Source organism: Emys orbicularis, chromosome 19 (genome assembly GCF_028017835.1).
Source record: "Emys orbicularis isolate rEmyOrb1 chromosome 19, rEmyOrb1.hap1, whole genome shotgun sequence".
Taxonomy (NCBI): domain Eukaryota; kingdom Metazoa; phylum Chordata; order Testudines; family Emydidae; genus Emys; species Emys orbicularis.
The window spans coordinates 2045090-2112693 of NC_088701.1; the positions used below are offsets into that span (position 1 = coordinate 2045090).

Here is a 67604-nt window from a genome sequence, read left to right on the forward strand (position 1 = left end):
GGTCCGGGCGGGGGCTCAGGTTTCAGCATTAGCCGCTCACGCCCAGAGCTGTACGCATGGGATCCCAGCCCTGCGGAGCAGAGAGGCGGCTGCCTCTGGGGTGGGGTGCGGGGACTGGTTATACAGGGACCCCACCCCCAGCACTGAGATGCAGCTACCTCTGATGTGGGGCATGGGGGCTGGTTATACAGGGATCCTTCCTCTGGTGCTGAGATGCAGCTGCCTCTGGGGTGGAGCATGGGGGCTGGTTATACAGGGATCCTTCCTCTGGTGCTGAGATGCAGCTGCCTCTGGGGTGGGGCGCGGGGGCTGGTTATACAGGGATCCTTCCTCTGGTGCTGAGATGCAGCTGCCTCTGGGGTGGAGCATGGGGGCTGGTTATACAGGGACCCCTCGCCTGGTGCTGAGATGCAGCCACCTCTGGGGTGGGGCGCAGGATGGTTATCCAGGGATCCCGGCTGCATCTCAGCGCTGGGCGGAATCAGCTACACAGCTGGGCAGGAGGGTGCTGACGCCGGGCTGGGCAGGAGGGTGCTGACGCCGGGCTGGGCTGGTGCCAGGGGTGGAGCGGGTCAGCTGGGCCCAGCCTCGGGGGACGGGGGGGTGTTTTGGGGGCGGGGGGGGGAGTGAATCAGAAACCCGTGATTGCTCCTGGCTGAGGCACCGGAGTGGGTTTTCTCAGATGCCTGTGCCAGCTCTGTTCTAAGCCGCGGAGGCCTTGATCCCACACGGCCCCTAGTGACCGTGTGACCTGCCCAGCTCTGACCCCCGCCGGCCCCCCACAGCAAGTGACGCAGAAGAGGGGGGGGCCACGGCCAAAGGGGGGGACCAGCCTAGCAGGAGCTCCGGGCGCGGCAGCCCCTGGCGAGGCCGGGCTGGTCCCACCCATGGCGCGCTGGGCCCTGGGACACTGCTGAGAGCAGTGACCCCTCTGGGGTGCCCATCCCCGGGGCGTCTGGGCCTCGGACGCCGCCCTCAGAGCCGGCCCTGTGGCAAGGACATGGATGGGGTGCCCCGAAACCCACCCCACGGGCAGAGGCCTGGGGCTGGGTCAGAGGGGAAAGGCCCTGTGTCCCACAGGGCGATGGGGTCAGAGGCCGGGTGAGGGGCGGGCAGGACCTCCAGCTGGGCTACGCTGCAGCCCCACAGATTTTGGATCTCCTGCCCCGTCTCTGCTCCAGGAGGAGCTGCAGGAGGAAAGGAAATAACTCGAGCCCCCACCCCAGCCAGAATCCCCCCCCCAAAGCTCCCCCACCAGCCACAGGCCCCCCCCCCGGGCCCCCTTAGGGACTTTTCCTACTTCCGCCTGGGCCTGGCATGAAAGCAGCGATTGTCCGACCTTCCCCCGCCACCCGCGCCTCGCTCACACAACGGAGCCATTCAGCCTCGGGAGCCCCCAGCCCCCCCCCCAAACGGGGTCCGGCCAGGGCACAGGGACCGGGGGGGGGGGCGTGGGGAGCGCTGCACCTTGGGAGACGGGCCCCCCAAAATGGGGGCGTCCGTGCGAATCTTCCCCTTCCGGCCAGCAGCACTGGGGCTCCACAGACCAGGGGGTGGGAGAGAGGGGCAGGGGGGGCTTAAATGGACTTGCAGGTTGTGGGGCAGATTCTGAAATAGGGGGAAGGTTGGGGGACCCTTCCCCCTCTCCCCACATGGGCCAGAGCCCCCCCAGAAGGCAGGACCTAGGCCAACCCCCCTGATGCCGTTCCTTGCCCTGGCGCCGAGACTGGCGGGAGCAGAGAGGCTGCAAAGGGGAAAAAACAGCCGCTTGCTTCAGGGCTTCGGCAGCCGCAGGGGGTCAGGAAGGACCCACCGCTAATGCAGGGGGCGGGGTCCTCTGGGGCGGCAGGTGCTGGAGATTGGACCGGACCGGCTGGGTCCAGGGATCCAAACTGGGGCAGCAAGGAACGGGGGGGGGGGGAGCTGGGCCCATGGGGCTGGGCTGGTTGGTGGGGGGCAGAGGGGATACTGAGGGGCTGGTCCAATGGGGGCAGGAGGGATACTGGGGGTGCTGCTCCGGGAGGATGGGGTGTGCCGGGGGATCCCACAATTCCCACGGCCCCTGGGAAGAGGCTCACCCCTCTGCCCAGAGCAGCCCCACCCCAGACCCTCCCCCCAAACCCAGCCAGCCCCAGCTGTGGCAGCCGCCCCCAATCCAGACAGAACTGGGCCAAGCAGCCCCCACGGCAGTGACTGCGGGGGGGGATCGGGCTGGGGGGGCTCCTCGAGCTACGATGAGGGGAGACAGAGACTGGCTGATGTGGGTCGGACCCACCCGATCCTCCCTGCAGGCCAGGACCCCCCACCCCCCTGCCCCATCCCTCCTTCCCTGCCCACAGCCCTACGACCCCCCCTCGCAGGCCAAGCCCCCCTTCCCATGGGCCAAGTCCAGCCCCCCCCGCAGGCTGAGCCCCCCCCTTGGACCAGCTCGAGTTCATCTCCCAGCACGACTGGGCCCAGCTACCCGTGGCCCCTCCCTGCCCAGCAGCTGTTGGGGCCGGCCGGCCGCCCCCAAGATGTTGCAGCTCTGGATTGGGAGCCCGGACACCTGGGTTCCATGCCTGCCTCGGATCCCCTGGCTGAGTCCCTTCCCCCCCTCCGTGCCTCAGTTTCCCCCCATGTCTAGTTAGACTGTGAGCTCTCCAGGGCCGGCGCTGCCCCGCAGGACGTGTCCCAGCGCCCGGCACAAAGGGGCCCTGATCTCAGTTGGGGTCTGGGCAGCGCCCGGCACGACGGGAGCCCTGAATTTGGGGGGACGCACAATGGGGGGTCCCCGATCCCAGCCATCGCTGCCCGAGGATTTTAGCGTCCCCCAGGACGTGGGCACGGAGGAGTTAAGTGCTAATCGCCCCTAATCGGCTAATCCCGGTTCTGAGCCTTCCCTTCTGACATCACACGTCTCAGCTGCTCCTTGGCACCGTCCCCACAGCCGCCGCGCCCAGCCTGCCCACCGGGGTGGGGGCCTGGCCGGTCACTGGCCCCGGCCACCCACCGAAACGCCACCTTCGCCCGACCTTCGCCTCCCGAACTTATTACGGGCCCCTCCCCCTAAATTCCACCCCCTTAAAGGCCCCCGGAGCCGGGATTCTCCCTCACTGCCTGTTCCAAACGGCTGCCGCGGTCCACACCAGAGCCAGCTGCACTCCTGCATGTGGGGATGCAGGAAACAGGCTCTTGTGATTTACGGCCCCGATTCTGCAACTGCTTTTGCACGTGCAGAACTGGGATTTTAGCCCGGGAGCTCTAGGCTCTGCCCCTCTGTGTCTGCAGCACCCGGCCCGCCAGGGCCCCAAACTCAGCCGCGGCCTGGGGGCGCTACTCCAACATAGGTCGTAAACCTCCCGTGTTATAACCTCCCACTGCCTGTTAGACCAGGGGCATTTCCACCCGCGACGGGGAGATCTGGCCTCCAGCGACTGGAGGAGAAATGAGGTATTCCTTACTAGATACTTAGTACCCAGAGACCTGGGCAAGGTTGTGACCCCCCATCGCGCCGGGCGCTGCACAAACCCCGGCCGAGATCAGGGCCCCGTTGTGCCGGGCGCTGCCCAGACCCCAGCCAAGATCAGCTCCCTTGTGCCGGGCGCTGCCCAGACTCACAATCAGACCCAGTCCCTGCCTCTGGGATCTCCCAATCAAGGGGTCACGGCCCCCACGTTACCCCCGCAGCCCAGGGCCACACAGCAAGTCGCTGGCAGAGCTGGGGATTTGACCCTGATCTCCCAGCCCGGGCCATGTGCCAGAAGCACGACCCCGTCCGCCCCGTATCCCCCCCGCCCGGCACCCTCACCTGGCGCCCAGATGTGCACGGAGAAACCGAGATGCCCGTCCCAGGGCAGCTGGCCAAAGCCTCTATTGTGGGGGGCCAGGCTGGTCCCGAGGGACAGGGCAGGGGCGATCTAAGAACCAGACCGGGGTGGGGGGCCCGGAACCCCGACTGGGAATCAAACCGCAGGCCGAGGGGGGGGGAGCCCCCATCCCCCTCCGATCTCACTCCCCAGAACTGGGCCGCTCCCGCGTTTCCCTTCCCCAGGGCCCAGGAAGCCCCTGCCCGGCTGGCCCAGCCGCTAGCCGCCCCCAGCCCCCAGCCCGCCCGCACATGAGTGGAAAACAAGGGGTAAAGCCGCTGGAGTCTAATGACAAACATCTGGAGCTGGGAGAATGACCAGAGCTCCCCTCCCCCCCGGCCCAGAACCGTGCCCTTCAAAAATATATCCGCTGGCTTCCGCCCGGTGCCTTCCCCGACCCGCGGCTCCCCCTCGCCGGGCTGCTGTAAAGGGACCCAGCAAAATACTCCAGCCTCTTTCAGAGCCGCCGGGCTGGGAGTCGGGGACTTCTGAGGCCGCCTTCGGTCCCTCGGCGTGTTTCGAAGGGACCACGGCCAGCCCCATCGCCGCCCTGGGACGCAGTTCGCTTTCCAGACCCTCCGGGCTCCTCTCCTGCTCCTGCCCAACGAGGGGGCTGGAAAGTCGCCCGGCCAAGACCGCGAACGCGAGCGAAGCAGGCGGCCGGGGAGCGTCGCTCGCTTACCTTGGGAGAAGCCCGGCCCCGTGTCGGACCCGCCTCGCCCCGTCCCGTCCCGACCTGGCGAGGGGAGAAGAAAGGCGTCGGTTTCACGAGAGCCTGGCAGGAGTTAGTTGGGGGCGTCGCGCGGGGTCTGACCAGGGGCAGAGAAAGAAGCGGGTGAAGTGACCGGAGCTAAACTCCCTGGAGACGGGACGGACGGGCCCTGGTCTCCGCAGGCCCCAAAGGAGACGCCGGCTCCCGCCGGTCCCCGCCTTCGCCCTCGACGCCGCGCCTGCGAAGAGCCCCCCAGGGTGGCACCGAATTCCCCGGGCTCCTTGGGAGGAACGGGCGGGTTCCCCGGGTCTCCGGCCTTGCCGGGGGCTGGCTGCGCCCCTCGGGGGTCCCGCGGCAAGGCGGCAGGGGGGTCTGGGGGGATTTCGCAGGGGCTGGTACCTTTTCCCTCCGCTGTCAGTTTCCCAGGCAGAGACTCCAGAGCTCTGAGAGGGACCAGCCAGCCCAGCTCCCTGGGGCCGCCTTGGTCCCGCCCCGCCGCCCGGGACACACCCCTCCCCAGCTAAAAGGGGCAGCGACCGTGTGAGCAGGGCCCGAGCCGGCGTGCGACGCGCTGCGAGGAGCAGAACCGGTTCCCGGCTGCGGCCCGCCGGGGAGCCGCAGAACCAGGCGCCCAGAGTGGGAAGGGCTGGGCCCCGGCCCGGCTGCTGCCGCGCTCCAGGCAACGGGGAATTGGGCAAACTGGGTGCGCTGGGCTGGGCTCATCAGGGTAACGGCCACGTCTTGCTGGGGGCCTGGGCAGCGCCGGGCCCGACGGGGCCCCGATCTCGGTCAGGGTCTGGGCAGCGCCCGGCACGATGGGGCTGTGATCTCGGCTGGGGTCGGGGCGGCGCCCGGCACGACGGGGCCCTGATCTCGGCCGGGGTCTGGGCAGCGCCCGGCACGATGGGGCTGTGATCTCGGCTGGGGTCGGGGCGGCGCCCGGCACGACGGGGCCCTGATCTCGGCTGGGGTCGGGGCGGCGCCCGGCATGATGGGGCCCTGATCTCGGCCGGGGTCTGGGCCCCAATCTCGGCCAGGGTCTGGGCAGCGCCCGGCCCGACGGGGCCCCGATCTCGGTCAGGGTCTGGGCAGCGCCCGGCCCGTCGGGGCCCTGATCTCGGCCGGGGTCTGGGCAGCGCCCGGCACGATGGGGCCCTGATCTCGGCTGGGGTCGGGGCGGCGCCCGGCATGATGGGGCTGTGATCTCGGTCGGGGTCTGGGCCCCAATCTCGGCCAGGGTCTGGGCAGCGCCCGGCGCGATGGGGCCTGGCTGGGCCTGTAGAGCCCCCTGCTCTGCTGTGTAACATTCCAGGGGATTCTGTGGGGATTGAGGGGCCCATTTACACCCGCCATCAGCACAGCGAGGGGCATTTATTAGGTGTATTACGGTAGTGCCCAGGGTGCCCTGTCCCCATGCCAGGCGCTGCCCAGACCCAGAACAACACGCCAGCCCCTGCCCCTTGCGCTGCCCCGCTCCTGGGGCTCCCCCGGGGCCGCGGGCGGCTGGGAAAGAGCCTGGCAGGAGTTAATTGGCAGCGGCTGGTGACCGGCTCCACAGGCCTGGTTCTAATTTAGCTGCTTTTCCAGCTCTTGGTGCATTTTTGCTCAGAGCTGAAACATTACACGAGGAGTTTGTGGCTAGTGATAATGACGTGGGTTAGAGCTACATGGGTGGAGCTCAGCCGAGATCAGGGCCCCGTCGGGCCGGGCGCTGCCCAGACCCCGGCCGAGATCAGGGCCCCGTCGCGCCGGGCGCCGCCCAGACCCCGGCCGAGATCAGGGCCCCGTCGGGCCGGCCGCTGCCTACACCCCGGCCGAGATCAGGGCCCCGTCGGGCCGGGCGCTGCCCAGACCCCGACCGAGATCAGGGCCCCGTCGGGCCGGGTGCTGCCCAGACCCTGACCGAGATCAGGGCCCCGTCGGGCCGGCCGCTGCCCAGACCCTGAATCAGAGACGTTCCACTCCCCAAGGAGCTGCCAGTCTGCCCGAAGGAGGCCCCCTGCTCAGCCCGTCCGGGAGTGGGGTGCGGGCAGGACCTGGTCAGGGGCCCCCAGTGAACCAGTGGCAGAGGTGGGGGCAGGACCCAGGCGTCCTGATCCATCATCACATTGACCCCCGACTGGCTCTGCCTCCTGCAGGCTGGGGTTCGGCTGCACCAAACCGCTGGGGCGCTGCCGGCCGCACGGCTCTGCTGCCAAACGCAGGCCCCGATCCTGCAGCCTGGACTCCACCAGGCAGCCCGGGGCAGGGGTAGATCCTGGACAGGTCGGGCCCGGCCTGCACTGGGGCTCAGGGAGAGTTCGGTTCTGCACCTGCCTCGGCTCCGACCGACTGGGGGCAAGTTACATGGTCCCGCTGGGCCGCTGGCTGTCCAGTAAGACTGCGCTTTTCGAGGGTTGGGGTCTGGGCAGCTCGGATGGCTCCGGCTCTACCCTGCGGCCCAGGAGAAGGCACCAGCCCCGCCAAGGGGGCTCAGCCCAGCGGGGCAGAGAGGGGCTGGCGAAGGGACATTTATCCCCACGGACCCTGGGCTGCAGCCAGATGCACTTGGCACCGTCCTGCGCTGACTCCGTTTCAGCCGGCTGTGCCCGGCCACTCCTGCTGGGGGCCCAGCGCAGCCCTGGGCTGGGCCGGAAAATCCCGCCCGCCCCCCCCCCCCCAGGAACAGGCCCGGCCGGACCCAGTGACTTGCCCGGGGGCCTGGCGCTGAGCCGGGCATCGATCCCAAGGTCCCGGCCTCCATCTCAGGGCCCCTCATCCCCTCCCCACACCTGGCAGGTGCTGGGCCCCCGGCCCGCCGGGGCGACTCGCCGGCAGCTGCACCTCGCGCCCTCCCCGCGAGGTCCCGTCCCGCTGCCTTGCCGAACCCCAGCCGCACGGCCCAGGACACCTGGGTTCTTTTCCCAGCTCCAACCATAGGCAAGTCCCGCCTGCTGCCTCAGTTTCCCCTCCCACCCTGCATCGAGCTAGACTGGGAGCTCTTTGGGGTCTGGACGGTCTCCCAATGTGTGTCTGGGCAGTGCCCGGCCCACAGCGGGGGGCAGATCTCAGCACTACCGTAATACACCTAATAGTAACTAATTCACATCACTGCCCCCCACGCCTGTCCCGGTGCCCATGCCGGGCCCCCTCCCCCGCGCCAGCCGTTGGGGCTATCAGGGCTGGGCGCTATCACCCAGCACACGCCGGCCTGGCCAGATTAGATGCCGCAGGAGGGCTCCAGCGAAAGGGGGCGGGTGTGGGGCGAGGCCGGGCTCTGCCACTGGCCTGTGGGGGAGGAGGGGGGCGGGCCTCAGTTTCCCCTCCAAAGCCTTGGTGAGCGTCAGCTCTTGAGCCAGGGACTGTGTCTGCCCAGCGCCCGGCCCGGGGGGTCCCACACTCCTGGGGGGCTGCACGTGGTCTGGCAGGCGGCGGGGGGGGGGTCTGCACAGCCCCCTGCTGCCCCCCCGCTCTCACTCGGCCCCACGGCAACGCAAACCAGACTCGGCTCCCGGGAATTCAAACAAGCCAAAGGTTTTTGGTTTTATTGTTAAATCACTTTATAAATAACCCCCCAGCCGGCGCCTCTCCCCGCGGCCCCAACCGGCCAGACGCGGGGGACGGGCCCGGGCTGGGGAGACCCCGTCCCCCCGTCCTGGCCCAGAGTGAGGCAGGAGCCAGATTCAACCGGGTGCACGGGGGAGGCAGCGGGGGGGGGGGGGGGGGAGTTTCCAGTTTGGGGTTAAGGCCGGTGGCTCAGACAGTGAAGGGGGGGGTAACAACATGGGGGCAGCTGTGATTGGAGGGGGGCAGGGAAGGCCTGGGCTCCCCCCTGGCCCTGCTGGAATTGAGGGGGGCAGCAGGGCCCCTCGCCCGAGGCTCTTGGGCCCCCCAGGGTACAACTGGCTGCTGCTGGGGGGCTGGGGCTGACACTGCAGGTCCTGGGGAACCCCCTGCCTGCCCCACACGTGGAGGGCCTGGTGTGGGAGCTAGTGGAGGGGCTCATGCCTGGCAGCCCCCCCTCCCCAAAACTGTGCCCCTTTGCTGGGGGCACCGCCCGCCCCACAGCCAATAGACCAGCCCCCCACCCCCCGACTCACTTCAAACAGCCTCACGGCTACGATTCACCCCCCCCCCATTTAACCAGCTCAGCCCCCCAGCCCCACTCCTTCCACCCCTGGGTTAATGAACGTCCCAGATGCGCCCCACCCCCCTCGCTGGGGGTCAAGGGAAGAGATCGCACACGGAGAAGCTGGGGGGAGAGGGGGGCTTCTCCGTGTGAGAAAAGAAAGATACAGAGGCGAGTGGGGCGGGAAGTGAGGTGCCCCCCCTTACCCTAGAGCTAGGGCTCGCTCAGGCACTTGGGGGGTTGGAAAGCTCCTGCTGGCCCCCACAGGCACAGGGATTGGGCAGAGGCTGCATCCTGCCGTTGCCCCAGGAGGTGGGAGGGGGGCAGGATCCTCATGCACCACAAGGGCCGTGGGGCCCCTGGCTTCGGACAGGAGCGGGGTGGGGGGGGCCTGGCCCACTTGGGATGAGGAGCCAGGACTCCTGGGTTCCATTCCCGGCGCTGGGAGGGGGGCCTCCGCGGCCTGCCCCGCTCTCTAGCCACAGGAAGCAGTCAGCCCACGGGGGAGAGATCCCGGCCTGGTGCCCCTTCGCTGCTTGTGTCCAGGGATCCGCAGGGGGAGATGCCCGGGGGCAGCTCGCTGAGCTTTGGTCCAGATGCAGGGTCCCCGGCAGGATCAGGGCCACCCCGCCTCTGCCCCCAGCTGCTGGGTAAACAGGCCAGACACCCCCCCTGGCTCCTGAAGCACCGGGCCCAGGCCGTGGGAGAGACGCCCTGGGCAGCAGAAGGGGCGGAGAACGACCCCCCCACACCACGGCATTTGACTGGGTCGAGTGGGCCTGGACCCGGGGGGGGGGGGAGGGTTGGGCCGGCTCCATGCGGGGGCTCAGTAAGGCACTCTGGAGGCTGGGAGGAGTGTCTCCCCCCCACCCCGGGCTGGAAGAGCGGACGCAGCCGGTCCAAGGTCCTCCTAGCCCTCCGGCTTGTGGAGACTTGACCTGTTCAGAGTTTCGGGGGGGGGGGGGGGGAACGGGACCCTCCAATTAATCCAATGGGTGAAATTAACATGTGACAAAGCCGCCCCCTACCCGGCGGGTGGGGGACCCTGGTAACTGCCGGGTGTGGAGAGACCCCAGGGAACAAGCCAGTCCTGGATTCCCAGCTCAGGGAAGGGAGTGGGGTGTAGTGGGGAGAGCCAGGACTCCTGGGTCCCATTCCTGGCTCTGCCCCAGGATTCCCTGCGTGACCCTGGGTGAGTCCCGTCTCCTCTCGTCCTGTGTGTATTCCGGCTGGGAACGTCTCTCCGTGGCCAGGCCGGGCCGGGCGCTAGGGCTCACCGGTGGGTGGAGCGCGGGACGAGGGGGGCGTAGAGCTGGGGGATCCGGCGGCTCAGCAGTGGGTGCAGGGACTCCCGGAGGCGCAGGTAGTTCCTTTCCAGCTCCCGGTGATACTCGCGCTGGTCCGGCCCGATCAGCGCCTTGTTCTTACGCAGGGCGTCCTCGCACCTGCAACCGACCACGGCCAACAGGGTTCCCAGAATGCACTGCTTCTCCCCCAGCTGAGTGCAGGCTCAGTGCCAGGGAAGGACAATGGCAGGGGAGAGGGATTTGGGGGGCTCGGAGCCCAAAGGAGGGATCCCAGGTGGGGGGAGGGGGAATCCCGTCTCCCTTCAGGGAAGCCCCTCCCCCAACCCTGCTCGGGGCAGGGAGGGGCCAGGACCCAGCCCCCCACCTCCTGGGGGTGTGGCCGGCTCTGGAGATGGTGTGAGGGGCAGCGTGACGTGTGGTGGGCTGGGCAGAGAGACAGATGGGCCGTGCGGGTGGGGGAGATGGGGGTGCTAGGTTGTGGGGGGCAGACAGGTGGGCTGTGCAGAGGGGGAGATGGGGGTGCTAGGTTTGGGGGGGCAGAGAGACAGGTGGGCGGGGCAGAGGGGGAGATGGGGTGCTAGGTTTGGGGGGGCAGATAGGTGGGCGGGGCAGAGGGGGAGATGGGGGGACCGGGGGGGCAGAGAGACAGGTGGGCGGGGCAGAGGGGGAGATGGGGGTGTTAGGTTGGGGGGGCAGACAGGTGGGCGGGGCAGAGGGGGAGATGGGGGGGTCGGGGGGGCAGAGGGGGAGGCTGGGGGGGCCAGGGGGGCCGGGGGGGCTGGTACCGTTTGGTGAAGTCCCTGAAGCAGAGGCGCAGCTTGTTGTGGTGCCGGTAGAGCCGGGGGTCGTCCGGGATCTCGGCCAGGAACACCTGGGCCACCTCCAGCGGGCCCTGGGCAACGGGCAGCGGGTCAGAGCCCTGCCCCGACCCCCACCCAGCCCAGCCCCCATCCCCCACCCAGCCCTGCCTGGTGCCCCTCACTCCCCACCCGTATGATTCAACTCCTGGCACGAGGGCCAAGGCTGCAATGGGGCAGGGGCACTGGGGCAGGCCCAGCGGGGCGGTGTGGGGGGGGGGCACTGGGGCAGGCCCAGCGGGGCGGGGTGGGGGGGAGCACTGGGGCAGGCCCAGCGGGGCGGTGTGGGGGGGCACTGGGGTAGGGAAGGATCTGTGCCCCCTCCCAGCCCGGGACCCCCGACCCCCCTGCCCTGCCCCGGGCGCCGCCCGACCTGGTTGACGGTGGTGCCCACGCAGCCCTGCAGCACCATCTGCAGCATCTTGGCATCGGCCGGGTCCTGGTGGGTGGCAAAGGCCAATTCCTGCGTCTTCTTCTGCATGTCCTCGATGGCCACCTCGATGGGGGTCAGGATGATCTGGAGGCACCGGGGGGGGGGGTGTCAGCTCGGCCCCCCCAGACCCTCAGGCCCCTGCCCCCTGCCGAGCCCCCACCTCACTCCCCATAGCCTGGCACCCACTGCCCCGCCGAGCCCCCCACCCCCGGCCGGCACCTCCTCCTTGTGGACGACGGGCAGGCGGGTTCTGATGTAGGGGAAGGCGTGCGAGGTGGTGAGCAGCGTCTTGCGCTTGTGCTGCTCGTGAAGGTCCCCGTGCGCCCGCCCGTCCCGCGTGAAGGGCGTGCAGAAGAGGAAGCTGCGCAGGCCGTAGTTCTTCTCGAAGTAGGTGACTCGCTCCTTCAGCTCGTAGGTGTCGAAGAACGGCTCCACGTAGGTCAGCTGGATGTAGGCCTGGGGGGCGGTGGGAGGCCGTGAGGGGGATCTGCCCCCCAGCCCCAGGGAGCCCCATGCCAGGAGCTCCTGGCCTACACCGCCTTTCTCCCGGCCCCAGAGCTGGGCGACCCTGGGCGAGTCCTTGTCCTGCTCCGTGCCTCGGTTTCCCCTCCTGCCTCGTGTCAGGGCCTGCCTCGCTGTGTCCAGGCAGCACCCGGGACGACGGGGACCCCCAATCTTGGCTGGGGTCTGCACAGCACCCGGGGCGTGACGGGGGCGCTGATCTGGGCAGCCCCCGGGGCAGTGGGGGAGGGAGGGGGCCCGATCTCGGCCGGGGTCTCCAGGCACTGCCGTATACCCAGGCAGTGGCCAGCCAGGCCCCCAACTTTACCTTGTTGGGGTCCAGCTTGGCCTTGTCCACGGGGTTCGAGTCCTTGATGATCTCGACCAGGTCGTCCCCGAAGCGCTCGGCGTAGAACTCCTGTGTGGGGGGAGAGACCCCTCCGGTCTATGGGGCCGGGCCTGGAACCGGCCAGTTTCCAGCCAGGGAGCCTCCGGCCGGCACCCCCAGAACAGCCCCGGGGCCCCCAGCCTGGCAGCGGAGGGACCATGGAGGCCCAGTGTTTGTCCAGGGCCCCCCAGCCCCCCCCCCGCTGTCCCGGGGCAGAGCCGCAGACAGGCATCACCGCGGTGCCCAGAGGCCACAATGATGGGCAGAGGGGGCAGGGGCGCCTGGCGATCGGGGTCCATGACGGGGAGCACCGAGCCGGGCTCCCGGGAGAGCTGCCAAAATCCAGCAGGATTCCCCCTCCCCCACCGCTGTGGGGAGCCAGAGGACAGCGCGAGGGGCAGAACCAGCCCACGGGACACCCCGCGCCCACCCCGACGGGGACTCCGGCCAGAGAGGCCCGAGGGGGAGAACAGGGGCCATTTCCAACTGAGTCATAGCCCCCAGCTCCCCCCTCCCTGGGCTGCCTCCCATCCTGCCAGTGCCCCTCACTCCCGACCCGCAGCCCCCAGCTCCCCCCACCCTGGGCTCCCCCCGCTCCCGCCTCACCTCCAGCCGGTGGGAGATCTCAGCCAGCTTGGTGATGGACGGTTCTTTATACACGAACTCCTGCTCGTCCAGGTCCCCGAACTTGCTGCCGTAAAACCCGACCCGGAAATACGTCCCGAACATGCGCTGGGGCCTGGGGCAGAGCGGGGCCGGTGAGCCTGGACGGGCAGGGCCCGGGGGGAGGCCAAGAGCCGGCGGCCACAAGCACCTCATGGGCTCGGCCCTCCCCTAAGTGCAGCCACCTCTGGGGTGCAGCGTGACAGCTGGATACAGCAAGAGCTTGGGGGCAGGAGAGAGCGCCCCCTACTGAGCCCCCCGGCCCTGCAGCACAGCGCCCCCATGTGTCCGGCACGAGCGCTCCCTACTGAGCCACCCGGCCCTGCAGCACAGCGCCCCCTACTGAGCCCCCTGCAGCACGGCGCCCGGCACTGACTGCTGGGGGCAGTGACCCCATCTGAGCCCCCTGCCCCATTCCCTGAAGTTTCCTTTGGGGGTCTCCCATCCCCCAGCATCTCCTGGGGCCTGCTGCCCCCACCCCTGCCCAGTGAGACCCGTCCCGGACCTGGCACGCAGCCCCGATGTCAGGCAGCTCCCAGCCGTGCTGCGGCACGGGGCCGGTGAGCTGTGGCAGGCCGAGCCGGGAGGCCGATAGCCAGGGGGCTGCCGGGGAGGTGGGGGGGGAGCAGCCACGGTGCTGCCTTAGGGGCACCCTGGGACCAGACTGACGGGGTGGGGGGGTGACACTCTGGGCTCCCAGTTGGGGATGGGGGGGGGGGGGGCTGCAGGGGGCAGTGGGGCCTAATGGTTACAGCAGGACGCCTGGGTTCTCTCCCCAGCGCTGGGAGGGGAAGTGGGGGCTAGTGGTTAGACCCCACCCAGAGCTGAGAAGAGAACTCAGGAGCCCCCCCATCCCTTCCCTCTCAGCCAGGCGGGGCCGGGCGCAGCAGGGAAACCCGCGGCCTTGCCCACATGCCCGGTCTTAAGCCCATGTTCATGGGCACGAGGCTCCGAGGCTGGACCCAGAAACCGCCAGGCTGGGGAGGTGCCAGGGAGCGGCTCCCCCAGCTCCTACCCAGGCACTCGCCTGCCACGGCCGCACCCCCCCACAAACGCTCCCCCCCATCCTCCAGCACTCTCCTGCCCCCAGAATCCCCCCTCCTCTCTCCCTCGGTATCCTCCTCCCCTGCCTCCCCCCGGACCTGGAAGGGAGGTTGCCACAGCTTGGAGGACACAGCCCAGGGAGCCCCCCCAGATCAGCGGGACGCCCCAGGGGAGCGACTTACCGCAGTGTTGAGGCAGGAGGAGCAGCAGCGGGCAGGACCGGCGGCCAGGGAGAGAAGACGAGAGGCAGCAGGTTAGCAGGGGGCAGCAGGCGGCTCCTGGCGTGGTGCTGGGGGGGGGCCCTGGACAGATCGCCACCCCCCTTGCAACCATGTGGCCCCCCCCGGGCGCTGTCACCCCCAGTCACTTCCACTTTGACCCCCCGTTCAGAGGTGAAAGGTCACCAGGGTCACAGCTGGGGGTCGCCCTGGGCACACTGGGGCGGGGGGGTTGGTGGGGCTGCACCCCCACCCCCTTTGGGGATTTCCTGCCCTGGCCCACAGCTCTTCCCAGCCAGGTCTACCCGGCCCCCCAGCCTGGAAGCAGGCGCCAAGCAGGGACCAGCCGAGCCCTGGTAACTCATCACGCCCAGGACAACCGCCCACGGCCGCGCTCACTCGCACCACTAACCACTAGACCCCGCCCCAATCCCCGAGCCAGGGAGAGAACCCAGGAGTCCTGGCTCCCAGCCCCCCTGTTCTAACCCACCAGCCCCCACTCCCCTCCCAGAGCCGGGGAGAGAACCCAGGAGTCCTGGCTCCCAGCCCCCCCTGCTCTAACCACCAGCCCCCACTCCCCTCCCAGAGCCGGGGAGAGAACCCAGGAGTCCTGGCTCCCAGCCCCCACCCCGCGTTCTAACCACTAGACCCCACTTCCCAAGCTAGGCAGAGTTAGAAACAGACCATTCCGCCAGGCAGCCCGGACCATGCGGGGGGGGGAGGCAACGGGGGGGACGGGGACTGTGAGGGTGCTGCACACACCGGGCTGGGGGGGGCGGGGGCACGCACACATACACACACACGCGTGTCCTACCTCCCAGCCAGCGCTCTGACAGGACGGGCGCAGGGGGGGAGAGAGCAGGAGAGAGAGCACGTCAATTGCCGTCGGGACCCCCCCCGCAGCGCAGGATCGGGGCCGTGTCCGCATCACACCCCGACCCCCCCCGGACGCTGCAGACAGGGCTCGGGGGTGAGGCCTGACCGATCGGAAAACACTGCCCACCCCGCCCCGGAGAACCGGGGCATCCCAGGGGCAGCTCCCCACTGCAGTCAGCTGAACACCCCCCCTTCCGCCTTCAGTGGGAGGCGGGGGTCCGCTCCCCTGCAATGCACATCTCTGCCACAAGGGGGCGCTGTCACCAAGGGACCATGCCCCCACACTGCCTCAGCCGAGCGGCCAAGGGGCCCCCCTCAGGCTAATAGAAATCACTCCATAGTGCAGAGGGGGAAACTGAGGCACAGAGAGGAAGGGACCTGCCCAGGGACGCAGGGAGAGAACCCAGGAGTCCTGGCTCCCAGCCCCCCCTGCTCCAACCACACGACCCCACTCCCCTCCCAGAGCTGGGGAGAGAACCCAGGAGTCCTGGCTCCCAGCCCCCCCTGCTCCAACCACACGACCCCACTCCCCTCCCAGAGCCGGGGAGAGAACCCAGGAATCCGGGCTCCCAGTCCCCACTACTCTAACCCACCAGCCCCACTCCCTTCCCAGAGCCAGGGAGAGAACCCAGGAGTCCTGGCTCCCAGCCCCCCCTGCTCTAACCCACCAGCCCCACTCCCTTCCCAGAGCCGGGGAGAGAACCCAGGAGTCCTGGCTCCCAGCCCGCCCTGCTCTAACCACACGACCCCACTCCCCTCCCTGAGCCGGGGAGAGAACCCAGGAGTCCTGGCTGTGGGTCCCAGCACTGCCCCCTGGAGCCGCTCCGTAGGCTGCGGGGCCCCGGCCGTGCCCGCGGCGGGCGCTCACCTGGCTGCTGATCTTGCCGAAGGCGTCCTGCAGTTTGCCGTGCAGAGCCGCCAGCTTCTTGAACTCCCGGTTGGCCTCGTAGATGGGGATGAGGATCTTGTAGACTTCGTTCACCGCCTCGTACAGCCCGCCCTGGGGGGGGGGGGTCAGACGGGGGTCGCAGCCCCCCAGCCACGTGAACAAAGGGGGCAGGGACCGTAGAGTCCAGTCTGCCCCCTGCCCGGCTCCCCCAGGCCCAGACACTCCCGCCCCCCCGTTCCAGGCTCCTTCCCTCGGCCGGCGGCGGCAGTAGGGCCGTTCCCCGGGCGCTCACCAGGGTGAAGAAGGCGGCCGCCTGCTCCAGCAGCCCCACCAGCCCCAGCTCGGTGAAGAACTTCCCGGAGCAGATCCCCTCCTCGTCCGGGGCCAGCACGTCGTCCGAGACGGCCGATTCCTCCAGCACGTTGGACGAGACGCCCTGCCGGAGACAGGCGGTGAGAGGGGCTGGGGGGCCGAGAACCCCCCGCGGGCGGGCGGGTCAGCATGCAGGCCTGCCTGGGGATGGGGCAGGGAGGTGGCTCTAGTGGGGGGGCTGGGAGCCAGGACTCCTGGGTTCTCTCCCCGGCTCTGGGAAGGGAGTGGGGCTGGTGGTCAGAGCAGGGGGCTGGGAGCCCGGACTCCTGGGTTCTCTCCCCAGCTCAGGGAGGGGAGTGGGGCTGGTGGTCAGAGCAGGGGGCTGGGAGCCAGGACTCCGGGTTTCTCTCCCTCTCCCCCTGGCAGGGGCGGTGTGGCTGGCCAGCGCCCGAGGGGGCTGGGGCTCACCTGGAAGGAGACGCAGCCCACGGGCAGGTAGCGGGAGTCCTCCAGCATGCTCAGGTACTCGGCCACCAGCGCGGCCGCGTGCACCAGGCACTGCGCCGCCTCGGCGTGGTTCCCCTGCGACGAGTGCTTGGCTGCCATGTTCTGCAGCCACGTCAGCCGCAGGTCCGGGGAGTTCTGGTAGCCCTTGGCGATCCTGGGAGAGAGACGGGCTGGGAGCCAGGACGCCTGGGTTCTCTCCCCAGTCCGGGGGGGCTGGGAGCCAGGACTCAGTCCGTTAGCTTGTGGCAAGTCTCCCCTCTCTGCTCCTCAGCCCCCGACTTCTCTAGCGGGAGGTGCCACTTCCAGGGAGTTGGGGGTGGGGGGGCTGTATTCCTGCGTGGAGGGGGGTGGGCAGCGGGTGAGGGCAGGACCATGCACCTGGCTGGGGGGCGGAGAGGGCTTGGGGGAGGACACTGGAGGAGGAGGATGGGGGACATGGCTGGGCAGGGGGCATGGGCGTGATGTGGCCGGGGGCGTGGCCATGGCCGGGCAGGGGGCGTGGCCCGGGCTCTCACCTGTACATCAGGTCGATCAGCATCTCTGGATCCTCCTGATGCTCCTTCATCTTGACCGTGTCGGTGAGGATCATGTGCAGGTTGAAGACGAGGTCCTGCACCTGGGGAGGCAGCGGGCTCAGACTCCCACCTCCCTGCCCATCACCCCACACAGCCCCTGCCTGCTACGGGGGGCCCTTGGCCGGGCCAACCCCAGGCTGTAGAGAGGATCCTCTGCCCCCCTCCCCCGGCTGCCTTGGGGACAGGCCCCGCTCAGTGCCCACTCAGCTACAGGAATGGGGGCGCCGGGCTGGGCGAGGGCTGTCAATCAGGGCAGGTCCTCCCCCCCCCGGTACCTGCTCAGCGAAGCTGCTGTCCCGCAGCCCGGCGTCCTCCTCGGCGTAGCTCAGGATGGTTTTCAGCGAGCGCCGCAGATGCTCCTCGTTGAAGTTGGACGAGGTCCCGACGAGCGAGGACAGAGACATGGTCACCTGCATCTTCACCCGGGCAAAGTTCTGCGGGGGACAGGGGGAGGCTGAGCCGAGGAACCCGTAGCGCCCCCTGCTGCTTGGGCACAGTGCGCCTGGCTCGGGGGTGAGGGCAGGGGAGGCCCAGGCAGCCCCTGGGATCCCGCTGGCTGAGCCCGAGTTCCCTGGCGGCCAGGGAGCAGGGGCGATCCCCGGAGTCTCCAACAAACCGCCCCCATTGTCCACCTGCAAAGGAGCCGGCGGCGGGGCCCATCCGACTGCTGCGCTCCACCCCAGAGACAGCCGCATGGCAGCGGGGGGGAGAGGGGGGAGGGCTGCACTCACGTGGCCGATCTCGAAGTTCTGGCGCATGAGCAGGTAGAGGGAGGCGCTGGCGTGGGCGCGGATGGCAGCCACCCGGCTGCTGCAGTGCCGTAGGAGCCGCAGACACAGGTCGGCGCAGAGCTCCGTGTCCTCCTCGAACAGCATCTCCGGGAACTGCGCCGCGGGGAGAGGGGTTAGAGCCGCCGGGGGGCTGCCCCCTGGACACCTGGGTTCTCGCCCGGCGCTGGCAGGGAGCGGGGTCCAGGGGCTGGAGCTGGGGGCGCTGGGAGCCAGGATGCCTGGGTTCTCGCCCGGCGCTGGCAGGGAGCGGGGGGCACTGGGAACCACGACGCCTGGGTTCTCGCCCGGCGCTGGCAGGGAGTGGGGTCCAGGGGCTGGAGCTGGGGGTGCTGGGAGCCAGGACGCCTGGGTTCTCGCCCGGCGCTGGCAGGGAGCGGGGGGCACTGGGAACCACGACGCCTGGGTTCTCGCCCGGCGCTGGCAGGGAGTGGGGTCCAGTGGCTGGAATGTGGGGGGCGCTGGGAGCCAGGACGCCTGGGTTCTCGCCCGGCACTGGCAGGAAGTGGGGTCCAGTGGCTGGAATGTGGGGGGCGCTGGGAGCCAGGACGCCTGGGTTCTCGCCCGGCACTGGCAGGAAGTGGGGTCCAGTGGCTGGAATGTGGGGGGCGCTGGGAGCCAGGACGCCTGGGTTCTCGCCCGGCACTGGCAGGAAGTGGGGTCCAGTGGGCAGGGGGTTGGGTTCCCGTCCTGGCTTCCCCACTCCCTCTGGATGGAGTGACACGAACCTGGGCCCGGCCCCCCCCGGGCTCCGATCTCCCTTCTCCCCAGCAGCCTGGTCACCCGTCAACCACCCCCCAGCTCCCCGCGGGCCATGGATCTACCTGCGCCGGCCAGGCCCCGCTGGGGGGCCCCACTCACCTTGCTCACCAGCGCCCTCTGGGAGGCGAAGCAGTGCTGTAGGAAGAGGGCACTGGGCATGCAGGCCATACTGTGTAGCAGCACCCGCAGCACCCCGTCCAGCACGCTCTCCTTGGCCTCCGCCAGCAGCACCGTCTGCGGGGACACGGGCCATGAGGGCGGAGCTTGCTGGGGGAGGGGCCGTGAGGGTGGTGCTTCTGGGGGCGGAGCTTTTGGGGAGTGGGGGCGGAGCTCGCCGGGGGGGGGTGGGGAGGGGAAGAAGCGGGAGGGCAGAGCTGGGGGGTGTGGGGCAGGGAGGGCGGGGCATGCTGGGAGGGCGGAGCCGTGAGGGCGGTGCTTCTGGGGGCGGAGCTCACTGGGGAGAGGGCGGAGCTCGCCGCGGGGCAGAGCTTGTGGGGTATTGCCGGGGGGGGGGGGGGGCGGGAGGGCGGAGTCTCCTGGGGAAACCAGTGCCTGATGTTCACAGGGGGCAGGGGCTGGTTTTAGAGGCGGGAGCTGGGAGCCAGGACTCCTGGGTTCCATCCCCAGCTCTGGGAGGGGGCAGGACAGGTCAGCGGCAGGTGTGGGGGGCGCTGGGAGGGAAGGGGGTAACTCCACCTTGGCCCCACCTGGACGATAATCTCCAGCGTGTCCAGCACCACCAGGCTGGCCTCGGTCGCCAGGTTCCCCTCCACCAGCACCTCCTGCTCCACCTCCTCCCGGCTCCTGGGGGCAGAGCGGGGCATCAGCGTCCACCCCTCCCACCCCCTCTGCCCTCCAGGGCCAGCCCCCCACGGTGCCATGGGCTCCCTGGCGTCGCTCCCATCCTGGTCCCTGCCCGGTGCCCCCAGTGCCCACCCACCCCATGGCCCCCCAGCATCTATCCCCCACCTCGACACTGCCCCAACAGCCCCCAGCCTGGAGCCCCCCAGGGCCAGTGCCCCCACAGTGCCCCGGGCTCCCTGGCATCACTTCCATCCTGCTCCCTGCCTGGCACTCCCCAGCCCGGGGTCCCCCAGCAGTATCCACCCTCCCATCCGCCCAGCCACCAGCGCGGCTCCACCCCGGTGCCCCCCTCAGCGGCCAGCCCCCACCCCTGTGCCCCCAGCGGCCAGCCTCCCCTCCACCCCGGCGCCCCCCCAGTATCCACCCTCCCATCCACCCCGGCGCCCCCCCAGCAGCCAGCCCCCACCCATGCCCCCAGCATCCTCCCTCCCCTCCCAGCCGGGGCCCGCGGCGCCGCAGCCCACGTACTTGTCCACCTTGTCGGAGTTCGGGCGCCAGTGGGCGAGGTTCTTCCTCCAGCGAACGCTCTCCTGGCCCCCCAGGGGGCTGCGCTCTGCGGGAAGGGGGGGGGGGGTCAGGAGCCGCATGGCAGGGGCTGGGGGGGCCGCAGGCTGAGGTGGGGCGCAGGGGCAGGCTGGGGGAGTCTGGCAGGTGCAGGGGGCGGGGCTGGTGGGGTAGGGGGCAGGGAGGGGGGGCACGGCCATGGCTCACCCCTGCTGCGCCGCACCATCTCCTGGCGCGCGCCGACGGTGCCCAGGATGGCCTCCTCCAGCCGCGCCTTCATGTCCAGCGACTTCTTGAAGGCCAGGCTGCTGATGCGCTCGAAGGCCTTCCTGCCCTGCGGGGGGGGGGGGAAGATTAAGCACTGGGGGGGGGCTGATGGAAGATTCCTGGGGGAATCGGACCCCCGGGGAATCCCCCCAGCCCACTGGGTCCCCCCCAAGATCCACCCCCCGCCCGCTGGATCCCTGCCCCCAGATCTCCCCAGCCTGCTGGATCCCTGCCCCTAGATCCCCCCCCCGGCCCACTGGGTCCCCCCCAGATCTGCCCCCCATCCGCTGGATCCCTACCCCTAGATCCCCCCGGGTCCCCCCCAGACCCCACACCTTGTACTCGAAGCAGGCCACGCAGAGGTAGAGCAGGTCGAGGAGGCGGCCGAGGTGCAGGGGGGACAGCTCCGCACACCAGCTGTGCAGCACCCCCGCGTCCCCGTTCTTCAGCACCCACAGCAGGCAGGCCAGCAGGGTGCGGCTCGCCTCGGCCGACAGAGTGCCGGCCGGCCGGGGGGCCTGCGGGGAGAGACGGGTCAGCGCCCAGTCCCGCCTGGCTGGGGGGGGGGGGACCGCAGGGAGAGACGGGTCAGTGCCCAGCCCCGCCCGGCTGGGGGGGCCACGGGGAGAGACGGGGTCAGCGCCCAGCCCCACCCAGCCAGGGGGGCCACGGGGAGAGACGGGGTCAGCGCCCAATCCCGCCTGGCTGGGGGGGGGGGGACCGCAGGGAGAGACGGGTCAGTGCCCAGCCCCGCCCGGCCAGGGGGGGCCTGCGGGGAGAGACGGGTCAGCGCCCAGCCCCGCCTGGCTGGGGGGGCCACGGGGAGAGACGGGGTCAGCGCCCAGCCCCACCCAGCCAGGGGGGCCACGGGGAGAGACGGGGTCAGCGCCCAGTCCCGCCCGGCCGGAGGGAGGCGCAGGGAAAGACGGGGTCAGCGCCCAGCCCGGCCGGGGGGGCCTGCGGGGAGAGACGGGTCAGCGCCCAGCCCCTCCCGGCCGGGGGGAGGCGCAGGGAAAGACGGGGTCAGCGCCCAGCCCCTCCCGGCCGGGGGGAGGCGCAGGGAAAGACGGGGTCAGCGCCCAGCCCTGCCCAGCTGGGGGGGGGGACCGTGGGGAGAGACGGGTCAGCGCCCAGCCCCGCCCAGCCGGGGGGGCCGCAGGGAGAGACGGGTCAGCGCCCAGCTCTGCCCGGCTGGGGGGAGCTCAGGGACCGTACCCCATGGGGCGCCCTCCAGCAGCTGCCCCCCATTCCCAGCCCCTAGTTTCACTCACACAGCTGGGGCTGGGATCGGGACCTTTGGGGGGCCCAGGATCTATCCTGGGGGCCGGCCCCACCCCCAGGCCCGGCTGCTCACTGGGGACAGCCCTGCAAGGCCAAACGAGCCTGCAGGTGCCCCCCCCCCCCAGGGGGCGCTGTGCTCCAAGGGGAGCCACACCTGGCTCTGTCACCAGCCCAGCCCCAGAGAGGGGCTCTCGCGGCTCTGGGTGGGGGTCGAGCTGTTAGAGGGCGGGGGCTGGGAGCCAGGACGCCTGGGTTCTCTCCCTGGCTCTGGGAGGGAGGGGGGACCCCAGGAAGGGAGCTTTCCGTCTCCAGAGATCGGGGTCGCTCCGACGTTCCCCTCCTCCCCCTGCGCCCCGACGGGTACTCACGGCTGCCGGCAGCGGGAAGGGGCTGGCCCGGTGGGCGTGGGGCAGGGGGGAGCCGGCGATGGCCATGGCCACCGACTGGCTGATGGTGCCGCTGTCGCTATCTCCTTCGTCCCCCGGCACGGTGACCAGGCGCCCGCGTGGACTGTGGTTCTCTGGGGGGAGAGAGCGCAGGGCTGGGGGGCATCGGGGCACCAGCCAGCCCGGGGCTCCCCGGACAGAGGAAACGGGACAGGGTCAGGAGCTCTGACGCCTGGGTCCTCTCCCTGGCCTTGGGAGCCGGGGGGCTGGGAGCCAGGACTCCTGGGTTCTCTCCCGAGCTCTGGGAGGGGAGTGGGGTCTAGTGGTTAGAGCAGGGGGGCTGGGAGCCAGGACTCCTGGGTTTTCTCCCTGGCTCTGGGAGGGGGGTGGGGGCTAGTGGTTAGAGCCAGGGGGCCTGGGTGCAGGACTCCTGGGCTCTCTCCCCGGCTCTGGGAGGGGGTGGGGGCTAGTGGTTAGAGCCGGGGGGCCTGGGTGCAGGACTCCTGGGTTCTCTCCCCGGCTCTGGGAGGGGGGGTGGGGGCTAGTGGTTAGAGCCGGGGGGCCTGGGTGCAGGACTCCTGGGTTCTCTCCCCGGCTCTGGGAGGGGGATGGGGGCTAGTGGTTAGAGCCAGGGGGCCTGGGTGCAGGACTCCTGGGCTCTCTCCCCGGCTCTGGGAGGGGGTGGGGGCTAGTGGTTAGAGCCGGGGGGCTGGGAGCCAGGACTCCTGGGTTCTCTCCCCGGCTCTGGGAGGGGGGTGGGGGCTAGTGGTTAGAGCCGGGGGGCCTGGGTGCAGGACTCCTGGGCTCTCTCCCCGGCTCTGGGAGGGGGGTGGGGGCTAGTGGTTAGAGCCGGGGGGCCTGGGTGCAGGACTCCTGGGCTCTCTCCCCGGCTCTGGGAGGGGGGTGGGGGCTGGTGGGTTAGAGCCGGGGGGCCTGGGTGCAGGACTCCTGGGTTCTCTCCCCGGCTCTGGGAAGGGGGTGGGGGCTGGTGGGTTAGAGCAGGGGGGCTGGGAGCCAGGACTCCTGGGTTCTCTCCCCGGCTCTGGGAGGGGGATGGGGGCTAGTGGTTAGAGCCAGGGGGCCTGGGTGCAGGACTCCTGGGCTCTCTCCCCGGCTCTGGGAGGGGGGTGGGGGCTAGTGGTTAGAGCCAGGGGGCCTGGGTGCAGGACTCCTGGGTTCTCTCTCCGGCTCTGGGAGGGGGTGGGGGCTAGTGGTTAGAGCAGGGGGGCTGGGAGCCAGGACTCCTGGGCTCTCTCCCCGGCTCTGGGAGGGGGAAGGGGGCTAGTGGTTAGAGCAGGGGGGCTGGGAGCCAGGACTCCTGGGCTCTCTCCCCGGCTCTGGGAGGGGGATGGGGGCTAGTGGTTAGAGCCAGGGGGCCTGGGTGCAGGACTCCTGGGCTCTCTCCCCGGCTCTGGGAGGGGGGTGGGGGCTAGTGGTTAGAGCAGGGGGGCTGGGAGCCAGGACTCCTGGGTTTTCTCCCCGGCTCTGTGAGGGGAGTGTGGTGTAGTGGTTAGAGCCAGGGCGGCTTAGAGGCAGGACTCCTGGCTTCTCTCCCCGGCTCTGGGAGGGGGATGGGGGCTAGTGGTTAGAGCCGGGGGGGCCTGGGTGCAGGACTCCTGGGTTCTCTCCCCGGCTCTGGGACGGGGGTGGGGGCTAGTGGTTAGAGCAGGGGGGCTGGGAGCCAGGACTCCTGGGTTCTCTCCCCGGCTCTGTGAGGGGAGTGCGGTGTAGTGGTTAGAGCCAGGGTGGCTTAGAGGCAGGACTCCTGGGTTCTCTCCCCGGCTCTGGGAGGGGGGTGGGGGCTAGTGGGTTAGAGCGGGGGGGCTGGGTGCAGGACTCCTGGGCTCTCTCCCCGGCTCTGGGAGGGGGGTGGGGGCTAGTGGTTAGAGCCAGCGGGCTGGGAGCCAGGACTCCTGGGTTCTCTCCCCGGCTCTGGGAGGGGGGGGTGGGGGCTAGTGGTTAGAGCAGGGGGGCTGGGAGCCAGGACTCCTGGGCTCTCTCCCCGGCTCTGGGAGGGGGTGGGGGCTAGTGGTTAGAGCAGGGGGGGGGGCTGGGAGCCAGGACTCCTGGGTTCTCTCCCCGGCTCTGGGAGGGGGGTGGGGGCTGGTGGGTTAGAGCAGGGGGGCTGGGAGCCAGGACTCCTGGGCTCTCTCCCCGGCTCTGGGAGGGGGTGGGGGCTAGTGGTTAGAGGAGGGGGCTGCCCGGTGGGTCCCGAGCCCCTGCCCCGCTCACCGGTGAAGTCGTAGAGCTGTGGCAGGGCGTCCAGGACGATGCTGAGGAGCGGCAGGTAGAGCTGGGCCACGTGGGCGCGGACGGGGGGGGCGGCGTAGCGGGTGTCGGCGTCGTGGCTGCACAGCAGGTTGTGCAGGGCGCTGATCACCTTCTTGTGCAGGAAGAAAACGCTGGCGGGGGGGAGAGGGAGCCCGGGAATGAGACTTCCCCGTTCTAACCACTGCACCCCACTCCCCTCCCAGAGCCAGGATAGAACCCAGGAGTTCGGGCTCCCAGCCCCCCTGCTCTAACCACTGCACCCCACTCCCCTCCCAGAGCCGGGATAGAACCCAGGAGTCCGGGCTCCCAGCCCCCCTGCTCTAACCACTGCACCCCACTCCCCTCCCAGAGCCAGGATAGAACCCAGGAGTCCCGGCTCCCAGCCCCCCCTGCTCTAACCACTAGACCACACTCCCCTCCCAGAGCCGGGAGACAACCCAGGAGTCCGGGCTCCCAGCCCCCTGCTCTAACCACTCGCCCCCACTCCCCTCCCAGAGCTGGGATAGAACCCAGGAGTCCGGGCTCCCAGCCCCCTGCTCTAACCACTGCACCCCACTCCCCTCCCAGAGCCAGGATAGAACCCAGGAGTCCGGGCTCCCAGCCCCCCTGCTCTAACCACTGCACCCCACTCCCCTCCCAGAGCTGGGGAGAGAACCCAGGAGTCCGGGCTCCCAGCCCCCCTGCTCTAACCACTGCACCCCACTCCCCTCCCAGAGCCAGGATAGAACCCAGGAGTCCGGGCTCCCAGCCCCCTGCTCTAACCACTTGCCCCCACTCCCCTCCCAGAGCCAGGATAGAACCCAGGAGTCTTGGCTCCACCCACGGGAAGCTCTGGTGAGCTCTGGGCTGGACCCCAGGGGGGACCCCGCTCACCCTTCGGCGTCCGGCTCCAGGATGAGCGCCAGCTCTGTGAGCACCAGCCCCGCCAGGAAGTGTTGCCGGCGGTAGGGCCCCGACAGCTCGAACATGCCGGCCACCCGCTGGTCCTGCGCCGGGCTGGAGAAGGCCGAGCCCTGCGGGAGCGAGCGGGGATGAGCCGGGAGCACGGGGGGTGGGGGCGAGAAGAGCCATGGGGGCGCGGGAACAGGAACCGCCCAGCCAGCAGCTGCAACTGCCCCATGCCTGGGCTCCCCCCCGTCCCGCCCACAAGCCAGGGGCTCTCCCCCCAGCTGTGATGGCCGGGTTGGGGGTGCCAGAGCTCGGTGTGGGACCCCCCAGATTGGCACCCCCCGGGCGCCCCAGAGACAGAGCCCCCCCGTATCACGGCTGCCCGGGGGCTTCGGTCGTGGGACAGCGACCCCTGCTGGGACAGGCCTGGCCCCCCGGGGATCCCCTCTTACCCCAGGCAGGCAGGGGCCGGGTCCCGGGCGTACCTGGGAGGTGGCGGAGGACACGGAGGGCGAGGGCGAGGCAGGCGGCGAGAGGCTGTGCCAGGGCAGGTTCAGGCTGACGTAGTGCTCGTGGCTGCAGACGATGCGCAGGAAATCCACGCGCAGCGCCACCAGGGCGGGGGGGTTCTGGGCGCTCGGCAGCCGGCTACCGATCTGGGGGGGGGGGGGGCGCAGCCTGTGACGGGGGGATGGGCTCCCAGGGACAGCCCAGCGGCTGACAGCTCCCCAGTTAATCCCCCCAGGCCAGCTGTCCCCCTCCGCCTGCCCCCCGGCCCAGCTGTCCTCCCCGAATGCCCCCTTTCCCACCTGTCCCCCGATCACCCCCTTTCCCGCCTGTCCCCCCCAGCCCAGCTGTCCTCCCCGACCGCCCCCTTTCCCGCCTGTCCCCCCCAGCCCAGCTGTCCCCCCCAAATGCCCCTTTCCGGCCTGCCCCCCCGATCACCCCCTTTCCTGCCTGTCCCCGCCAGCCCAGCTGTCCCCCTCTGATCTTCCCCTTTCTCGCCCGGCCCCGGGCCCAGCTGTACACGCCGCGATGCCCCGTGCCCACCCCCTCCCCAGCTCTGGGCGTTCACTGGCTGGTCTCCCGTAGCCCGGAGGCCCATCCCCACCCCGGTTGTGAGGCCGCAGCTCAAAGCGGAGACCCGCCCACACCCTGGGGGTTTCGAAGCCTGCGGAACTCCCAGCTGCAGGACGTCCCATGGGGAGGCCGCCCCAGCCAACCTGCTTGTAGTAGAGGCGGACGAGGCTGAAGACGAAGCCGCGGTCCATCAGGGAGAGCAGGTCGTTGAGGAAGAAGGCCAGGCTGCTGTTGAGGTGCTCCACCAGCTCCACGTCCTGCGGAGACAAGGCCGGGGGGATGGGGGGCGGGTTAATGCCCCCCAGGGACACGGGGCTCCAAGCAGCCCAGGAGCAATGGGTGGGGTGAGAGAGCAGGCCGGGCTGGGGCGAGCAAGGGCAGGCGGAGGGAGGGACAGACAGGGGATGTGGATGGATAATAGGGGGGCTGGGACAGGCTGGGGATGGAGGGAGGGACACACTGGGGGGTTACAGGGGGCTGGCTGGATACCTGGAGGGACAGATGAGCAGGGGATAGATGAAGGTGGGGGGTAGCTAAGCGGGAAGGGGGGCGGGGGCACCCACCTTCTGGTAGCGGCTGGCGATCTCGATGCTGACGGTGCCCACCAGGGCGGCGATGTCGTCCACGAAGCGGCTGGGGAAGCGCAGCCGGCGCGGCGCCTCCAGCTTCTGGGCCTGGTGCAGGTGCAGGGCCAGGCTCTTCCCCTGCGGGCGAGAGGTGCCGGCGCTGGGCACGGGCTGCGGGGACCCCCGGGAACGGCAGCCACCTGGAGCCTCCCTCCCCAGCCCCATGAGCCCAGGGACAGCGACCCCCCCCCCCCCGTACTATATGGACAGCACTATATGGGGGAGGGTTAATGGGGGTGTGACGAACTGGGACTGTTCTTACTGTGGTCTGTGAATGCTGACAGGGGAGTGTGGCTGGGATAGTCTCCATTGGGGGATGGGAGACTGACCCACAGAGAATACCTGAGCATGTAACATGAGAACCCAGGAGGGGGCTGGGGCCAGGTGACACCTTTGCCCGGGAAACTGAACAAAGGCTGTGGGAGGGGTCGCTGAAGGCAGAGTCTGGGAAGCTGGCTGGTGAAGTGGCTGGCAGGCAGGGAGGGCTCTGACCTCTGGAGGGGGGGTCTGGGGTGCCCGAGGACCCCAAGATGGACCTAACTGAGGGGTATCCTGTTGTCTGTGCCTGCAAGACCTGTCTCGGACTGTATTCCCGTCGTCTAAATAAACCTTCTGCTTTACTGGCTGGCTGAGAGTCATGGTGAATCGCAGGACGCCGGGGGTGCAGGGCCCTGAGTCCCCCCGTACTCCGTGACAGGGGGATTCGGGGGGAGCCCGGATACTGGGGGGCTGCCAGGCCAAGGCTGAGGAGGGGCCCTGCCCGAGCACTCACCAGCAGCCGGAAGAAGAACCAGGCCTGGCGTATCACGGCCTCGCGCACAGCGCCGGTGCTCACCACCCACTGCAGGGCCAGCTCCTCGTGCAGCAGCTGGGAGGAGACAGCCGGGCGGTTACTGGGGGCGGGGGGCACGGCTGGCAGCACCAAGGGGGTAACGCCAGGGGGGGAAGCTCGTCTCCTCCCGGGCTGGGGCATCGAGTGTCTTCTCCCTTCCCCCACTGTTCCTACACCGATTTACCCCCCGGCCCCCATCACCCTCCCTGCTCTGCAATCCACACAGCCCCCCCCCCGCGGCCAGGTGGGAAACCGAGGCCCAGGGAGACTGAGCTACGTCGGTCCAGCCCCGCTGCCATGAGCCAGGCCTGGCTCCGGCAGTTCTCCTGGCCTGGGCACGGTTCCCCGCTCCCAACGACGCCTGCCCGGGCGGATCGAGCAGCGGAAACGCTCCGGGGTGGAGGCGTTATCGGCTCCGGCCGGGACAGACCCTGGGTTCGCCTGGCCCCAGCACGGCGCTGCCGGTCTGCAGCGCGTCTCCCCCCGTAACACACCGGGCCCCTCCGTTCGCTCACGGCTATTGCCAGGCGCCGGGCCTGCCCTCAGCTAGCGGGACCCCCCACCGGCCTGAGGCTGTGAGCCTGGAGGGGAAAGCGGCCCAGCGGAGCGCTCCATGGCACGCTGGCGAGGGAGGCGGCCGGGCTGGGCTCAGACATGGCAGAGGAGGAGACGAGGGGGTGCAGGGCAGAAGATGGATGGAGAGGAACAGGCTGGAGATTTTAGCTGGCGGGTGATAGATGGAGCCTGTCCGAAAGGAGACGTCTCCTCCCGACCCGGATTCTCTCTCTGTCCGGCCGGGGGCACCCGGGGCTCGGAGCGACTCTGGAGCTCGGCGATTCTGATTAATGCATCGGCCGCGGGCGGGATCAGAGCCCGGTCCCGATTCAAGGCTTTAACGACACACTGGGAGCTCCAGGGCAGGGCTCCAATCACGTACTTGGCGTTCGTTAACTAGGCCTCATGTCGCCCCAGTGAGGCTAAGGCAAGCGTTATCAATGGGGAAACGGAGGCACGGAAAACGGACGTGACGTACCCCAGGCCACACAGGACGTCAGTGGCCGGGCTGGGGGCAGGGGACCGGACTCTGGGCTCCCAGTGCTCCAGCTCTAGCCATTACATCACTTCCTGCTCCTAGAGCCAGGGACGGAACCCAGGAGTCCGGGCCCCCAGCCCCCGCTGCTCTGACCACTAGCCCCCCACTCCCCTCTCAGAGCCGGGGAGAGAACCCAGGAGTCCTGGCTCCCAGCCCCGTGCTTTGATCATGAGACCCCCCCCCCAGTCTATTCCATGGGCGGATGCGGGGGGTAGGGGGGGGAAGTGTCTATTCCAGGAGACTGAGGATCAGCTGTAGCTGGGTGTGACGTTATTGACATAAACTAGGACCATATAGATCATTGTTGCAACCAAGGTCCTGTAGTGGCACCCAAATCGTGTATAAAGGGGGTCAAATGGGGTGTCTAAGACAAGGTTATGGTTTACTGGTTATGATTATGCTGTCTATATGTGTGTATCAGTTTTGTAGTTGAAGTTATGAATATTGGCTCTATACTGTCTGTATGGCAAATTTATGGTATGCTTCTGGGTGATGTCCCAGACAAGCTGGGATTAGCTCTGCCTAGCCTGCTTGATGGCCCATTAAGGACCATCAGCTATACAATGGACCCATTGAGAGAAGGCCAATATGCCTTCAGACTCAGCAAAGTATGCAGGGACTGGCCCATGTGACTCCAGGCTCCATTTTGCTGTAATTTTCCACAGTGAGAACAAAGAGGTGTTCTTACACCTGGAAAAGACTATACAAGGCTGATGCCTCATCTCCATTGGGTCTTCAATCCTGCTTCACACCTCTGGAGGGACTTTGCTACAAGCTGAAGCTTTGAACAAAGGACTGACGACCCATCCCAGCGGGGGATGTTCCAGAGACTTGATTTGAACCTGCAGTTTATTCTGTCGCTGCTGCAAGCCTGAACCAAGAACTTTGCCATCACTGTATGTAATTGATTCCATTTAACCAATTCTAACTCTCATCTCTATCTTTTTCCTTTTATGAATAAACCTTTAGATTTTAGGTTCTAAAGGATTGGCAACAGCGTGATTTGTGGGTAAGATCTGACTTGTATATTGACCTGGGTCTGGGGCTTGGTCCTTTGGGATCAGGAGAACCTTTTTCTTTTACTGGGGTATTGGTTTTCATAACCATTTGTCCCCATAACGAGTGGCACTGGTGGTAATACTGGGAAACTGGAGTGTCTAAGGAGATTGCTTGTGAGACTTGCGGTTAGCCAGTGGGGTGAGACCGAAGTCCTCTTAGTCTGGCTGGTTTGGTTTGCCTTAGAGGTGGAAAAAACCCCAGCTTTGGGCTGTAACTGCCCTGTTTGAGCAATTTGTCCTGAGTTGGCACTCTCAGTTGGGTTCCGCCAGAACCGCATCGTCACACTGGGCAAGAACCATTTATCCCCCCCCCGCCCCCCAGACTTTGCTCGGCCGCCCTCCCCCCCCTCTACCTTCTTGGCGGTCGGCCTGGTGGGGGCGGCGGGCGCGGAGGAGCGCTCCAGGAAGGAGGAGAGGCGGTTAGAGCTTCGCTCGCAGGCCTGTGGGACGCGGCAGGCGGTGATGATGGAGGAGAGGAGTTAATGGAGTGAGCGGATGGAGCAGAGGAGAGATGTGATGGACCAGCCCCCCCCACCAGTGCCCCATGGGGGTCTGCGCCGGTTCTCCCCACCCCCCCCGGGCGAAGTGGCGCCGCAGTCCTCGCTCCCCCCCACTAGGGGTCAGCGCCGCGCGGAGAGAACCAGCCGGGGCGGGGGCTGCAAGCGAAGCGGAGAAGGGGAAGGGGCACCTGTTTGAGGTCGGCGCTGGAGCTGGGCGGGTTCCGGCGGAGCACGGCCCTGGGCCCGCCGGGGGCGTAGGCCGAGTTCACCCAGGAGTGCGAGCGGTCGATCCCCTGCACCGCGGCCAGCGGGAGAGAAGAGAGCAGCGAGAACCGTCACCGGGGGGAGGGCGGATTCAGAGCCAAGAGTGGGAGCCCCCCACCCACCCACCCCCGCCCAGCCAGCCCCCTGCCCACCGCGGGATTTCAGCCGGGAACCCAGAGCGACCCGCCACCAGCGCAGCCCAGCCCGAAAGCACCAAGCGGGGAAGGTGGCAGGGGACGGGGGAGCCGTGCCCCGACCGGCAGCTTGCAGGGATCCCGGGGGGCGGATTCCACCCCGGAGGGTGCAGAGCGCCCGGGGTGAGCGGCAGAGCCGGGCGTCCCTCTCCAGGGGCACAGCCAGCGCCGGCCTTACTTTGCTGCCCAGGATCTGCTGCACTTCATCGTCGGGGGAGCCGGGTGTGGTGGCCAGGTCAGGGTTGCTGTTGCTGATGCTCTTGGAGCGCGACAGGTTGAGGCTGGCGGGGCGGCCAGTGGCGCGGGACAGGGTGGCGCATTGGATGGCAGCCCCCTGGGGTGGCGTCCCGGCCTCTGGAACAAACACACCCGGGGGAGTCAAGGGGGTGGGGAGGCATTTTAACCCCCTTGGAGAACCCAGGAGTCCTGGCTCCCAGCCCCCTGCTCTAACCACCAGACCCCACTCCCCTCCCAGGGCCGGGGATAGGACCCAGGAGTCCTGGCTCCCAGCCCCCCCTGCTCTAACCACCAGACCCCACTCCCCTCCCAGGGCTGGGGATAGGACCCAGGAGTTCTGCATCTCAGCCCGGTTCCCCTGTCCAACTCTGCCCCCCTTCCCGAGGATCCCCCAGAGGAAACATTCCCAGAAGACCCCTCCTGGGATCAGACCCCGCCCCCATGCCCCCACCCCTCTGGGAGCAGCCCTCCCCTCCCCACTGGACTCCTCCTCCCACTCCTCCCTCCTCAGAAGCAGCCCCTGCCTCCACCACACCCCTGGGAACTGGCCCCCAGCAGCCGCCCCTGCCCCCCCCCCCCCCCCCCAGGACACACAGCCCCATGGATGTTAAGGGGCCGGCTGCCTGGAGTTCCCCCAGCCGAGGAGCCTGTGCCCCCAGCTCACCGTCCCCCGTTGGCGGCGGCTCGGCGGGCAGGCGGAAGGCGAAGTGGATGTAGGCGGCCAGCAGCGGGTTGTGGCCGTGCTGGCCCTGGCTGGCCTCTAGTCCCTGGTGGATCTGGTTCACCATGACGGCCATGGCCTCGAAGGCAGTGCGGCCCAGGTTGACTGGGGGAAGACGTGAAGGGGGCAGGAGTGAGCCGGGGAGCGGGGCAGGGCTTGGCCGCAGGACTCCTGGGTTCCTCTCCCTGGGGCACGGGAGCAGGTCCCCATCAGTCCTGGCCCAGTGCGGGGAGCCCTGCACAGGCACACGGGACTCCTTGGCTCTGCCTCTGGCCTGCTGGCTGATCGCGTGCAAGCCACGGCCCCGCCCGGTGCCTCAGTTTCCCCTTGGGGACAGCAGGGCTAGTGCTCCCCTGGGGCACGGGCTGATTGTGGAGGCTCCGGGCACGCCGATGTCACGCGCCCTGGGTAACATCCGGGAAATCAACTGTGCAAAACACCCCTTCTGATTGGCTGCCTTCCCCTCTGCCCCGCCTCCTGGGGCAGAGCAGCCAATCAGAGCAGCTGCAGAACTCTCCCCTCCTCCCCTTAGGGGTTGGCGCCGTTCTCGGGGGCAGTAGCGGCGGGGGGGATGGGACAAAGAGCCTGGCGGCTCCGCACCCCCCTGCCAACAACACCTGGCCTGAGAAAGGGGAGAGGGCCCCAGTGCAGCCCCCCCAGGCCTGGAAAGGGGGTGAGTGAAATGTCCAGGAGCAGAGGTAGGGTGGGAGGGGGCAGAATTCGATCTGCAGAAAACGACAGACCCCCCCCCCACACTCTTTCCAGACCCTGTTAAGCCCGGCACTCGCTGCTCCGGCCCCTGGCGATCGGTGGGCAAGGTCCCCACAGGGTGGGGGGGCCAGGCTCCCCCCAGATCACAGGGCGAGGTCCCCACGGGGCAGGGGGCCAGGCACCCCCCCCCGATCACAGGGCGAGGTCCCCGCGGTGTGGGGGGCCAGGCATCCCCCCGATCACAGGGTGCGGTCCCGGCAGCGGGGGGGGGACGGGACGGGACGGGCACTCACCGATCTGGCCCCCGATGATGGGCGGGCGGGCGATGAGCAGCAGCAGCTTGTCCAGGACCTGGTGGCAGTGGGCGAGCAGTGGCCCCAGCCCGGCCCCCCGCAGCCCGGCCACGCTGGCCCGCAGCTCCCCCTCCACGCTGCTCTCGGTCAGCACGGCGTCCCGCAGCCGCACCGGGAAGTGGCTCTCCTCCAGCACGTGGCCCAGCGTGAAGAATTTATCCAGGGCGGGGTCCTGCCGGGGGACGGGGCAGGTGGCACCGGGGGTCTCCAGCCCCAGCTCCCGCCCCCGGGATCTCCAAGCACCGGCCGGCGCCGCTCTGCCCTCTTGCACTAGCGTCCCCCATTGCAGGGGGGGGACCAAGGAAATGAACCCAGGAGTCCTGGCCCCCGACGCCAGGCTCTAGCTCCCCACGGGCCACCCTGGTGGGTACGTAGCGCGGGCACAGAGGGTTCAGACCCGTCAGCCACAGAGACGCTGGGTACGTTGGCAGAAGGAGGCTGGAGGGGCCGCGAGCGGGCATGGCCTGATGCCAAGAGCTGGGACGGCGGGTCCGGAGCCAGGGGGCACAGACGCCGATCCCAGCCCCAGAGACAGGCTGTGCCCACGGACGAGGGGCAGGGCCCAGATCCTCAGCCAGGCCCACAGGCACCCCTCAGCCTGGCAAAGCGCCCCACATGCAGCAACTAGACACGGTGCCCCACATCGCCCCTGGGAAGCCATACAGAGCACCCCCAGCCTCCCTACCCACCCCACCCCCTGACCTGCCCCCCGGGGAGCCCAGTTCCAGCACCCCCCATTCCCCCACTTCCCCACCCCTGCTGGGGAACCAGACAGCTCCAGCCCCCCAGGATGTCCGCCCCAGCCCCGCCCTCACCTGCGTGTGCACCGAGGACACGGCCAGCAGCTCCACGTGAAACACCCCCTTGTGGTTATCGACCCACTTCATGCCAGGGAGCTGCACCTGCCGGCGGAGGAGGGAGAGCCGTGGGCCCCGGACCCCACTCCTTCCCCCTGCCCCCACTGCTCCCTCACCCGGGTCCCAGCCCCCGCGACTGCTCCCACCCCATCACCATGGGCAGAGGGCACGGATGCCAGGCAGGGGTGCAGCGGTGGTCCCCCCGGGATCTGACCACGCCACCATGACTCAGTTTCCCTGCCAGTTGCAGGGTGGGTGGTGCCCAAAGGAAGGACATTTCCCCTCCCCCGACAAAGCCCCCGTCTCAAGGGGGCTGGCACCCCCATCCCGGCCTCACTGGGGCAGGTCCCTGTAGCCCAGCCCAGCCCGGGCGAGGGTGCTGGGAGGTCCCAGACTGGGTCTGCCGGCCTGGACGCCCACCTCCCCCCGAGCCGACCAGTGCCCCCTAGGGCCAGGGGCCGGAACACTGGCTCCAGCTGGCCCAGGTGTATGTGCCCAGGGCTGCCACGGACCTGCCGCGCCTACTTACGTCGGGGGTGAGCACGGAGTAGCTGGGCGGGGGCTTCTCCACAGACACGGGCAGGCAGAGGAGCCCCGTCCGCAGACGGCCGTGCTGCAGCAGCGGGATCCACTGGCAGGAGAGAGCAGGGATGAGACCGGGGGCCCCGGACACAGGGCGGGGGGCCCCAGGGGCAGGGATGTGGGTTGGGGGGTCCGAGGCACTGGGGAGGTTCCCAGGGGCAGGGACATGGGGTGGACAGGGGGCCTAGGGGCTGGGGAGGTTCCCGGAGGCCAGGGACAAGGGGCGGCGGAGGTTCCCGCGGGGCAGGGACATGGGCTGGGGGCCCCAGGGCTGGAGAGGTTCCTGGGGGGCAGGGACACGGGCTGGGGAGGTTCCCGGGGGGCGGGGCCCCAGGGCTGGAGAGGTTCCGAGGGCAGCGATTTGGGGCGGAGGGCAGCGAGGAGGCCCCCCAGCCCGGCTGACCGTGTAGCCGATGGGCGTCTCCAGCGGCGCGTTCTGCTTGGGCTGGCAGCTGACGTGGTAGAAGGTGAAGAGCAGGTGGTGATTGTCCGTCAGGGCGGGCGGGAGCCGCAGTTTGAACTCCTCGTAGAACTCGGGGCACCTGGGGGGCAGCAGCAGTGAGGCCCCCCGTGGCCAAGGAGCCCCGAGGCGTCTGCATGGGGCACCCCCCGATCCCCACACTCAGGCGCTGAAACCCTCCCGATCTCCAGGCTGGGGGACTGCCCTGGGCCCCGGCCCACGTCCTGGGGAGACCCACGGCAGAGACCGGCCCGGCCCAGCACCCCCCTCCACCCAGACACCCCCAGAAGGGTTACCGTATTAACTGAAATAGCCCCCCAGCCAGCTTAGCACCCCCACACCCCTAGACGGGTTACCGTATTAACTGAAATAGCCCCTCCCCGCCCATGCCTGGACAGGTCGGTGGGCAGCGCTCACCTGTTGTGATACACCACGGCGGTGTAGGCGTCTTTCGTAAACTCGCTGCAGCTCGACTTGCCGAATATCACCTGGTGAAAGACAAACATCACACCGGGCGAGGGGGGGCAGACAGGCGGGACAGCCACAGACTGACACAGCGGCGAGAGATGGGAGAGGGACAGTGCTGCCTGGGGGGTTCAGGCACCGGGCCCAACCTCCCTGGGATCTGGAGAGAGTTTAACCTTTGGCCGGAAGTTTCGGGGGCCCCCATTTAGCATCGCCGAGCTGGGGGCCCCCCCACCTGATCTCGGGGCTGATGTGAAGCATGTCGAAGGGCCCTGAGTTTACAGGCAACGCGTGCCCCCCCCCCCCCGAAGCGTTTTTGGGGTGTCTCAGGCCGGGCAGCCCAGAGGGGGCAAAACTCTCCAGCCAGGCCCCTGAAATCCGAGATCAGGTTGAAAATCCCGAGATGGGCTGGAGGCTGCGGCTCGGTGAAGCCCTGAGAAGAGCGGGTTCCTGTTGGCGCCGCGGGCCCAGCACCCCCAGGGTACCCCGTCCCTCCCGCCCCTGGGCTGCTGCTTTGATGTAGGGCCAGGGCCCCCCAGCCTCTTGCTCGGCCAGACTCTGCTTCCGGGCTGCAAGCAGGGAGGGGCGGTGCCAGCGCTCAGCGGCGGGAGCCAGCCCCATCTCAGCTTCACCCCATGATCTGTGGCCCTTTCTCGGCTCCATTTCCGCTGCCCCCGAACCGGGCTGGGGGCAGGTGTGTCAGGCCGACGCCGGTCGCGTCCCTCGGGGACGGGCGGTTTCCCCATCGGCACAGACACCCGGCCGTGCCCTGCTGGCTGTCGCTCCGGGGAGCTTGGGGCTGGGACCGACACTCACCGGCAGGGCCTGGCTGGGGTCCTCGCCCGCCATGAACTGCACCTTCACGGTGATGTTGCGCACCGAGCCCTGGCGGCTGCTGAAGTTCAGGCTCTGGGGGTAGACGTAGAGCAGGTTCCTGGGGGGGCGGGAGAGAGACACGCAGGGGGTCAGTGGGGGGGGGAGCGGGGGCGCGGCCACGCCCATTCACACCGCTGCGGGCTGGGACAGGGTCCTGCCTCCCAGAGGCCTGCGGGGGAGAGCAGCGGCCCCATTGCAGGGAGGGAAACCGAGGCACCCAGAGGGGAAGGGGCTTGGTGCCAAGGCAGAGGAGAGAACCCAGGCGTCCTAGCTCCCCGGCTGTGCAGTGGTGCCTCCTGACCTCCGCCCGCACGTGGCTGCCCGCTGGTGACCCTGATGGAACGGATCACGAGGCCGCTCCGGGGCGGCCAGGCAGCTGGGCAGGCCAAGAGCCAACGGGCAGCAGGGAGCCAGGAGTGTGGGGGAGGGGGATGAAAAGGGGGGGGGATTTGGTTTGAGACCCCCCCCAGCTCAGGTGCCCTCCCCTGCTACCCTGCACTGGACTGGACTGACCCAGATCCTGTCTCAGCTGGAACCCCAGTCTGGGAGGGGAGCGGGAGGGGGAACTGGGAGCCAGGACTCCTGGGTTCTCTCCCCGACTCCGGGAGGGGGGCGATGTCTAGTGGTTAGAGGGGGGTGGGGGGCTGGGAGCCAGGACTCCTGGGTTCTCTCCCCAGCTCCGGGAGGGGGGCGGTGTCTAGTGGCTAGAGGGGGGTTGGGGGCTGGGAGCCAGGACTCCTGGGTCTCTCCCTGGCTCCGGGAGGGGGGCGGTGTCTAGTGGCTAGAGGGGGGTTGGGGGCTGGGAGCCAGGACTCCTGGGTCTCTCCCTGGCTCCGGGAGGGGAGCAGGGTCTAGCCGTGTCTCAGGAGCTCTGCGTTTGCCCGCTGGGGCTCTGCCCCCCGCCCGGCTGCAGGGATCTGAGGAGCACGAGCAGGCTCCGCTATTAACCCCTCGCTGCCCGCCACTGCCTCTCTGACGCAATCCCCTTTCGCAACTGCCCTGCCCCAGCCAGGGGCTCCGTGCCCCAGGGCAGCCATCAGGACAGGGCGCTGGACCCGCGCCAGCTGCCAAAGTCTGCTGGCACTGGAGCCCGGGGGGCGGGGAGGAGATGCTCACCAGACACCCAATGCCCTGCCCCACACCTCCCCCCACCCCCAGGCCCATATAAGGCCGTCTCCTGCCCTCCGGCGCCCGAGCGATGCTGAGCCTGGCGCTGCTGCTGGCCCTGCTGCCCCCTGGTGCGGCCCGGCCCCCCCCGGGGGTGGCCCCGCAGGACGAGGTGGACATCCTGGTCTATGGGGTGCTGCAGTTCAGCCAGGCGCTGCACGAGACCTATGGCACCATGGGGCAGCGGCTGGAGCAGGCCGGGCGCCGGCTCGGGCGCTGCCAGCTCCTGCTGGGGGCCCTGCAGCGCCAGGCGCGCCAGGCCCGGCAGGCCGTGGAGGAGCTGCGCGGGGCAGTGGAGGGGCTCAAGGTACCCACCTGGGGGAAGTAGGGGAGGGGGGGTTGGGAGCCAGGACGCCTGGGTTCTATTCCTGGCTCTGGCACTTCCTCAGCTTTAACCCTCGAGGTTCACCTCTGCGCCTCAGTTTCCCCAGCTGTCCGGCAGGGGGTGATGGTTTAGAGTCTGCAAACCCTACGGGAGGCGGGTGAGCCCGCCGGATCCTGGCCCTGGGGCTAAGAGGATTTGGGGGCATCTCCCTGGCAGGGGCCAGGTGTCTATTAACCCCCAAGTCTCCGGCTTCATCTGCCCAACTGAGGGCTCACCCAGCCCCTCGCCATCAGCCCCGAGGGCAGGGCAGGATTACCAGCCCCAGATGGGGAAACCGAGGCACGGGGCAGGATGCTTTTGGTGCTCTCCCCCCTTGTAGTACCCCGGGGCCGAGCCCCCCCAGCCCCGGCTCAGTCACCCCACAGCTCTGCTCTCCTCCCCGCCAGGCCGAGGAGACGGCGCTGCGGCTACAGACCCACAGCACGGCCCAGGTCTTCCAGGCAACGCTAGCGGGGCGCCTCCTGCTGGCAGAGCGGGTGCAGGAGCTGGAGGACACGCTGGCCGGCCTGGCGGGGAGGGGCCCCCGGCATGGGGCCACGGAGCTGGCTGCTCTCAAGGTAACGGACGCGCCTGGGCCCCGGGAATTCCTGGCTCCAAACGCTGCCCTGACCCCCCCTCGCTCTGGGCCCGGGCGTGAGACACCCCTAAACCCAGCCCCGGCCCGGCCTGCGCCGCCACCACTGCTGCCAGCAGGGGGAGCTCTGAACCGCAGGCTCAACTCTCCCCCGGGGGCTCAGCACGGCCCCATCACGGGGGGGGGGGAGCGACCCCCGCTGGGATCTGGGCCCCAACAGTGGGCTCCTGGGCCCCCAGCTCCGGGGCGATGGGGGGAGGCAGCCCCCGGGGAGGGGGCAGAGGGGTAACACAAGGGGGGCTGGGGAGAGAGCAGCTGGAGGGGGAGGGGGAGCAAAGGGTCACCTGGCACGTGCCCCACACACGGGGGGACCCCCTCCCAGGTGCGTCTGAACCCCGCCTCTCCCCAGACGCACGTGGAGCAGCAGAACCTCACCCTCCGGGCCCTGGCGGACGCGGCCCAGCAGCAGCAGCAGCAAGCGGCCAGGCAGGCGGAGCAGCTGGCTCGGCTCCGGGAGCAGGCAAGGCCCCCGCGGGGGGGGGAGGGGGAGCTCGGCTCGGGCGAGCATGGGGGGCACAGCCGCTACCCACGGGGAAACTGAGGCAGAGAGGGCCTAGCAGAGCTGGGATTAGAACCAGGTGCCCCGTGGCCATCGCACTAGCCGCTAGCCCATGTTGCCCACGATCCCCAGCTCTCAGGCACAACCCCCCCGCCCCCGGCCTCTGCAGCCAGGGGGCCTGAGCCTGGGTCTGTCCGAAGCCCGGGCGGGGTCGGCTCCTTTGGGTGCTGCCCGCGGGGGCAGGGCCCAGGTGGTCTCCCTGCAAAGCCAGTCGGTCCCCCCCAGGATGCCGATCGCTGCCCAGCCCCCGCCTGCTCTCAGCTGCCCGCTCCCCCCCGGCAGGTGGAGGCTCGCGCCGGCGCCAGGACGTGAGCGGGCCCCACGGGACGGCTGAGGAAAACCACACGGAGCCGCCCCGCCACGAGGGGACCCCGGCTCCAGGGGCCACTGCGACGAGGGGCCGGGCAGCGCGGGCCGGGCCGCTGGACCTGGGAGGACCCCCGGCTCCCGAGGGACAGACACGCCTCACAAGGGCTCCGTCACCGAGCGCTGGAGCCTCCCCCCCCCCCCCAATCTCTCCTGGGAAATAAATGAACCCGGGGGCAGGGGGGAGCTGCCCTCCTCCTGGGGCTTATTGGAGAGAAAGTGACTCTGGCTTCTATCGGGGCATTGGGGAAAAGCTCCCCCCCGCACACACCCAACACAGCCCTGCCGGTGCCCCTCACTCCTGACCTGCAGCCCCCGCTATCCCAGCCCTGCCCCCCCACCGGTACCCCTCAACTCCCGACCCGCAGCCCCCGCTATCCCACTCCTGTCCCCCCCCACTCTCCCGGTACCCCTCACTCCCGACCCGCAGCCCCTGTTAGCCCAGCCCTGCCCCCCCCACTCTGCCAGTGCCCCTCACTCCCGACCCGCAGCCCCCTGCAAACCCAGCCCTGGGTCCCCAGCTCCACCAGAGCCCCTCACTCCTGACCCAGAGCCCCTGCTATCCCAGCCCTGCCCCCCACACTCTGCCAGTGCCCCTCACTCCCGACCTGCAGCCCCCACTATCCCAACCCCAGCTCCCCACACCCCATCTTTGTTGTTGCCCTTCAGGACCAAAGGTCAGACTAACCCCCCAAGTCACATTTTCCCGGTGCACTCGGGGCTCAGGGCTGGTAGCCAGCCCCCCTCGCCGTCCCAGGGGTCCCAGCAGACGCGCCCGGCCCCGTGGATCAGCAAAGCGCCCATCTGATAGCCGATGATGCAGTGCCCGGGCGTCGCTGCGCGGCCAGTGACTCCCTGGGAGAGGGCAGCGGCGCCCACGGGTACCCACTTGGCTGACACCCACCTGTAGGTGGTGTGGGGGACATAGACTTCCTGGGCCGGGAACTCCAGGATCTCCTTGGTGGGCCGCACCCGGGGGTCCGGGTAGGGCTTGACGCGCAGCAGCTCCGGGGAGAGGCAGTAGTGGGGGCTCTCGGGCGCCGGCGAGATGTCCACCTTGAGCTGAGCTGGGGAGAGGAGGCGACGGGCCGTGAGGATCTCAGCGCTATGGGGCAGAGCCCCACGGCCAGAGCCGGCCCGGTGGCTGATGGGAAGGGAGGGCCGCGGCTACGCTACCACACCGGACTAAGCCCAGGGGCTGGTGGGAAGGGGCTCGAGGAAGACGTCAACAGGGGATGGCGCTGGGCGCCTGGCCCAGGGCAGGGAGAAGGTGGGACCTGGGAGGGGGTGGAGCTTGGGGGTACATGGGGCGGGGCTTGGAACTCCCCTCCCCCAGGGCTGCCGGAGGCTCCTTTGGCCTCGATGTAGGTTAGAGCAGCCGTGAGGGATACCCTGGGTGCAGCAGCCCCTGTGCGTGTGGCTTTGCGGCTGCCCCCGGGGCCCTGCCCCCTGAAGGGGGCATAGTCAGCTTCCCTGGGGGGTCTAACTGCTGCATACGGGCCCCTAACCCCCCCAACGCCCCCACGGTACACAGAGCCCGGCGGTGCCCAGCGGCCCCCACCGCCCGCGCCGTCCCCGCCAGCCGCACCTGTGATGGGCCGCAGCCGGCGCAGCAGCGAGGACGGACGCCTCATGTCCGCCAGGAACTTGTACAGGTCCTCGGCGCTCAGACGGTCGCCTTCCTGCTGGGCCGGGCGGGCGTTAGAGCAGAGGGGCTGCGGCGTCTGGCCCCGCCCCCAAAGCAAACACCCCCCATGGCCCCAGGTGCCCCAAGCCCCGCCCCCAAACCACATACCCTCTGTAGCCCCGCCCCCAAACCAAATGCAGCCCATCACACCCAAAGCAGCTCTGCCCCCCAAGAACCCTAAATGCTGCCTCCATCCACGCCGAGCCCCACCCATACTAAAAGCAAAGCACACCCCCCCCCCGCGCCAGCAGGGGGCGCCGCCCGTTACCTGTTTGAAGAAGTTGGTGACGGTGAGGGTGGCGGGGCGGAAGCTGGCGAAGCTGCACACCTCCTCCCCGGCGCTCATGCGCTCCAGCGTCCTCCGCTTGCGCTCGTTCCAGGTGCCCCGGCGCTCTGCCGGGGAGGGGGGAGGGGAGTGGTCACCCCGGGCAAGGTGGGCTCCCGGCGGGCGGGCCCAGCAAAGCCCCATGGGCCGCGCCAACCAGAGACGCGCCCGGCTCCACTGGGCCTGCCGGCCACCCAGGGAGAAGCCCGGCAGCACCCAGCCTCTTCCCTGGGTGGCCCCCAGCTGAGCTGGACGACGAAGGATTTTTTTGCAGCCACCTCTGGGGTGGGAGGCAGCAGCTGCCAAAACAACCACTGGCAAGAAACCTGCGGCCCACTGTACCCGCGGGCGGGGGGGAGGGGGCTGGGGGGGGGGCGGTCAGCACTCGGACGCGGGTAACAGGAACTGTTCACCGCCAGCAGCAGCCAGGACCTGGCTTTAGATCAAAACCTCCTGCAGCACAGCGCCCCCTAGCGCCGCCCTGGGGCCAGCCCTGCCTGCCAGGGGAGAGCCCCCTGCTGCCCCCCGCCCTGCCCCCTGCAGCACAGTGCCCCCTAGCGCCGCCCTGGGGCCAGCACTGACTGACCGGGGAGAGCCCCCTGCTGCCCCCCGCCCGCTCCCTGCAGCACAGCGCCCCCTAGCGCCGCCCTGGGGCCAGCACTGACTGACCGGGGAGAGCCCCCTGCTGCCCCCCGCCCCGCTCCCTGCCTCACAGCGCCCCCTAGCGCCGCCCTGGGGCCAGCATTGACTGCCGGGGGAGAGCCCCCTGCTGCCCCCCGCCCGCTCCCTGCAGCACAGCGCCCCCTAGCGCCGCCCTGTGGCCAGCCCTGCCTGCCAGGGGAGAGCCCCCTGCTGCCCCCCGCCCTGCCCCCTGCAGCACAGCGCCTCCTAGTGCCGCCCTGGGGTCAGCACTGACTGCCAGGGGAGAGCGCCCCCTGCTGAGCCCCCCGCCCGCTCCCTGCAGCCCAGCGCCCCCTAGCGCCGCCCTGGGGCCAGCACTGACTGCCAGGGGAGAGCCCCCTGCTGCCCCCCGCCCCGCTCCCTGCCTCACAGCGCCCCCTAGCGCCGCCCTGGGGCCAGCACTGACTGCCGGGGGAGAGCCCCCTGCTGCCCCCCGCCCGCTCCCTGCAGCACAGCGCCCCCTAGCGCCGCCCTGGGGCCAGCCCTGCCTGCCAGGGGAGAGCCCCCTGCTGCCCCCCGCCCTGCCCCCTGCAGCACAGTGCCCCCTAGCGCCGCCCTGGGGCCAGCACTGACTGACCGGGGAGAGCCCCCTGCTGCCCCCCGCCCTGCCCGCTGCAGCACAGCGCCCCCTAGCGCCGCACTGGGGTCAGCACTGACTGCCAGGGGAGAGCGCCCCCTGCTGAGCCCCCCGCCCGCTCCCTGCAGTACAGCGCCCCCTAGCGCCGCCCTGGGGCCAGCACTGACTGCCAGGGGAGAGCGCCCCCTGCTGAGCCCCCCGCCCGCTCCCTGCAGGACAGCGCCCCCTAGCGCCGCCCTGGGGCCAGCACTGACTGCCAGGGGAGAGCGCCCCCTGCTGCCCCCCGCCCTGCCCGCTGCAGCACAGCGCCCCCTAGTGCCCCCTGGGGCCAGCACAGGTCCAGAGGGCAGAACGCCCCCACCCAGCCCCGCAGCGCTGTGGGGAACGTCGCTCCGCGGAGGGAACGTGCTCAGGAGGCCGAGCCCCCGGTGGCGGAAGCCAGAGGCCGTGCCCGCGCTCCCAGCCGGCTCACCGCTCTCGGCGTCGGCGGGGTCGCGCTCCAGGGACCCGGCGGTGCTGACGATGTTCAGGAGGTGGATGGCCGTCCAGGCGAAGGGCATGCGGTACCGGCCCAGGCGGCTGCAGAACTGCTCCGCCGCCCCGCGCAGCTTCTCCAGCTTCTCCTTGTTCTGGGGGCAGGGGCGGGCACGGAGTCACCCCGGCTCCCCCAGACCGTGCCGCCTGGGCTATGGGGAACTGCACTGCTGCTGTCAGAGTGGGGGGGCTGGGAGCCAGGACTCCCTGGGAGGGGAGCGGTGCTAAGTGGTTAGAGTGGGAGTGGGGGGCTGGGAGCCAGGACTCCTGGGTTCTCTCCCCGGCTCTGGGAGGGGAGTGGGGTCTAGTGGTTAGAGCCGGGGTGGTTGGGAGTCAGGACTCCTGGGTTCTATCCCCGGCTCTGGGAGGGGAGTAGGGTCTAGTGGTTAGAGCCGGGGTGGTTGGGAGTCAGGACTCCTGGGTTCTCTCCCTGGCTCTGGGAGGGGAGTAGGGTCTAGTGGTTAGAGCCGGGGTGGTTGGGAGTCAGGACTCCTGGGTTCTCTCCCCGGCTCTGGGAGGGGAGTAGGGTCTAGTGGTTAGAGCCGGGGTGGTTGGGAGTCAGGACTCCTGGGTTCTCTCCCCGGCTCTGGGAGGGGAGTAGGGTCTAGTGGTTAGAGCCGGGGTGGTTGGGAGTCAGGACTCCTGGGTTCTATCCCCGGCTCTGGGAGGGGAGTAGGGTCTAGTGGTTAGAGCCGGGGTGGTTGGGAGTCAGGACTCCTGGGTTCTCTCCCCGGCTCTGGGAGGGGAGTAGGGTCTAGTGGTTAGAGCCGGGGTGGTTGGGAGTCAGGACTCCTGGGTTCTATCCCTGGCTCTGGGAGGGCAGTGGGGTCTAGAGGTTAAAGCAGGGAACAGGGGGCAGCTGGGACCCAGGCGAGCCGCCCTGCGGACAGGGCTGGGGCTGGGTCCGGGGGCTGCGCGTACCTTGGCTGCGTCCGTCTCCTTCATGACCATGTAGGGCTCACAGCAGTCCCCGATGTCCCCCTGCTGCAGCACCTTCTCCAGCTGGGGGGGAAGAGAAGAGAGTGACCACTGGGGAGGGGAGTGGGGGCCAGTGCTTAGAGCGGGGGGGGGCTGGGAGCCAGGACTCCTGGGTTCCACCCCCAGCTCTCGGAAGGGAGTGAGGTCTAGTGGTTAGAGCCGCATGGGCGCTTGGGCCACGCCCCCCCTCACCTTGATGACCAGGAAGATGTCAGGGGAGGGGTGGGTTATGGAGAAGATGGCGGACCGCGCCAGCGTGGAGATGGCGGGGTGGCCTCCGGGTGCCCGCAGCAGCCCCTTCACCTGATCCGAGTTGAGGTCGAAGTAGAAGTTCTCGGAGATCTAGGGACAGAGCAAAGGTGAGAGCAGGAGACAGCGCCACTATGTGGGCGGGCCTAGGCCCCGCCCCTCAGCCCCGCCCCCTGGTGAGTACGGGCCCAGGCCCCGTCCCTCACCCTGCATACCTGCCCCCTGGTCAGTACAGGCCAGGGACATGCCCCTCGCCCCGCATCCCTGCCCCCTGGTCAGTACGGCTGGACCCTGCCCCTCGCCCCTCAGCCCCGCCCCCTGGTCAGTACGGGCCCGGGCCCCGTCCCTCACCCCGCATCCCTGCCCCCTGGTCAGTACAGGCCCGGGCCCCGCCCCTTGCCCCGTATCCCCGCCCCCTGGTCAGTACGGCCCAGGCCCCACCCCTTGCCCCGCATCCACGCCCACTGGTCAGTACGGCCCAGGCCCCATCCCTCGCCCCACATCCCCGCCCCCTGGTCAGTACAGGCCAGGGACATTCCCCTCGCCCTGCATCCCCGCCCCGGGTCAGTGCGGCCCGGGCCCCGCCCCTCGCCCCGCATCCCCGCCCCCTGGTCAGTATGGGCCCGGGCCCTGCCCCTCGCCCCACATCCCTGCCCCCTGGTCAGTACAGGCCAGGGACATTCCCCTCGCCCCGCATCCCTGCCCCCTGGTCAGTACAGGCCAGGGACATTCCCCTCGCCCTGCATCCCCGCCCCGGGTCAGTGCGGCCCGGGCCCCGCCCCTCGCCCCACATCCCCGCCCCCTGGTCAGTATGGGCCCGGCCCTGCCCCTCGCCCCACATCCCTGCCCCCTGGTCAGTACAGGCCAGGGACATTCCCCTCGCCCCACATCCCTGCCCCCTGGTCAGTACGCCCCTCGCCCTGCATCCCCGCCCCGGGTCAGTGCGGCCCGGGCCCTGCCCCTCGCCCCGCATCCCTGCCCCCTGGTCAGTACGGCCCAGGCCCCGCCCCTTGCCCCGCATCCCTGCCCCCTGGTCAGTACGGCCCGGGCCCCGCCCCTCGCATCCCTGCCCCCTGGTCAGTACAGGCCAGGGACATTCCCCTCACCCCCGCCCTCTGGTCAGTACGCCCCTCGCCCTACATCCCTGCCCCCGGTCAGTATGGCCTGGGCCCCGCCCCTCGCATCCCTGTCCCCTGGTCAGTACAGCCCGGGCCCCGCATCCCCGACCCCTGGTCAGTACGGGTCCTGGCCCCACCCCTTGCCCTGCATCCCAGCCCCCCGTCAGTATGGCCCAGGCCACGCCCCTCACCCCACATTCCCGTTCCCTTGTCAGCAGGGCCCTGACCACGCCCCGTGCCCTTCATCCTGCCCCCTGGACAGTATGGCCCAGGCCACCCCCTCAGCCCTGCCCCCTCATCAGTACGGCCCAGCCCACACCCCTCACCCTGCATCCCTGCCCCTCTGCCCAGTAGGTACAGACCCAGCCAGGACATGCCCCTCACCCTGTGTCCTTGCCCCCACTTTCAGGTAGTATGGCCCAGGACACGCCCCTCGCCTCATATCCCCGCCCACCCATCCGGTCAGTACAGCCAAGGACATGCCCCTCACCCGGGGCCCCCGCCCCCTGGCCTGGCACATGCCCCGATGGGGCGGGGCGATCGGGTACCTTTTTCTTTTCCTTGATGTCATACAGGGCAAGGGTCCCGAAGATGGGCTCAATCTCGATCTCAAACCTGATGCCGGAGAGATGGTGAGCGCGTCAGGGCCCTTCGGGGGGAGCGATAGCCCCCCCACCAGCCACCGCCCCCAGCCCCACACCCCTCGGCACTCAGGGGCCAGCTCGGGGGGAATGGGGTCTAGTGGTTAGAGCGGGGGGGGCGAGGGGGAGACTGGGAGCCAGGATTCCTGGGTTCTATTCCTGGATCTGCCACTGACTCACTGGGCTGCCATGGCCAAGCCCTGCCCCCAGTGCCTCAGTTTCCCCTCTAAAAGACATCACTGCCCCCACATGCCCCCCCGAGGTTCTAGGGATGAGTAGGGCTCAGCATGGATGTCCAAGGCTGAGCTGTTTGCCCTCACAGCCAGGCCACCCTCCTCCTCCCATTCCCCGAGGGGAGACGGAAGACAGGGGACACACACACACAACCCCGCTGGACTGGCCCAGCCCCCAGGGCAGTTCGCTTGGCTCTGTTAGGTGCCTCCCCACAGCGAGGATGGAAATGCTGCCTCTCCCCGGCCCCGTCGCTGCGATGATGGGGGGCGACTTACTTGAGAGAAAGACACTTCACCAGGATCCGCTGGCCGAAGTGCTCCTGGGGGACCTCGGGCAGGCTGCAGCGCTCCACCGCCTCATCCTGCCGGCCGGGGGAGCAGCGGTGAGAGCGGCCCGAACCCAGCGCCCGCCCGGCACCCCCCAGCCTGCCCCACGCGGCCACCCAGACCCTGCCTTTATACCCACTGCACGGGCAGGCCCTGCACAGGCACCGGGGCTCTATTCCCGGCTCTGCCACTGACCTCAGCTCTGTGCCTCAGTTTCCCCCCCCCCCGGGTATGTTTAGACTGGGAGCTCTTGGGGCTGTGATGTTATTGACATGAACTGTGACCGTATAGATCATTGTTGCAACCACTGTTATATATTTGCAGCAAGTATCATACAAAGGTTGTCGTGTGAGGTGTCTATACAGAGGTTATGATTTGCTGGTTATGATGATGCTGTGTGTGTGTGTGTGTGTGTGTCATTTGTGCAGTTTATTGGCTCTGTACTTGTATCTCAATGTGTTTGATTCTAGGTAGCCTCAGTGAAGCATCTGGTCGGCTTCTTGAGAAGGGACAATTCTCAGGAAGTGCCCAGTCAAGAAACACTTAACGGACGATGGACTTTGGGAGACGCCAATCCACATCTGAGCTTTCCTGGGAACCTTCAAACTAACATGGAAACAATGGCGTCGGCCTGTAAAGAACTGAGTCATGCACGGACATGTGACTTGCCCATGTGACTCCAGACTCCATCTTGCGGCTGTGATTTTCCACAGTAAGAATGGAAGGGTCCTTCCATGGGCAGAGGATATAAAAGGCCCTGAAAACTCCTGCATCTTGTCTTCGCTCCTGCTTCTGACCTCTGGAGGAACCTTGCTGCAAACTGAAGCTCTGAACAAAGGACTGAAGGACCTGTCCCAGCTGGGGATGTTCCAGAGACTTGATTTGAACCTGCAGTTTATTCCATCACTGCTACAAGCCTGAACCAGGAACTCTGCCATCACTGTATGTCATTGATTCCATGTAACCAATTCTAACTCTCATCTATATTTCTTTCTTTTTATGAATAAACCTTTAGATTTTAGATTCTAAAGGATTGGCAACAGCGTGATTTGTGGGTAAGATCTGATTTGTATATTGACCTGGGTCTGGGGCTTGGTCCTTTGGGATCGAGAGAACCTTTTTCTTTTACTGGGGTATTGGTTTTCATAACCATTCGTCCCCATAACGAGTGGCACTGGTGGGGATACTGGGAAACTGGAGTGTCTGAGGGAATTGCTTGTGTGACTTGTGGTTCGCCAGTGGGGTGAGACCGAAGTCCTCTCTGGCTGGCTGGTTTGGTGCCTTAGAAGTGGAGAAACCCCAGCCTGGGGCTGTAACTGCCCGGCTATCAGCGATTTGTCCTGAATTGATACTCTCAGAAGTGTCCCACCAAAGGCAGCATCGTTACATCCCGGCTCTGCCACTCACTCAGCTCTGTGCCTCAGTTTCCTCTCCCCTAGGAGCTCTTGGGGCAGGGCCCAGCCCAATGGTGGGCCCTGATTTCGCTTGGGGCATTGGGGTGCCACATTAACACACCTAGGAAAGGGGACCAGGCCCGTTCCCCGTGGCTCACACGGGCGCCCGGGGGGGGGGACGGGACGCTCACCTCATCGGGGGCAGGGAAGAGGGCCAGGAGCTCCGGGTGCCGGTTCTCCTTGCGCAGCTCCTCGTTACACCGGTCGAGCTCCTCCATGGCCGTGTGCTCCAACAGGGCGGGCAGCAGCGGGTCGGCCACCGAGTTCTTCAGGTCGAAGACGCTGGACGCCCAGCTGCCCCGGGGCGTGTCGTCCAGGGAGGGCGAGCGGCGCTTCAGCTCCTCCTGGGGGGGGTGGAGGGGTGAGGGGGGTGTCCTCCCACCACACCCCCGGCCCAGCCCCCCCAACGCGCCCCTCTACCCCAATGTCCCTCCAGCCCAGCCCCCCCTCCTGCAGAGCCAGATGATACCACTGACCCAGCCACGGATCCCCCCAACTGGGGCCACGCTCTGCCCGGGGGCATCCTCCCTCGCCCCCTGGCCTCACCGGCTCCTCTGCGGCCTCGTCCAGCTCGAAGACCTGCCGGGGCAGCCCCCTTTGTCTCTGGCGCTGCCGCTCGGCCGTGTTGGGGCTGTACATGGTGCTGAGACGCTGGTACCTGCGGGCACGGGGAGCCTTGGTCACACCCCACTGGGGGAGGGGTACATCACAGGGGAGGGGGGACAGAACCAGCTGTGGGGCTCGTCTGTGCCATATTGCCACCCGTGCCCTCTGACACGCCCGGATCAGCCCAGCCCAGGTAGAGAGGGGCGGGGCCCCGGCTCAGAGCACAGGAGTGGGCGCCAGGAACTAACCACCCTGCTCTGTGCCTCGGTTTCCCCATCTGTAAAACAGAGGGTGGCGCCCCCTCCTTCCAAGGATTCAGCTGCTGTGTAACCCGGGCTGACGGACGGACAGATGGGCAGAAGACAAACAGCCCATTGTCCCCTGGCCAAGCCTCCGGTCACGCCCGGCTCCGGAACACGCAGCAGAGCCGGGCTGGGCTGACAGAGCCCCGGGCACCAGGAGGAACAAGGTCCCTTTCTCCAAGGACTGAGCGGATCCGGAAGCCCACAGCGGGCGGCTGGTTCCGGTACAGCTCCGGGCAACCCAGCCATGCGCCAGCGAGCTGGGCCCATCCCCCTGGCCTCCCGCCAAGCACGGAGCGGGCCAGCGATTTCAGCCTGCAGGAGAGAGGACGGGAGACATGCTCGAGGTTCGCCCTGCCCCCTCCGACCGGCCGCGGGGCGCTCCGCCAACTTACTTCCTCCGCACCACCAGCCAGTCCTCCGTGTAGACCTGCACCGCGTCCCGCACCCGGGCATCCAGCTTCCTGGCGGGAGGGAAGCACACAGGGCTCGCCTCTGAATCAGCGGGTGGAGGGAAGAGGGCAGGGGACGCTCGGGCAGCGGGCACACAGCAACCCCGCGGCCTTCAGAACAGCCAGGACACCTGGGTTCCCTCTTCCTGGCTCTGCTGCTGGCCGGCTGGGTGACCTTGAGCAAGTCACTCTGCCGGCATTAAATTAACTAATTATAACTCTCTAATTAAGCCTCGTCACAGGCCCCAAGGAGCATTATCCCAGCCACGTGCCCAGGCCGGGGGAGGGGGACCTGCAGTGCCAAATGCCCCATCTCAAAGAGCCCCCTTGTGCAGCAGAGGACGGGGCTGTGCCAGGCACAGGGTGTGCATGGCAAGGGGGCGAGACAGAGAGAGGGTAGGGGGTGATCACGGGGCTGGGAGCCGAGAATTCATGAGCTCTGATGCCTCGAGTCCCCGCCCCCATCCAGTCTGTATAGCCCAGGCCACACCCCTTATCCTGTGTCCTTGCCCCTGTCCAGTCTGTATAGCCCAGGCCACGCCCCTTATCCTGAGTCCCACGCCCTGTCCAGTCTATATAGTCCAGGCCACGCCCCTTATCCTGAGTCCCACGCCCCGTCCAGTCTATATAGCCCAGGCCACGCCCCTTAAGCTGAGTCCCCGCCTCCCCAGTCTGGTCAGTCCCCCTGTTGCCTCAGTTTCCCCATGGGGAGGACAAAATGCCCCAAGATGTAGGACCCTGTGCTAGACGCGCTGCCCCCTGCTGGTGGCTGGGCAGTACTGAGACGCTAACCCGCATTGCCCCATCCGGGCTGGGGGTCTCTTGCAGCACCACACAGGGCCAGGTCCCACCCCTCTCCCACCGTTCAGTAGCAAGCCCCAGCCCAGGCACCCACCCCTCGTCGGGCACCCCCGGTTCCAGCGTGCGGCATTCCCGCGGTTCCCGGACCACCTCCACATCATCGGCGGGGAACTCGATCAGGTCACGGAGTGGGCCAGGCTCCAGCTCGGGGGGGTGGGCAGCCAGATACTCCTCGAAGTCCACCGGCTCCACCACCTCCGTCAGCGGCACCTGCGGGGACAGACCGGTCAGCACAGGGCTGCTCTCCGCAAACCCTACCCACCACTGCCCCCTGCTGGTCGCTGGAGCAGGGACGACCCCTGTGTGGACCCCCCAGGATGAGACAGGCTGCGCTCCCCACAGCGGTGGGATAAGCTAAGGGTTAGAGCAGGAGGCTGGGAGCCAGGACTCCTGGGTTCTATCCCCGGCTCTGGGAGGGGAGTGGGGTCCCGTGATTGGAGCAGGAGACTCAGGACTCCTGGGTTCCTTTGCCAACTCGGGGTGCGATCTGGGGTACCATATCAGTGCCTGTCTTTTTAACGAACCTTGACTGAGCGGGGAGAGCGCCCCCTGCTGAGCTCCTGGCAGCCCGGCGCAGCTGAGAGAGAGTCAGGATCGACTGGGTCTAGAGCGCCCCCTAGCGAACCCCCAGCATCGCTCCTGCAGCCCCCCAGCTCCCCCGCCAGGTATCCTCCCAGCCTGGCCACCGAGAGGCAGCAGGAAACCAGGCAGCTGCCGACACGTGGCTGGCCAAGGGGGCTCTCTCAAGGCTCCCGGGCTGGGTGGGGGCCGCGCCGGCTGACGGGAGGGGGCACGGGTAGCACAAGCCATCTGTGCCGGAGGAAATCGCAGCGCCGACCTGCCCACGAGCGCCTGCCGGGCCGGCACTGACCGGGCAGGAAACCAAAACCACACGGGAAAGGGAAGGGGAAACCAACGCGGTTAGATCTAAAGCGCACCGCAACCCTCCCCCTTGGCGCCTGGTCCCACGGGGCTCACGGAGGCCGATGCCAATGCTCCGGCCCTGAGCCTGCCAGCAGATGGAAACGCCCCGTTCTCCATGGCATGCCCCCCGCAGCGCAGCTCCCCTGCTCTAACCACTAGCCCCCCACTCCCCTCCCAGAGCTGGGTAGAGAACCCAGGAGTCCTGGCTCCAAGCCCCCCCTGCTCTAACCACTAGCCCCCCACTCCCCTCCCAGAGCTGGGTAGAGAACCCAGGAGTCCTGGCTCCCAGCCCCCCTGCTCTAACCACTAGCCCCCCACTTACCTCCCAGAGCTGGGTAGAGAACCCAGGAGTCCTGGCTCTCAGCCCCCCCCCCATTCTAACCACTAGCCCCCACTCCCCTGCCTAAGCTCCGCGGGTTTGCTGCTCAGAAAGGCGGCAGCCGCAGGACAAGAGGCAGCGCGGGAGAGGGGCCTGGAGACAGCTGTGGAGGAGGAGACCGTGCCGTCCGCCTCCCTGCACGGGCCCCTCGCTGAGCCCCCGCGGGACCCCAGGGTCCCGGAGCCGAATGGAGAAGGGACGACGGGGAACAAGGGCAGCTGTGGGGAATTGTGTGGCTGGCTCCCCGCCCAGGTGGAGGGGGCCCACCAGCCCCCCCGTGCCTCGCCACGGCCCCATGTCTAGCAGGGGCCACGAGCCGGCTCCAGCCGTGACTCCCAGCCCTCGGCGGCGCCAGCTCGGGCAGGCGGGCGCTGCCTTTCCACACCGAGGTGGCAGGTTCGATGCCTGCTGCCACCCCCACACCCCCCCCCGAGCCCAGAGTGGTGGGCGGGGCCTCCAAGCAGGCAGGCGAGATGGGCACGGGAAGGGCGGGGCCAAGGGGGTGGAGTCCTGGGACGTTCCCATGATGCTTAGGGAAGAGCCAATGGCAGGAGCCGGCGCTAACGTTCCCCAAGGTGGCTCTGTCCCCCTCTAGTGGCCGGACCCAGGCGGTGCCAGGGGTGGAGGGGGGCAGGGCGCTGGGGTACTCACCAACTGCTGGGACCCGCTGCGCTTCTTGGAGAGCTGGGGGGACCCGCCGTGCTCCCGCGACACCTGCTTCCGCACCTCGGCGGCCACCGTCCTGCAAGAGACACGGGTCAGGGGCCAGAGCGCCCTGGGCAGAGGGGGGCTGGGGGCACCCACGCCGCCTCGGCACATGCAGCCGCACAGGAACAGAACCCAGGAGTCCTTCCTGTCCCCCAGGCCTCTGGTCTAACCGCTAGGTCACACTCCTGCTCAGAACAGAACCCAGGAGTCCAGGCTCCCAGCCCCCCTCTGTGCCCGGCTGCAGATTAGCTCAAACACACACAGCTGAGCCGGAGGAACGCACTCCCAGCCCCACGCCAGCAGCTGCTGCCCCCAGCCCCTCCCACCCCGCCCCCCATCACAGCCTCAGCTGGGCCCCCGGCAGGCTCTGAGCTCCCCTCCACGGATCACCCCAAGGCCTGGGGGGCCCGGGGGAGCCTCCTTGCTGCACCGCAGCGTTTGGGTTTTAATTCCCCTTCTCTCAGCGATGCGCACTGAGGACGCCAGGGCTCTGCCACTGACTCCTTGTGTGACCTTGGGTAAGTCACTGTGCTGCCCCGTACCTCAGTTTCCCCACCCACAACATGCAGACAATGATCCTTCCATTTTTCTCTCACTGGGTTAGGGACTGTCCCTCGCTTGGTCTGTGCAGCGCCTGGCACGACGGGGCCCTGATCTCGGCTGGGGGCTGGGCAGCGCCCGGCACGACGGGTCCCTGATCTCAGCCAGGGGCTGGGCAGCGCTCGGCATGATGGGGGCCCCCGATATCGGTGAGGGTTCTTACGCGCTCTACTAGTAAGGGAGCTGGCAGGAAACAGCGGGCCTGGGTTTAGTAGATTTGCCAGCTCTCTCCAAAGGTGGTCACCATCACCCCCATTTCAGAGATGGAGAAACTGAGGCACAGAGCGGGGAAGGGGCTTGCCCCAGGGCACCCAGCAGGCCTAGAACCCAGGAGTTCTGTGTCCCTGGCACAAGTGTTCTGGAAGCAGGGACCCTCTCCCGCACTGGCTTTAGCCCCCCGTCCCGGGAGGGGGGCCCCCGGATTCCTTCCAGCTCAGGGCTGTGCCTCCTAGAAGCCAACATGTGCCCCGGAGTCAGCCCAGCTGGGGTGAGGTCAGCCCTGGCCCCCGCTCAAGTTCCCGGGGGGGGCACGCCATGATGAGCAGACGTCCCCCCCCCTTGCAGACAGGCACTGCTGGGCACGTGTGAAAGGAGACGGGCGGGCCCTGCCCGGCTCCCCGCGCTGCCAGGCGGCCCCGCACCCGGAGATCTCCCCACGGCGACGCAGACACAGCTGCAAGTGGCACCTGCCTGCACAGAGAGCAGGCCTGAGCCCGGCCAGGAAATCCAGGGGGGCGGCAGTGGGGGGCGGGGGCTGCTGTCGTCTCCCTGCTTCCTACTTCAAACAACGACTTTATCTGCTTAACGTCACTTAACCCCTGCCAGGCCTGTACCAGAGTGAGGGGGAAAGGGGGGAGCTAGTGCTTCGAGGGGGGAGTCAGGACTCCTGAGTCTCTCCAGGCTCTGGCAGGGGAGTGGGGTCTAGTGGTTAGAGCAGGGGGCTGGGGGTCAGGACTCCTGGGTTCTCTCCCAGCTCTGGGAGGGGAGCAGTGTCTAGGGGTTAGAGCAGGGGGCTGGGGGTCAGGACTCCTGGATTCTCTCCCGGCTCTGACAGGGGAGTGGGGTCTAGTGGTCAGAGCAGAGGGCTGGGAGTCAGGACTCCTGGGTTCTCTCCCGGCTCTGACAGGGGAGTGGGGTCTAGTGGTCAGAGCAGAGGGCTGGGAGTCAGGACTCCTGGGTTCTCTCCCGGCTCTGACAGGGGAGTGGGGTCTAGTGGTTAGAGCAGGGGGGGCTGGGGGTCAGGACTCCTGGGTTCTCTCCCGGCTCTGCGAGGGGAGCAGGGTCTAGGGGTTAGAGCAGGGGGCTGGGGGTCAGGACTCCTGGGTTCTCTCCCGGCTCTGACAGGGGAGTGGGGTCTAGTGGTCAGAGCAGAGGGGCTGGGGGTCAGGACTCCTGGGTTCTCTCCCGGCTCTGCGAGGGGAGCAGGGTCTAGGGGTTAGAGCAGGGGGCTGGGGGTCAGGACTCCTGGGTTCTCTCCCGGCTCTGACAGGGGAGTGGGGTCTAGTGGTCAGAGCAGAGGGCTGGGAGTCAGGACTCCTGGGTTCTCTCCCGGCTCTGACAGGGGAGTGGGGTCTAGTGGTTAGAGCAGGGGGGGCTGGGGGTCAGGACTCCTGGGTTCTCTCCCGGCTCTGCGAGGGGAGCAGGGTCTAGGGGTTAGATTTCAACTTTTCAGTGGGAAAAGAAAATATCAATCAGTCAAACCAGCAACTTTCAGCCCCAACCTTCCCCCTCTGAAATGGGGCCGTGGCCCCCTTGAGGTGGAGCTAAGAATCGAACCCAAGTGTCCGGGGCCCTGCCCAGCGCCTTCCCCGCACACCAGGCCTGAGTCAGCTCCGAAGTGCTCGCGGCTCCGCACTGCTCCGACACCCGGAGGCCCCCGCCGAGGCAAGAGCAGAGCTCGCTGAGCGAGCGACGGGCTCTGGGGGGAGCTCCCTGCCCCGCCAGAGGGGAGAGGCCCCCGAGCGTCTCCAGGCCAGCAGCTCAGAGCGGGTACAAGCGGCTCCCCGGGGGCCCAGTTCTCCCAGCGAACGGAACAGCACAGGCCAGCTGGCGCCAGCCGCCCGGGTTCCTCTCGTGCCCTCCACCCTCGCTCCGGCCGGGGACTCAGCCCAGGGCCCCAGCTGGGCACCCCTCTGGCTGGGGCTGGCAGTGCCAGGCGGTGCCACCCACGCGACTGCACGCTACTGCCAGCTTGGCAGCTGCTGGCCCAGCCTCCCCGGCTCAGCCCAGCTTCCTGGGGAGCCAGATGTTTTTCCAGCCGGCTCCTCGGCCAGGCTCCCACGCTCCAGCAGCGGGGCGGGTTCCGGGGGGGGGGGGGGAGAGGAAGGAAGGAAGAGCAGTCGTTGGGGTGGCCGGCTAGTCCAGTGCCCCAAGCTAGCCCAGCAGGGACCCCAGCGTCCCGGGACTGCAGGGCACACAACCACGCTAGGGGCTTGCGGCTCAGACCCCGGTGCAGACAAGGCCTGAGGGTCACAGCCCCCCACCCACCCCCCTGGGAAAGCCGACCGGACCCCGGGACAATAAAGCCAGCGACAAACCACCCGAGTTTTTAACCGCGGGAGTCCTGCAGGCAGGTGTGCCGGGCCCAGCGCCCCCGTCCCACGCCCAGGGGCCGCTAACGCCCGGGCCCAGTGGGGGGCTCGGCCCTCTAAGGAAAGTGGCGCCCCCCAGCTGCAGGGGAGAGACAGCAATGACCAGAGCCGGGATTTGGTCAGGACTCCAGGGTCCCTCCCCATCGCTCCCGCGTGCCAGGGCCCCGGGATTACAGCACATGCAAAGGGTGGTTCCCCCTAGCACCAAGCTGGGGCATTGGGCCCCAAAGGGAGAGAGAGCGCCCCCCCCAGCACAGGCGAGAAGCAGCAGCCTGGGGAACAAATATTTCCCGCCGGGCCGGAGTCTAGCAGCCAAAGACCAGCTGCTCCCCGGGGTCCCCTCGGGCCCTGGAGGCCATGAGGCCAGGCGAGTGGTCCGGCCACGGCCAGCCTTCCTGCCCCCTCCCCTCCTCCGGGCCAGGCCCAGCTGCCCCTACCAGGGGCAAAGGGCAGGGGAAGGGGGGCGGGGCCGTGACTGGGGAGGATGCAGAGGCCGTAAATAAGCTGCAATCGGCCCAGCCCTGCGGGGGGAGGGGGATCCGTCCGGCTCCAAGGTGCTGGGATCCAGCCAGGAAGCCTGGCAGCGACGGCAGCGCAGGAAGATGCTTTGTGGGAGAATCCGTGCGCTGGCTATGGGGGAGGGGGAACCCAGCCGCCTGCAGCCCCACAACAACACCGGGCCCCCTTTAGCTGAAGGCGTCAGGCCCCAAGTAACTCAACGGGAGCTCGGCGCCTAGATCCCTGCCTTGGCTCTTATCCAGCATGGGCCAGGGGAGATCATTCACCCCCCCTTACAGACGGGGAAAACGAGGCAAAGAGGGACGCCTCGCCCGAGGTCACCAGGATCGGTTTGCCAGATTGTGAGCTCCTTTGGGTCACAGCTAGGGACTCCGTCCGCCCCACAGCCTGGGAGTGAGGGGCGAATGGGAGGGGCGTTCCTGGGACTAGCTCCGAGACAGGCTCCAGCCGCAGGCTGAACAATGGTTTATTGATGGGGACTGTGATAGCACCTTGGAGCCCTGCGATCGCTGTCTGGAGGGGGGGGGGCTCCCCTCCTGTGCCGGGTGCTGTCCTGGGCTGGGGGGGCTCCCCCGCTGTCCCTGCCGGAAGGGGCTCACAGTCCGACTAGACAAAGGGGTGGGGGGAGGAATTTTATGCCCATTTTTGCAGCTGGGGGAACCAAGGCCGAGAGAGTGGAGGGGAAGGATGGTGCAGTGGTTGGAGCGCTGGCCTGGGACCTGTGAGGCGCCCAGATGGCACAGGGATGGGGGCAGACAAGTACCTGAGACAGGTAAATGAAGAGACTTGCCCAAGGGAGTCTGCAGCCCGAGCAGGTCCCAGACCCGTCTCTTACCCCCTCAAGCTAACCCCACGGGACGGGTCTGCCCGCTGCCCCCCACTCGGAAACCAGGGGCACGCGCAGCCGCACGCCCTGCTGCCCGGCCCAGCCCAGCCCGCCGCGCACACATCCGCCACCGGGAGCCTGGCGAAGGAAAGAGGAAGCCGAAAGCAGCCACAGAGGCGGGGGAGGGAGAGCCCAGGGCACTGCTGAATTATTCACACACCTGTTCCCTGCTTGCTGCCAGCTCATGAGATGACCCCAAGGCCCCGGCATTGTCCATTTCTCACACACACACACACACAGATCCTGCTCTTACTCCTTTGGTTATTGCCGGGCGCTGAGCTGTGTTGGGGGGGAGGGCGTTGGGGGGGGGGAAAGACGCGACACAAATCCAAGACTCCGGCCACAGAACAAAACCGACACAGTCCAACATCCACAAACTGCTATTTAAATATGAATGGGGGCACGGGCAGGCCCAGCTCCTCGCCTTCCACCTACGAGACACGGGCACTTTGCCAGAGCATCAACCCCACACTTTGCGAACTACACACCCCCGCCCCCCAAGCAGGAAGGCAACAAAGCCCAGCGATTAAAAACTGCAGGGCCAGCTCCGATCCCCGCGGGAAGAGCCAGGAAATGGGCCAGAATTTCCTTCCGCGGGATGAACAATGCTCCCAGCGCGGGGCCGGCTGAAGGCCGGGAGGGGAGGCGGCACCAGTGACCATTGCCTAGGGCAGGTCTTGCCTGGACCCAGAGGGTGGTGGCACGTTAGGCACACTCCAGTTAAGATCCTGGGGTATACGGGGCACTTGTCATGTCACCGCGTTACCTGGCCAAGTAAACTCTCGTGGGGAACCGAGGGCCGGTCCACGCTTCCCGGTGATCAGCTCAGCCTGTCCGCACCAGGCTCCTCGGAGGGGTCAGCCAGCACCCGCTACAGGCACCCTCCCAAAGCAGCGTCTACACAAGGCTGCAGCTGTGCCAAGGTTTTGTGACGGAGGCGAGCACCAGCGAACGCTGGGCTGGTAAAACCCACCTCACCCCAGGGCACCCCCCGGAAATACCCCGTGTCTCCCGTGCCACAGGCAGCCTGGTGTCTCGGGCGCCGACCCAGCCCCGGGCAGCTCTAGCATTTCACGACGGGACACGCCTGGCACAAGCACGTGCAAGAAGTCACCGATGCGCCTTACAAGGGGAGAGGGGGGATTCCTGGCTGCCCCCTCCCCCCGCCACCTTCTGGGGCTGCGGCTCAGCTCACTCCAGTTCTCAGCCCCATCGGCGCCCAATCCCACATCTTTGGAAAGAGGCGAGTGTGGGTGACTGGCAAAGGCAGGAGGGATGGTCGGCTCACACTTCCATCGGAGGAGGAGGAGAGGGGAGATGCCAGCTGGGACCCCACAGCGCATGGGGTCCCTCCCACGGACCCACCCCACCAAGGCCGTGCTAGGAAGCTGTTCAGGATTCTATCCCCCTCCCCCAGTGCACATCCTGGGGACCCCCCCACACCCATTCAGCCTACGCTTGGCAGGAGGGGGCCCTGCTGGGAGGTGGAAGCAGGTTTTGGGGAGCACCAGGCTATTGGCTGTCAGAAGGGATGGGGACATGGCACCCCCAGTGCATAGGGAGCTGCAGAGCTCAGGGATGCCCCACAGGGGAGGGATCGGGGGGATCAGGGCTGGGAGTGGGGGCACCATGGGGTTAGAGGGGCTCATGGGAGGCAGAGAGAGATGCACGGGGATGGGTGGAGGTGCACAGACTGGGGTGCCCATGGAGTAGGTACAGGATACCACAGGGGGCAATAGGGGGGTTCTGCTGGGGCTGTGGGTTGGGGACTGGGTACCCTGAGGCTGGGGGACTGGGTGCCCTAAGGGGGCAGTGGGTGCCCTCAGTGGGTGGGTGCTAGGTACCCTTGGGGGTGCTGGGTGCCCTGGGTGCTGGACGCTGGGTGGGTGCCCTGGGCAATGAGGGCTGGGTGCCCCAGGGAGGCTAGCTGGGGCATGGGCACTGGGTGCCCTTGGGGGGACTGGGTGCCGGGTGGGGGAGGTTGGGCGCTGGGCGCCCTCGGGGGGGGCTGTCTGGGGGGGCACTCAGTGCCCAGGGTGATGGGTGCGTGGGGGGGTGCCCGGCACTGGGTGCCCTGGGTAGTAGGTGGGTGCTGGGTGCCCGGGGGGGGGGGCTAGCTGCGGGGTGGGTGTCCTGGGCAGGTGACTGGGGGAGGCTGGGGGGGGCAGGATGGGTGCCCCGGGGGCGGTGCTGGGGGGCACTGGAGGGGCAGGATAGGTGCCTGGGGGGGGTCTCTGGGTGCCCGGGGGGCGCTGGGTGCCCGAGGGGGGTCTCGGGGGGGGGCGCTGGGTGCCGCGGGGGAGGGAGGTTGGGTGCCGCGGGGGAGGGGCCGGGGGGGCGCTGGAGGGCACGGGGGGGGCAGGATGGGGGCCCCGGGGGGGTCTCTGGGTCTCTCACCGGTTGATGCGCTGGGCGAAGGCCCGTCGCTCCGGGGCCGCCATGTGGTTCCGTCCCGCCGCCGCCGGCTCCGCTCCGCGCTGGGCGCCCCGGGCCGGGCCGGGCTGGGCAGGCGGGGCCGAGCCGGGGGCGGCACCTTCCGGGTCCGGCCGCCGGGACTGCGCCGCCCCCTGCCGGCCGGAGCCCTACAGGGGCAGCGTCCCCTATAGAGACCCTTATAGACCCCCTATAGACAGAGACCCGCTACAGAGACCCTTCCCCTATACATATTAAGAGAGAGCCCTGTACAGACACCGCCCTTATAAAAAAACAGCTATAGGCAGAATCCCCTATAGAAATGCACCCATAAAGACAGAGACACCCCATAATGAACTCTGTAGAGAGACCACTTCCCCCATAGAGAGCCCTCAGAGACAGAGACCCTTATAGGGCACCTATAGATGGACTTTTCCCCTCTAGGGAGACCCCCTATATAAACAGTGCCTTTATAAAAGACACCTATTCATAGAATCATAGAATATCAGGGTTGGAAGGGACCTCAGGAGGTCATCTAGTCCAACCCCCTGCTCAAAGCAGGACCAATTCCCAACTAAATCATCCCAGCCAGGGCTTTGTCAAGCCGGGCCTTAAAAACCTCTAAGGAAGGAGATTCCACCACCTCCCTAGGTAACCCACTCCAGTGCTTCACCACCCTCCTAGTGAAACAGTTTTTCCTAATATCCAACCTAGACCTCCCCAACTGCAACTTGAGACCATTACTCCTTGTTTTGTCATCTGCTACCACTGAGAAAGGTCTAGATCCATCCTCTTTGGAACCCCCTTTCAGGTAGTTGAAAGCAGCTATCAAATCCCCCCTCAGTCTTCTCTTCTGCAGACTATTAACAGCATCATCCCCTATAGAAATACATCTGTAAAGGCAGAGAGACCATTTCCCCTAGAGAAATCCCATAAAGATGGAGACTCCCCCCTTTCCCCTATAGAAATAACTCTGACCCTATAGGGAGTCCCCCCCCCATACTTTAAGGCGATCCGACTCCTCGCCCGCCTGTGCAAGGAGTGAGGCTGGGTGTTGTTTATTCTGTGGGGCTGGTGGGTCGGCCTGTTATTAGCTGTGCTGTATTATAGGGCAGGGCCCTGTAGTACCAGGCGCTGCCCAGACCCGGACCGAGATCACGGCCCCATTGTGCAGTGTGCTGCCCAGACAGACATTGAGAGACAGTCCCTGCCCCAATTAGCTCACAGTCTAAAGAGACAAAGGGCGGGAGGGGAAACTGAGGCACATAGAAGGCAGGGGATTTTCCCAAGGTCACCCAGCATCTCAAATACTGCCTGCAGCTCTGGTCACCCCAGCTCAAACAAGATATATTAGAACCGAGAAAAGTACCGTGAAGGGCAACACAGATGATGAGGGGGATGGAACAGCTGCTGTGTGAGGAGATTACAAAGACTGGGACTGTTCAGCTTGGAACAGAGATGACTAAGGGGGGGATCTGAGAGAGGTCTGTAAAATCATGACTGGGGTGGAGAAAGTGAATAAGGAAGTGTTATTTACCTCGTCACATAACACAAGAACCAGAGGTCACCCAATTAAATTAATAATCAGCAGGTTTAAAACAAACAAAAGGAAGTATTTCTTCACACAATGCACAGTCAACCTGTGGAACTCCTTGCCAGGGGATGTTGTGAAGGCCAAAAGTATAACTGGGTTCAGAAAAGAACCAGATAAGTTCATAGAGGGTAGGTCCATCAATGGCTGTTAGCCGGGATGGTCAGGGACACAACCCCATGCTCTGGGTGTCCCTAATCCTCTGACTGCCAGAAGCTGGGACTGGACGACAGGGGATGGATCAGTCAATAATTGCCCTGGTTTATTCATTCCCTCTGAAGCATCTGGCACTGGCCGCTCTCAGAGGCAGGATCCTGGGCTAGACGGACTATTGATCTGACCCAGTACGGCGGTTCTGATGTCCAGACCAGTTGCCTCCCAAGGCCTAGTCCAGCTCTACCCACCAGGCCCTGCTGCCCCTTTCCTGATCGGTAATGCGCTTCTGGGCTCATGTCTCTGGATGCCAGGCTGGGGCTGCCTTGTATGCAGGCTGGGAGACGGGTGGGCCGGGCCGTGAATGCCAAGGTGGCAAGGACAGGTAGGTGAAGACGGCCTGGACTAGAAACACAGGAGAGGCCAGAGTTACACATCAGATGAGAGTGAATTGGGATTTTCCCGCTCTATAAATTAAATGAATGGAGATATCCTATCGCCTAGAACTGGAAGGGACCTTGAAAGGTCATTGAGTCCAGCCCCCTGCCTTCACTAGCAGGACCAAGTACTGATTTTGCCCCAGATCCCTAAGTGGCCCCCTCAGGGATTGAACTCACAACACTGGGTTTAGCAGGCCAATGCTCAAACCACTGAGCTATCCCCCCCCTTATAGATGGGATAAGATTCAATTGGAAACAGGAGCGGGCAGATCTATAGATCAGATGGGATCAAATTAACTTGTCTTGGATTCGATTACAATAGAACGAACATTTGCACTGAGCAGATTGAATGAGCTACAGACAGGGTTAGTTACAATGACTCGGACTGGGGGGGCCCATCTAGCCCGGTATCCGGTCTCCAACAGTGCCAGCTGCTTCAGACACAGGACCACAGAGCCCTGCAGAGGCAGTGGCAGGAGACATTCCTTCGGGACCCCGGGCAGCTCCGGGCGGGCGGATTCTCCAGCCAAACCAAAAGCTCTTTTCAAACTCTGTTTTCCCAATCCTGAAATTCTTTCTATTAACACGGGGACAGATCCTGAGCTGGTGTCAATCGCCCGAGCCCCACGGATTGATACCAGCTGAGGATCTGGCGCAAGAAATCTGCCCCACAGCGCTGAACGGGGACCCTCATTCTCTTGACGGTAGGATATTGGCAGTTGAAGCCAGACACAATCCAACTGGAAATAAGACACAAATCTTTCCTGGGGGGTGAGTAAGCACGGGGGCGGGGGGGAACTCCCCAGAGAAGTGGTGGATTCTCCGGCTCCTCGTGGCGTCCCCTCCAGCCTCGCTGCCCGCCTGGAAGATGCTTTAGCCGAACACAAGCAGCTCAGCACGGGGCACCTGGGTGAAACGGAACCGTCTGGGCTGTACAGGAACTCTGGCTAGACGCAGGTGGGCCAGGCAGCCGGTGGGCCCCGGCCCGGGCTGGCCCCTGGGAATGGAGATGGCGGTTGGGTTGCCAGGCACGGAGGGGGCCTGTAACCGAGACACGACAAGGGGCAAACGGGGCGGTGATGGCGCCAGGATAACGCTCAGCGGTGCCCTGGGGTACAGCGAGGCACCCGCTGACCTCCCGCCGCAGGGCACCGGCTTTCCAGGCCCGGCAGGAAGATGGAGAAACATCCCCCTCTAGTGATGCTTTGCAGAACAGCCGCATGAACCGCAGGGGTGTGTTGGCCAAGCTCGGGGTGAGATTTTCCCCTGCTCCAGCCAGCAGCGGCCCCACGTCCCCGGGCAATAGCTGACAGCTGCGGAGCCATCTGCCCTGATTCAGGTCAATGTTCACAGGCATCCCGGAGTGGTGTCAGCTGCACAATCAGAGCAGGGGCCCGTCTCTGAGAGGGGCCAGGACCAACTGCTCCGAGACACCCTGCTGCAGAAGGCAGAGGTGGGACATCCTGCCAGCGGGGACAGCTCCTTCCTGACCGCTCCCCACCAAAGGTCTGCTCAGGCCCTGAAGCATGAGGCTTTATAACCCTTCCTAACTCACTCTGGCTTCGAATGTTCTCGTTAAACCAAGAGCCCAGTGGATGTAAGAGAACTCAGGACAGGGCAGCAACAACATTACGGCCGGGTCTGGTTGTGTTCTGGGGGCCTGATCCCCTCCTGGGGTAAATCAGCCTCAAGCCAATTCAGTCAATAGAGCTGCTCTGATTCACAGCGGGCCAGGATCCGGCCCCAGACACTACAGTGATGCATGTTAGATAGATAGATAGATAGATAGATAGATAGATAGATAGATAGATAGATAGATAGATAGATAGATGGGGTGTATGGGGATAGATAGATAGATAGATAGATAGATAGATAGATAGATAGATAGATAGATAGATGGGGTGTGTGGGGATAGATAGATAGATGGGGGGGTGAATGGGGATAGATAGATAGATAGATAGATAGATAGATAGATAGATAGATAGATAGATAGATAGATAGATAGATAGATAGATAGATGGGGTGTGTGGGGATAGATAGGTAGATAGATAGATGGGGTGTATGGGGATAGATAGATAGAGGGGGTGTCTGGGGATAGATAGAGAGAGAGAGGGTGGGTGTCTGGGGATAGATAGATAGATAGATAGATAGATAGATAGATAGATAGATAGATAGATAGATAGATAGATAGATAGATAGATGGGGTGTGTGGGGATAGATAGGTAGATAGATAGATGGGGTGTATGGGGATAGATAGATAGATGGGGTGTATGGGGATAGATAGATAGATAGAGGGGGTGGATGGGGATAGATAGATAGATAGATCAAGGGGTGTTTGGGGATAGATAGACAGACAGACCGAGGGGGTGAATCGGGATAGATAGATAGATAGACAGACAGACAGACCGAGGGGGTGTTTGGGGATAGATAGACAGACAGACAGACCGAGGGGGTGAATCGGGATAGACAGACAGACAGACCGAGGGGTGTTTGGGGACAGACAGACAGACAGACCGAGGGGGTGAATGGGGATAGATAGACAGACAGACAGACAGACAGACCGAGAGGGTGTTTGGGGATAGATAGACAGACAGACAGACCGAGGGGGTGTATGGGGATAGACAGACAGACAGACCGAGGGGGTGTATGGGGACAGACAGACAGACAGACCGAGGGGGTGTTTGGGGACAGACAGACAGACCGAGGGGTGTTGGGGACAGACAGACAGACCGAGGGGTGTTTGGGACAGATGGATCTATCTGAAGAAGAGCTCTGTGTAGCTCGAAAGCTCGTCTCTTTCACCAACAGGGATGATTTAGTTGGGAATTGGTCCTGCTTTGAGCAGGGGGTTGGACTAGATACCTCCTGAGGTCCCTTCCAACCCTGATATTCTATGATTCTGTGAACAGCAGTTGGTCCAATAAAAGGCCCTCACCTCTGTGTCTCTCTAGAAAGTTTGGTAGATTCTTTACTGCACTGAAATGAAATTCAGGCCCTTTGACAGGTTTCCAGATGAGCAATCCCACAGTCATGAGTCACCTTTTCAAACTCTCGACGTACCCTCTCTGGGCCTCAGCTTCCCCATCTGTACAGCGGGAATAATAATCCGTTCTCCCACCTTCTGTCTGTTCAGACTGTGAGCTCTTCAGAGCAGGGGCCGACTCTCTCTGTGGCTGTGCAGCGCCCGTGGTACGGGGCCCTGATCTTGGTCGGGGTCTGGGCAGCGCCCGGCACAACGGGGCCCTGATCTCAGCCAGGGTCTGTGCAGCGCCCGGCGTGATGGGCCCTGATCTCAGCCAGGGTCTGTGCAGCGCCCGGCGCGACGGGGCCCTGATCTCGGCCGGGGTCTGTGCAGCGCCTGGCGTGACGGGGCCCTGATCTCAGCCGGGGTCTGGGCAGCGCCCAGCACCATGGAGCCCCAATCTCATCCATCTCCTAGCAGTGTTACCAGAACACAGATAATAATAGGTGGGGTTTTCCAAAGCTCCTCTCCCCAAGTCTCCGGGTAACCTGCGCTCCCCGCGGGCTCGAGGGAACTGCACCCCACGTTCCCCTGGGCCGATGTTCGGCTGGGCCCAGAGCCCCGCGGAAAACTCTGCCCTCACCTCGGGAAGCAAAGCGTTAAAGCCGCGAGTGTACAAGCCAGTTGCATGTATTCCCCTCCCCCTGCCCGGCTGGGAGTTCAGGCGGGATCAGGTGGGGAGGGCGATGAAGTCCCAGAAGCAGGCGCAACTCCAGCCCAGAGAGCGGAGACTGAACCACGGAGCCGCAGCTCACTGTTGTGCAGGTGGGGAGCCACACCCTGTGGAAAGGAGACACCCACCCACACCCACCCACCCGCACCCACACACCCGCACCCACACCCTGCACACACACCCGCACACACACACACCCGTGCACACACACACACACACACCCTGCACACACACCCTGTGGAAAGGAGACACGCACCCACACCCTGCACACTGACCCGCACACACACACACACACACACACAGAGCAAACTTCCCAGCCACCCCTCCAAGAGGTAAGAGCTTTTTGCGTGGCCAATACCTGCATTTCTCTTGCTTGTGTAGCCAACGGAGGCCAGGTCCTCTGCTGTAGCTTGGGGAAATCAACGGAGTGGTGCCCGTCTTACGCTAGTTGAGGATTAGGCCCTGGGAGATTCAGGCCTGGGATGGTGCCGCTTGGCTCATCCCTTGTTTGGACTGTGCCCGCCCAAGCGACAAGGGCCTGGGCTCCGAGGGGCCGGCGGGGGCCAACGTCGCTTCATGTCCTGCCTGGGCGCTGGGCTGAAGAGCGTGTCAGGGTCCAAGCCGGCCCGATGGTGCTGCTGCCTGTTCTCCCCTCCAGTCCCCAGCCTGCAAGGGCCGCGGGGGATTCTGCCGTGGGGAGCAAGCGCCCGGATTCCGGCCTCTGGAGTCGCTGCCCCGGAGCCGGCAGATTTGGGTGAGGGGCGAAGCTGGCCGAGAGTGGGTATCCGGCCCCGCTACTGCGACTGGCGAGGAGGGCAGAGTCCAGACTGGCTGGCAGCGATGCCCAAGTCTGCGCTCTCGGGTACGCCTGTATGCTGAGGGCCTGCTCTAAGTGCTTTCTATCTCCCCCCCCCCCCCCCCCGCCTCCGTTTGTTCCAGTCCAGGCGGGCACCTTCCATTAGCGCTAATGGCAGGAAGGCGCCCGCAGCCCTGGGAGTGCTGCAACCCCCCCGGGGAGGGAGGGAGCTTTGCACCCAGATCTGCAGCTGGTGTGGGGACAAGCGTCACTCCATTGACTGCAAGGCAGCCGGTTTACCCCAGCTGAGGTCCCAGCAGGTCGCGGTTAGATCCAGCGCCCCAGACACATCAGACCCTTTCCAGCTCGGTTCTGCCCACCCTGGTTTCTACCCCCGAGGCGGGGTGGACGGAAGGGGGATTCTCGTCGCTCCGGGAGCTCTTGCCCCGGCTGCTCCCTCCTCCCAGGGAGACGTGATCTGATGATCATGACCTAATCGGGCTTCCCAGCGCAAGTGGCCGGCGAATCACCGAGCCAGGACCCTCTGGTGGGCTTCTGAACCGTACCAGAAGCCAAATGTGTGTGCGCGCATGCATGTGTGTGCATGTGTGAGTGTGTGCATGTGCGTGTGCACATGCATGTGCGTGTGCAGGGGGGTGTGTGTGTGCGCATGCAGGTGTGTGTGCATGGGTGCGTGTGCAGGTGTGTATGTGCAGGTGTGTGTGCAAGTGTGTGTGTGCAGGCATGTGTGTAGGCATGTGTGTGCAGGCATGTGTGTCGTGCGCATGTGTGCGCGTGTGTGCAGGTGTGTGTGAGTGTTCATGTGTGTGTGTGTGCAGGCATGTGTGTGTGCATATGTGTGTGTGCGTGTGTGCATGTGTGTGTGTGTGTGTGCAGGCATGTGTGTGTGTGCAGGCGTATGTGTGTGCAGGTGTGTGTGTGCAGGTGTGTGTGCATGTGTGCAGGCATGTGTGTGTGTGTGTGCAGGCATGTGTGTGTGTACATGTGTGTGTGTGCAGGTGTGTCTGTGTAGGCATGTGTGTGCAGGCATGTATGTCGTGCGCATGTGTGCATGTGTGTGCAGGTGTGTGTGTGTTCATGTGTGTGTGCGTGCAGGCATGTGTGTGTGTGCAGGCATGTGTGTGCGCGTGTGTGTGTGCATACGTGTGTGTGTGTGCAGGCATGTGTGTGTGCATGTGTGTGTGTGTGCATGTGTGTGTGTGTGTGCAGGCATGTGTGTGTGTGCAGGCGTATGTGTGTGTGCGTGTGTGTGCAGGTGTGTGTGTGTGCAGGTGTGTGTGCATGTGTGCAGGTGTGTGTGTGCATGTGTGCAATCGTGTGTGTGTGTGTGCGTGCATGTGCAGCTATGTGTGTGTGTGCATGTGTGTGCAGGCGAGTGTGTGTGCGTGTGTGCAGGTGTGCGTGTGCGTGTGTGTGTGCGCGCGTGTGTGCAGGCGTGTGTGTGCATGCATGTGCAGCTATGTGTGTGTGTGTGCATGTAGGCACGTGTGTGTGTGTGCAGGTGTGTGTGTGTGTGTGTGCGTGCAGGTGTGTGTGTGTGCATGTGCATGTGCAGGCATGTGTGTGTGTGTGCGCGTGTGCAGGTGTGTGTGTGT

The 67604-nt window shown here is 67.0% G+C and overlaps 2 protein-coding genes across 2 annotated transcripts in view; one reads left to right on the forward strand and one right to left on the reverse strand.

Annotated features, from left to right (window-relative positions):
* Positions 1–9941: 9941 nt before the first annotated feature.
* On the reverse strand, positions 9942–59342 carry DOCK6 (dedicator of cytokinesis 6). The gene is made up of 48 exons (XM_065419614.1): positions 59299–59342; positions 52249–52339; positions 50329–50504; positions 49377–49445; positions 48620–48731; positions 48205–48417; positions 46569–46654; positions 45967–46033; positions 44244–44393; positions 43995–44075; positions 43012–43168; positions 41225–41349; positions 40858–40951; positions 40174–40336; positions 36099–36216; positions 35235–35305; positions 34761–34899; positions 34305–34406; positions 33734–33820; positions 32859–33090; positions 31798–31959; positions 31075–31250; positions 30627–30731; positions 27728–27823; positions 26893–27033; positions 26473–26586; positions 25735–25905; positions 25235–25374; positions 24323–24492; positions 22073–22224; positions 20759–20941; positions 20364–20490; positions 20121–20205; positions 19496–19592; positions 18888–19022; positions 17970–18122; positions 17514–17672; positions 17179–17279; positions 16625–16817; positions 16137–16280; positions 15824–15955; positions 14894–14908; positions 12761–12886; positions 12095–12184; positions 11485–11721; positions 11206–11349; positions 10761–10867; positions 9942–10113 (listed from the first exon to the last, which is right to left on the reverse strand). The coding sequence occupies exons 1-48, from the start codon at positions 59340–59342 to the stop codon at positions 9942–9944; spliced, it is 6204 nt and encodes a 2067-aa protein (XP_065275686.1).
* Positions 59343–65821: 6479 nt separating this feature from the next.
* Positions 65822–67604, forward strand: part of LOC135892032 (tetraspanin-1-like) — a 12419-nt gene continuing 10636 nt past the window's right edge. The window contains exon 1 of the mRNA XM_065419714.1: positions 65822–65946. Within this exon, the coding sequence (XP_065275786.1) occupies positions 65822–65946 (125 nt within the window). The remainder of the gene's footprint in view (positions 65947–67604) is intronic.

Bases quoted from the DNA above. Each gene is read 5' to 3' on its own strand.
- DOCK6 (XM_065419614.1), bottom strand. From the start codon at position 59,342: ATGGCGGCCCCGGAGCGACGGGCCTTCGCCCAGCGCATCAACCG. The intron at 24,493-25,234 runs GTGAGCGGGGTC...CCCCCCCGCCAG, and splicing joins CTGGAGCCGGACGCCGAAGG to CGTTTTCTTCCTGCACAAGA. The intron at 20,491-20,758 runs GTGTGGGGTCTG...CCCCCCCCGCAG, and splicing joins TGGCCTGCTTCGAGTACAAG to GGCAGGAAGGCCTTCGAGCG.